Source organism: Lucilia cuprina, chromosome 4 (genome assembly GCF_022045245.1).
Source record: "Lucilia cuprina isolate Lc7/37 chromosome 4, ASM2204524v1, whole genome shotgun sequence".
NCBI classification, from domain to species: Eukaryota; Metazoa; Arthropoda; class Insecta; order Diptera; family Calliphoridae; genus Lucilia; species Lucilia cuprina.
The window spans coordinates 74,041,852-74,113,940 of record NC_060952.1 but is presented as its reverse complement, the minus strand read 5'-3'; the positions used below and the strand labels follow the sequence as shown (position 1 = coordinate 74,113,940).

Here is a 72,089-nt window from a genome sequence, read left to right as displayed (position 1 = left end):
CATTGACATTGAGCCCCTCTAACAGCACCTTGCAACGCGTTGGAAGTACAGGAATTGGAGCGCATCAACAAAAATGTTGAACTTTTTGAGGAATTGTGAGCAAAATATAATTTCATCGTTGGTGGGACGATGTTCTCATATTTTCGCTAACCACTAAACGGAGAACCAAATTGATTACATCATCATGAACAAGAAATAAAGATGGAAAAACGGAGTACTGAAGATTTTTCTGACCATCTGAAGGTTTTCCGACTTCTTGTAGAAGTTGTTAGGCTGGAAATATCATTATTTGAGGGACAGAATACAAAATGCTCATCGAGAAATTATGAATGGCAAAACCAGCATGCAAGTTCAGGCAAAGTTCTCGAGGAATATATAAGGAGTTGCTTTGAAGAAGCATCTGGGCATGATGAAGAGTGTGATAACGAAAAATGGTACACAGCATATCAGATACAAATACCATAAGCACAAAATTAGGATTACGCATGAGACCTGGCAACTAATCTATTAAAGAGGAAAATTGATGAATGAAATTAATGCAACTAGGTTAAGAAAATCAAAAAAAAAACTTTCTTTCACCGAATTTTGTCGCACTTACAATAATACGGAAAAAGAGTAAATGCAATTTTAAATCCTCTGCAAATGTTCTGTCCTAGCTGTCATTAAATACTAAATTAAATCTTAACAAAAATATTAATGATATCTCAGCTTTAATTTGTAATTTAGGAAAACATTAATTAGTAAAGGAAAAAATGTGTAAATTACACATGCATTCATTGACAAACTCACATACACACATACATGTTCAACATCATTTAAGGATCATTAACGATTTGTTTATCTCAGGACAAATGATACCAAATGATTGTCTCATTCCGCTCACATCATTTACCCTACAAGTGGCCAAAAATAAAATTCAATCTTCTCCTGATGCCAAACGAAATCAGTCAAGCAAACAAACGACCTTAAATGAAAGAAATAATATACATATATAAAAAACAATTAAGGTTTTAGGTTAGTTTTAGTTAATTTAAGCCACACAAAATACAAATACATATACCCACACATACTAAGATACATAAAATTCATTAAAACAGCTAAATACACAGAGAAAATAGATTCTTTTTGGAAAATAAATCCAGAAACAAGTAAAAAGATAAAGAAATTCTAACAAATTAAAGTTTAATTATAAATTCCTAAAAAATAATCAATATTAATAAAAAATGCTCATTGCTCATACATTGCAAATATTTTCTTCAGTGTATGCTGATAACATTACGGCCATATAACATAATTAGTAATGACAACAAAAACATCATCTCTATTAAGTAGCTGAGATAAAATTAAGAGTCCCCCTCAACTTAAAATCAAACTCATTGTAACTAATGATAGTCCGAGATCCTAACAAAAGCCAATTGTTTATGGTCAGACAGTATAACACTCACTGTTGCAACGCTATTGTGGTGAGGGAAGAGCTGGATATAACATAATGATATAAATATTTTTCTATAGTCTAAGATACAGAAATATTTAAATAAAAACACTTTAAGATTGGTGCAAGAAAATTTTACTTAAATTTTTAAATGAGTTTTTTGGATCATAATTATAATCCTCTTTGGTTTGTCGATTGAAAACTTTAATGAACAAATCAAATATAAAGTTAAAAAGGTAAACATTTTGTTGAAAATCAAAATATTTTCAATAAGGAAACCACATTTGGTGAGAGGGACTTTATATAGGTGGTAATGTCATTTATAGACCGATTCTCACACGATTTGACAGAGTGATTTTATAGTACTTTTTGGAATAGTTTTTACATTCAACCACTGGATAGACTTGAGAACGGTCTACCATCGCCCCTTTGTTTTTCAATGAAGAACGCAGGTGGCAATTTTTGTACATTGGTTCTGACCGGTCCATGCACAAGTACTTTGGTGAAGTAGTCGAGCTATCTAATCTCTTGACCATTGGATGGCCTCTGTTGATTCGGCAACAGCACCTAGAGACGTAACCGGTAGATCGAAGTACGATCATCAACAGACCCTAGACATAGTTCTTACTCACAGAGACACATAGTGGTAATTCTGATATGAACAGAATAAACCCTGAACATATCTGGACAAGGAAGGAAAATTCAGTGGTATCAAATGTATATGATACCTTTCATCCATCATCATTCAACCCAGCACACATCTCATTTATGCGACACATTCATAAGAGAAAAACATATGACACATTCATTAGGTAGACGGGTGGGGTAAGTCCCGCCGAACCTTACATTCATCCCGTACCATATACAATTAATACCAACTCATTTCCAACGCTTAGTTCCACAGTCACTCGACTGCGGGGTATCTGTTGTTCTCGGCAACAGCACCGAACTTATCCCGAAATATTGACTATTATCATGCATCAGTCTTTTAACCGTCACTTACTCTCCCCGCGAATTTGGGTTTAAACAATAGCCAATACGTGAATCCCGAAGGAACGTCCACCAGCTGACCAGCCAGGACCAGCCAGTTGTCCTACGGGCAACTGGCCACCCGTAGTACCAGATTATGCGGTGATCTGGTGTGACCTCTGGCAATCTATGCAAGTACTAAGCCAAACAGTAGACTGTAACCAATTTTTCAATCCCGATCAGATTGGAGGTATTGTCAACCTCTTTATACCCCTGGATTGCAATAACACGAAGGCGGAGGTCTCGCCAAGGTAACATACCCCCGGGGGAATGCACAATCTACAGGCAACAATTTTCAAGATATTTGAATAAAATTTGAAGCATAGTTTTTTGGCACAGAGACGATGCCTATTGAAAATGGTTTAAACCCTGATCGGCCGTGTCCGACTATAGTTTCCTATTTGTTAAATACTGATATCAACTATGATTCGAAACACAAACGTTGGATGGATGTATTAGATAATTGGACTGATTCTCTTTATAATTGGCTACAAATCCCATTCAAAAATAAGTAAGAAAGTATAGGGCTTGGCCGACTATATGATTTATTTTTCATAATAAAGATAGATAGAACATTGCCTTGATTCCTTATTTTCTATACGAGACTTTATATGGGAGATAGGAGCACATGTGGACCGGAAGCGATAAAATGGCCTGAATAGATGAATAAATGAATTGCGGATATTCAAGTCACTTTCTGAAGGTGGCTTTGTGTGGGGTCAAATGAAGTCCGATCATTTCGAAATTCGGCAATTTCATCAAGGCTTGTATAAAACTTAGGTTAGTTTAAGTTGATAGGAGGATGTATACTACATCAAATCCGAAGAAATGCACCTAGGCCACTATCGGTCCTGTTGTGCGCTCCAATTCATGAAAAAAAATTGTTCACTGAATGTATTATTTTTCCATGTTTAGAAAAACAGTTTCTTGGTAATTCCTAAGAATTTTAAAATCAGTGTTGGTTAAGAATGTTATTTCCGGAATAACATCACTTCCAAGATACTTGGATCTAACTTCGTCGAATGCCTGACAGTGGCAAAGAAAGTGCTACAGAGTTTCACTGTCCTCTCCACAGGCTCTACATTCGTCGGAATCCGCACGTCAAATTTTGTATAGATGTGCACGTTATCCTGTGTGTCCACTCAGAATACGAACCATCATACAGACTTGCTTATTTTGAGGAGATTTCTCGTCTTGCTCTCATCAGGGTCACCCCATAGAATCTTTGTGGTCCTACCCACCGTTTCATTATTCCAAGAGGCCTTATGGGATTCTCTCATCCATATTTTTAATTCAGATTTTGTTGCTTCGAATGGTTTTGCTCATCAGGTTAACGTGCTCCCGAGCTACCTTCCCTTTATAAAACTTAGTTGTGCGAACTTTTTATATTATACATAATTATGAGCTTAAAAGCCCTTTTCGGGGGGATTAACTGTATGGGGACTAGGAAAATATAGACCGATTTTAACCATTTTCAATAGGCTTTGTCTTTAGATCAAAACAAACGTGTATTCTAAATCGAATTATTATTATAAAATTGCGACATGTACTTTGTTAATAACGTTTACATGGACACACGAACGCACGGATATCGTTATACCGACTCAGAATCACTTCTGAGTCGATCGGTATACTTTAAGATGGGTATAGTACTAATATATTAACGCGTTACACACATCAGCATAGGCGCATAAGTAATACCCTTTCCACTATAGTGGTGTTTTTTTCGTCAGATAATTTGTGACGATATTATTATATACCCAGCAGTTTGACGGGACAGTCCCGAACTAACCACTTAACCTACCACTTGTGGTGGCCCCTAGCCACCTGACTACCCAGGTGACCGACTATTTTATCATGGGCTTGTTCTACGAGGAAGTCAATCGTCACTCTACACCCTACAAAGAGACAGTAAAGAGAAGATTGCCACCGTTCTCGCTTACAAATGGGACACTAAAGTGACGACTGTCTTCATTCTCGATTACAAAGAGATTATTTGTGACGAAAGACCAAAAAATACGAATTGGAGTCAGGCAGGTGGTAAGATATTAATGGTAATAAAATTTAAAAATTTCAAGTGTCTACTCTTTAGAATACTATGGGACAATAATGTGATCCGAAAGATATATATTTGAGTCAATCAGATGGTGGCATATTAGTAAAAACTAATAATCATTTCTCCAAAAGATGGGTAAAATAACTACTTTCGGAAGTATAACAAAAAAAAAACAACTTTTAAGAGTATAATCTCTAGGTTACTTGAGGACAGTAAAGAGACGACTGTCTCCGCTCCCGCTTACAAAGGGGACACTAAAGTGACGACTGTCTTCATTCTCGATTACAAAGGGTACATTCGTGACGAATGACTCAAAACATACGAATTACGATCATCCAGGTAGTTAACTATTAGTGGAAATTACTGTCTTTTTTGTTTGCATTGACTCTTTGTCGAACTGCTGGGTATCGAAGGTTTATAGGACGTTTTTAGGGTATATGTGTTTATTACCCATAAGTCTAATAAACTTTGTTTTCATATGTATGATTTCTTGTCAAATACATTATTAAATAAACTTCTTAGTTTTTGTTGTTTGTCTAATAGTGATTTATGGGTTTTCTATAAAATATTCACCAACCAAAACCCGTAAAAAACCTTCAATGGTTTTATACTTTTTTGTTGGAGTTTTTCTTTTTTTTTTTTTTTGCTGAAAGATCTGTTAAAAAAGTTTTCTCATAATAATTTTAAATCTTTTTAATATTCTTTATGTCTGTAAGGCCAAAATGTGATGACCAAGTTAGTATTTTCAAATAAGCAAGTATGCACAAAAAATATGTCTATTCTCCATCCCTTAGCATTATAAGTCGATATGATGAGAAGATAGAGTAGTTTGTCCGTTACGGTAACAGTTGCTTAACTTGACCACAACATTGAGATTATTTTTACCCTTGTAATAATTTTCATCACACATTTTCAGTTGTACGAGGTTGAAGTGTGAAATTTTTCTATACAATATATTTTTTTCGCTATTACATTTATGGATGAGTCTGGATGGACACAGATGTTACAGTTTCAGTTGAATCTCGTTTTTTTTTTTGTTTTTGCTTCATTCGTTGTAGTCTGCTGTACTCGTAAACGTGAAAAGTTTTTGCAGATGTTGTTTGATGTAATGAAAATCGTTTTTGCTATAAGTATGAAATTTTTTTATCTAGTAAATATTTTGACTTATTTGAGGTTTAATTTTGATCACGTTTTATTGGAGCTATGTACAGATGTAGTAATTTTTTGTTGTTACATGATTTTTTTTATTTGGTTTATTATTAATGAAATTATGTGAGATTTTAGGAAGTGGGTCATTTTATTCAGTATACAGTTATCCAACGGTATATACTTTGGTTGGATGGTAGAGTTTAAGAATTTTTAAGAACAACTAATTACGTAATGTTGAAAAATGAGAAAGGTGCTATAACTTTGATTGGATGCACATATATGGACCTGTGTTTGATACGCCAACAATGTATATAAAGATCAGAAATCAGCATGTATTGGAAAAGAAGGTTCTTAATTATGAGGACTAAACTCTTTATTTTTTCTACGATGTTGGAAGTCAATAATATATGCTATACTAACTAGCCGAATAACTATTGTATTTGCATGTTGTAGTATTGGCAATTATTACGGGGAATCATACATATGTTCTCAATATTCTTTACAATGCATGACAAATCTTGAAAAGTTTGCGAAGTTTGTCTTAATTTACACTTGTTTGGGTTCATGTACATAGAGACTTCAGTGGAAACTAAGTCTTTCTTAATTTACTCTCGTTTGGGTTCATGTACATAAAGACTTCAGTGGAAACGAAGTCCAATACTTTTTTACATTTACGATACCTGTAAAAGCGGTTTGCGTATTAGTGTTTTTCGACCCAATTACCCTGGATATGACTACGGTTTATTGCCCAAATAAATAAGTTTATCTTATGAATATCAGCCTATGTTAGATCAGTTTGATCTATGATCAATAAGGTCAGGTCACTGAGAGAGGAAATGAAAGATACCCTCTTCTACGTCTCAATAGGTCATGCAGAAGTTATTATATCACCACTGCTGTCGAGTTCCGTAAATTTGCTCTCGAAACTGAAGTAAGGCCTGAGTTTTACGAAGGAAACATGGTCATCTTTGGATATCAACCTCAGTAAGATTAGTTTGAATATGCAGAAAAAACTAATGTGTTGTTTCTAGATAACGTGTGAGTAGTTTGAGTTAAAATTTTACTTGTATTTTGTTTTTGTTACAATAACAAAATACAAGTAAAATTTTAACTCAAACTACTCGCTCGGTATCTAGAAACAGCACATAAATCTATGCTCAATACGGTCAAGTCATTGATAGAGTAAGTGAAAGACACTCACTTCTTCGCCTTGATCATCACTACTGTCAAGTTCCGTAGATTTGCTCTCGGAAACTGAAGTAGGGCCTGTGATTTTTGTGAGTTTTACGAAGGAAACATGATCGTTGCCAGTCTATGAATAGACTCAATAGACCATCTTTATTCCGAAAAGTCGTAGAATTTATCACGAATAGAGCGTTTGCAGCTTGAAAGTGGTAAGCTAACGAGAAATTCTGTATGCGTTGTTGCTACTTAAGAGTACTTTCTTGCAAGAGAGTTCGCAATGGTATTGACAGGTATCAGTATGTAAAAAGGTGGAAATCAGTCTGGAAGCAACATGTCTGTGGACATCATAAGTTCCGAATCAGAGTCAGATTCGGACGAAGTTCAGGTCCATTAACATTATATAACTAATACTATTGCTTATTATTATATTTTTAATATATAGCTTTGTATCTCAATGTTAAAGTAAAGAAAACACAAATTAAATTAAAAACTTTTTTGCGACTTGTCTATCATTCCTAGAAAGTTGCTTGTCGAGATTTTAGGTAAATTTTTGTAGTTGATTGTTTTCTTAAATTTTTAACCGTTTGCTACTTATAGACATGAAAAATTTATAATTTGTGATAAGAGCAACAACATTCCCTCAGAGAATAAATCAAAATTCCGAACGGTTTGCAAGATATAAGCCCCAGTAAATTATTACTTTTTTTCAAAAATGACACCGAGGCCCTAAATCTTTGGGGGGTTATAATTAATAAAAGTGCATGACTTTTGGCAAAACTGGAAGACACGGGTCTACTTAATTTTGTTCTTTTATCATATAGTGGTTGTTTATTTTTCGGGTTGCACTGTGTTATTGTATATTCCATCAAACCCGCTACATGAATCAGGAAGATCGAAGGAAACTTCCGTCCCAGTATGTGCATTATAAAAGCATATATGGTAAAGTGGCACGACTGAGCTATATGCATCAATTATCCTAAGTCTAACCGATGAGTTTAGGCCAACCTTTTGAGCCATTAGATCAACAAGTAGCCAATTCATCATGACAAAAGATATTTCTGATGGAGTAATATTAAGAAATACTGAAGGGATTACGCTAAATATTCTCTGGTGGATATCTATTCATAAGGATTTTAACCTTACAAGTGCACCATTCAACAGTTTGGGCTTGACTACCATATCGAAGAGCGAAAACATGCGAAATGTTTTTTCTTACGATTTCCTGAATGAGTATACTGCTTTGTTATACGGTGGATAGAGGGCAAACAATTGAGTGTTACAAGTGGTATAAATCCAATAATTGATCCAAAAAAAATGAAATAAAAACAACATAAAAAACAACAAGTACATATATCGCCTTCAACCAACATAATCTTTATTGTCTTCGTTGTTGCTTTACAAGTCAGTTAACGCTTAACGGCAACGCCTGTTTTTTTTAGGTTTTTTATCCTTTTGTGCCTTTTAATGCATTTCAAAAATATTAAATTAAATTAAAGTAAACAAGGGTGGATGTTTGGCCATGTTTGCATCCAGGAGTATGTGAAACTAATTTGCAAATTAACAAATATAGATTGTTGTGTACGGTTTGACGTTATTGTCATGTTAAAGAACAAGTATTGTTAATAAATATCGGGTATTTGAATACCCTATACCAACAAGTAGAGTGGTAGCTGACCTTTCAATGAACGTCTTCCTAACTTTGAGAAAGACAGCATAGACAGCATATAGCATAGATCGTTCCGTATCTTTTATAAACTTTGGTGCTCGAATGACACTCTTTTCCTCTGGCTTCTTCTTCCGCAGAACCAATCACATTCTTATTTATTTTTTTGGGCTTTCTTCTCAGTGATCACCTATTCAGAGGTTCAGAGTCTCTTTGCCTTAGAAAAGGTTAAATAATATTCCGAAACACACTTCAAAACATCGTCATGACTCAATATAATCCGCAATCGTATCATCTTTATTTGTCCGCTCTTGGTGGTCCACAGCTTGTCTATGCTGTGACACTTTCTCCAAAAATCGCTCTATATCTTTCTTGTAGGGTGTAGGTTTAAAGGTATTCTTTTTATCTTTAGGGATAAGGCACCATGAAGCCCCTTCAGCTTGGTCTTTTATTTTTTCGATTGTTAAGAGACTGGCACTGATTTAGGGATCTCTTTGCGCCAACCACTGTTTTTTAATTATCAAAAAAAAAAACGTTTGTAACCAATTCCCTTTTCTAAATTTCTTTTAAACAAAAATTTATTTTATTTTCTGAGGCAACATCTGCATTGTTGCATAAATATCTCAAGTCATTTACGTAATTTCCATCTAAGGAATTACGCCCATTTTGCATCTGTTGTATGGTTTCGTATTAGTGTTTTTTTTTTTTCATTTTTACTATAACACATCTATCTTTACAATTTCTTTTTAATTTTATATGCGTACATGTATGTGTGAGTTTCTAAAATTTATGAAAAAAGGGCAATTTTGTCTCCTCAAAACTTGTAATTAAAATGACATTTCATCATCAGCAGTCAGCAAACACTTTAACGAGTGAAAAAAAAAGAAAATAAAAATTAATTTAATATTTGAAATTTTGAAACTTGATGACAATTTAATTGATTTTACTTATAACCTTGTTGCCACAAACAATTTGCTGATGTCATGCAGTTAGTTAGTTGAATGGATGAATTTTGGTGAAATTGTGGCATCAGCTGCAAAAGTGTTAAAGACGGTTTTTTATAAAAATAAACAGTTGGCAAAAGTTGTATTTGTGTAAAAAAGCAAGTGTTTCATATGATATTTTTTGTATGCACTTAACTAAATTCGTACTTAATTTTTATTTTATTAAATTTATTAATATCATACATTAATTTAAATAAGTGGTTTAATCATGAAAAGCCTGACGTTTTAAACAACACAATAACGACATGGGATAAAACACACTCATTAAATGTCCAAAGAAGCAATCAAGTCATGGAGTTTTTCTTCTCGGCACTAAACGTGATAAAAGACATCGCCATCGATATTCCGCTTGTAATATATTTTTGGTTCATTTTAGAAAAAAGTTGATAAAGCCTATTTAGAAGGACCTAGAGTACTGAAATGTTTACTAAAACAGAGATACCTACTTAATTACAATACTATATATGTATATAGTTTAAAGAAATAAATGAAAGCCTGTCTTAATTCCTTGTCCGATAGTGAAAAATTGCTGTAATCACTTGAATATTTAATCCAAAGTGGCCAAACCAACTGCGCTCATTAACTCATGTAGAAGAATAATAGGTAATTTGTCGTGTGCACCCTGTAGGTAAATGTGTGAATGGTTGTAGAAATAAGAAGAAGGGAAAAATAAAGTTGGCAACGCGTCGTTTGACATTTTTGAGAAAAAAAAAATGAAAGTAAACAAAAACAAACACTAGGAAAATTATTTGAAACAGTAGATTGAATAGCTGAAAGGAATTGAAACAGTAGGAAGCCATTATGGGATCCGAGGTTTCTCGGATCCTAATGTGCAAAATGTCGGCCTTTTTTTTCTTTGAGGTTCAACGAAGCAGCAAGTGGCAAGTGCGCACAATAAAAGTCGCCTAAGCATTTTTAAAGTCTTTATTTAAATCAAACAATATAATATAAATTATATAAATTGAACACCAAAAAAAAAAAAAGGTTATACAAATATTTCAACGCCACCTCTGCCGACTTCCAACGTGGGATCTTTAATTTGGGAACATCGGCTCCGCACTGCCAATCCTGGGGTGCGCAGGTATACCAAAGGTTTCGACCATAAAGATTTTTGACCCTGATCGACAAGACGGACTGACAGTACCTTTTAAATAATTAATAAAAAAAAGGGAAAATAATAAATAAAAAAATTTATATATATATAAAATAACAAGCTTACCATTGGTTAGAATCGGACCAGACCGCTGGCCAAAAATTACCGCCAAGCGTGCGCGACGTTAGGGTTGAGCTCAGGCCTAGTTTTTTAGAAGAATTTGCGGCAGATTTGCACCCAGTAGCTCAGTATTTTTATACGTATATATATGTAAAAAAAAAATAAATATATATAAATAATTATTTAAAAGATATTTAAAATTTTTGCAAACTGACCTGAATTACCCGGACCTGGACAGAATACGGACGACGGAAACCCCACTGCAACACCTGCCAACTCCATAGCCGTAGGACCTGTAGAAGAAAGAGGAGAAAGTAAAAAAAAAAATACTTAAAAGCTAAAATATAAAGATACTTAAAAGCTAAAATCTAAAGATACTTAAAATCTAAAAATACTTAAAAGCTAAAATCTAAAGATACTTAAAAGCTAAAAGATAAAAATACTTAAAAGCTGAAATCTAAAAATACTTAAAATTTAAAAATTTGATAAAACTAAAAGCTGAAAACAATTTGTCAAAAGCTAAATTCTTAAATCTATTTAAACTTAAAACCTAAAATTTAAAATATACTGCTTTAAAACTAAGAGATTATATTGTGAAATCATACTACTAAAGCCTAAATCTACTTAAATCTAAAGCTTAGAATCTACAAAAACTTAAAATGGGAAACTAAAGAAAATTTGTTAATCTAAAAGCTAAATGTGTTAAACCGATAATTTGTATATAAAATTTTTTTTGTAATAATAAATATCTCCCCTAAACTCATTTTTTTTTGGATATTGTCCATAAAAAAAATTTTTGTAAGATTTAAATTTTGCCGTAAGCTAAGAAAAATTCTAATAATTAATAAAAAAAATTATGTTTATAACGTTTTAAAGAAATTTTGGAAAGTTGTGTCATTAATATGATTTGGTAATTTGTTTGAAAAGCGGCGGTAAGTAGGGGAAGTGAATGTTTGCAGGGAAGATTTGGGGGACGTCAAGGAAGAGGACGTCATGGTGAGGTTGAATCCTCTAGTGGGAGGACAATAATGTGTATAGGTATGACCGCAGGGAGATGCAGGACTACTTTTGGCCCCTTTTTCAAATAATACCCCAAATGCTGGTATGAATTTTTGTGTTAGTGTGTGTTTATGGTCCAGATTGCCGGCAAGAACCACCCCATCCGGCGAGCTTTAGCCGCGCAATACGCGGGCATACCAGCGCCGCTAGCAATCTGGCCATTCTGTCCCTTTCTGTTTATTTTGTTTTCTGTTTGTCTTATTTTAAACAAACAGCTGACCACCACACCACTACAAATTCTAAGAAGAATATCAGCACTTGTCTACACGATAGGGCCCCGGTGGCATGTTACCTTGGTGAAATCTCCACATTGGTGTTATTGCAATCCCGAAGAACAGAGGTACTACCATAACCTCCAGTATGCTGGGACTATAAACTGGTGATGATGAAATGTATCATCGGTCTTTCCGTGGAATGATTTGACATGGGGTCTAACAAGAGCACCAGATAATCTGGTACTATGGGTGCCCAGTTGCCCGCAGGACTTGTCCTGGCTGGTCAGTAGGTTGAGGTTCCTTCGTGATCCATGTAGTGTCTGAGGTTTAATACTCAAAATCTCAGGGGATAATGTTAGTTTAAACACTGATATATCCTATACCTAATGGGTTAGATAATTCTCTCTTCGAACAGGTGTGTGTACAATGCAATGTCACATTGGTATTCAATGGTTGCCTGTCATCCCGTAGAGTAATCTTTATAATCATGGGAGTGGAACTGATACAAAAATTGGTGAAATATCGTGAAAGTCTTCATATATTGGATACATGCTACGCGACTAATTGTTTGGGCAATTATTGGAATTTATTGACTTTGGAATTTCTATTTGCTTTGTACCATTGATCGGTTCCTCATCCTGTTTGTTGGGTATTTCGGACTACCAAATATGTCTCTAGATGCTGTTGCCGAAACAACAGAGTCATCTCAGTAATGTGGTTGCGCGAACTTAAAGTGGTTAAGGAATGCACTGGAGTGGTTTATTAGATTATGGGGATTGCATTTTCAATAATTTAATCTTTCGTGGCATTATAAAGGTGGTAATCTTCCGGTATTACCGGAAGATCGATTTCACCTGATGTTGGGGTTGGTCTCCCCTTCTATTAACTTTATATCAGTGATTGCTTTTTCCTTGTCGGGGTGTGCATTAGACTTGAGCCTATACTGCCTGGCATTCCGCAACGGGGATACTATGGCAAGGGATTAGATAGCTCGAGTACTTCAACAAAGTGCTTGTACATGACCGGCACATCCACGTACAAAAATTGCCACATGAGTTCTTTATTGAAAGATTCAGGGGCGATGGTAGACCGTTGTCAAGTCTACCCAGTGGATGAAAAAGACCACCGTGAAATAAGGTGTTCACGTTAAGCACTCGACATTCGTGGCTGCACAATAGTCTGATCACTGGCCCATATTTATTCGACTATATCCTGTACATATTCGTTTATACACTCATACATATGTCGACAGCGGTCTTATGTTTACATAATCAAGCTCACATACATCCTTAAATGAGATTGTGTAAGATCCCACAATAGTTCTATATCGTATTCCAGGACATCTACAGATCTAGTCGGCGTACCACTTTACAATTACAATCACACTGGGCTTCGATAGTAACCCAGTTATGTCTTCTGCTAGATCTGTCAGGATGAGGAGGATAAAAATAGTATCACTATCTTTATCTATCAATGGCCCGGCCTAGCTGCGTGATCTATATTAAGTTACCTTTATTCCCGCGACAAACTGGTTTGAATAAGAATCCAGAGTAACTGGGTATATGACTCAGTCAAGTCACCTTAATTTAATGTCTGGGAGAGTCACTGAAAACATTAATTACTTTATCACCAAGCCATATTTTAAATAGAAGCTTTTCGGTGTATTGATGTTATCACACGGTGATACTCCATTATGGATCGTAAAATATCTTCATCTATGGCTCAAAAATAAATGAAGGTGTAGGTGGTGAATTCTATATGATACGAACTGGGACGGGAGTTCCCTTCAAAACTTCCAGACCAGTTGCTGAAATTTCAGCCATAACATTCGCACATAACTGTCCTTCGGTTTATATATTATAGGCTGCGATCATGAGATTGTCTTATAAGTTACAAATATCCAAGGCCCTACTTCAGGTTTCGATAGTAACCCATTAATGTCGTCTGCAGCAGCTGTCAGATAAGGAGGGTGAAGAGAGTATCACTTCCGTTGTCAATAATCACCTTTTTTTGTTCGATAAACTGGTTTGACATCAACTTTATCGAAGGTTACTAATATATTGACAGTATTGGACAGCAGCATATGGACAGACTGCTAACCAAATTTTACCTGAGGGTTTAGATCAATGGTTTTAGATGAATTTTGAGGAGATCATAGTACAGCTATTCGTTGTTTGATCAATATTTCTTGGTAATGATCTAATATCAGATATTACGTCCCATATGAACACTGTTTGGAAATGTATTCAGGTAACTTAGGGTAGAAGGGGGATCATTCGCCATAGGGGCACATCTGTCAATGCGAATAACTTGAAAACCGATTAATCGATTTTATTGCATTATTAAATTTTATTTTCGTTTATCAATTATCTATCATCCCTGAAAAATTGAAACATTAATTTTACATATGATGAGAGGCAGACATGATTAATTGTTTTTCAAAGGGCTGTGAAAATATTTCACTGTGTGAACTTTTTGTGCTAACTTTATTAGTTTTTGTGATAGAAAAAATATATTGGTCAGTATTAGAATGTCAATAATAGTGAACAATAAGACATAATAAAATTTTCGATAATATAATTTGAAGCCCGAAAAAAATTGAAACTAAACCCCAGAACTGCCCGTGGGGCACATGCGCCAAATATATGTAATGCTTGTGATGTAGAACAAAATTTGGTTAAAATATAGAAAAAATCAGTAATAATTTGTTTTAATTTTTTTTGTTAAGTTTTGTGAAATAAACAATAAATATCTGATTTATTATACTTTGTTTAATTTTTTGTAATTGAAATTGAAAGGAATAAAACTAAAGCCAACATATCTAAGTATCCGAACCAAGAAAAAAATTAAGAATATGTATTGTAGTTTTAATTTCAGGCCGCCTCAAAAAGAAATGTGGCGTATGGTCCCCCTTCTACCATACTTTTTCAAAATAGAACTTTTTTCTAATGTTTTTCCAAAAAATTTATAAAATTTATAGAAGTCCAATTATTGATTCAATGTTAACTAATGTAAAAAGTTTTATTTATGATTTTCTTAAAATATTTTTACTTCTTCAATTCTTTTATTTGGCTTAATTACGTACATATATTTAAAGACATTTAAACATTATTTTTAATTATATTTAATGAACCTATTATATTTTAATGCTCACAAATCTCATCATATTAAAGTAAAATGCCATTTAAGTGTATTTATTTACTTAATCTTGAATAAAGGGTTTCTTCGAAATATATCTTTAACAACGTCTACTACATTTACTTCGTTCATATCATGTAATTTACATAATAAAGAACAGTAGATATAAGAGGAAAAAAACAAACATAAATTTAAAAATTCCTGTATATAATTTACTGACACTTGGAGGAAAATGAACTTATTATTAAGCGTTAAAGCATTTCATACCAAAGTAAATATTTTGAAGAAAAACAAAAGAATTTTCTTTACTTTTTTTTGAAAAACACATTAATAAATACTACACACACACTTACACATACGACAACAGACTACATATGATTTTAAGCAGCTATGGGCAATTTTTAAATATTTTATAAAAGTTAAAGTCAGAAGTATAAGCAACACCTTTTAATTCAAGTTTATATTATGTGTATCAATTGCCCATCACTGCTTTAAACACAAGTTTCCTTCCTCCAAGTGGCAATGGTATCCAACAATAATGATAATGACGATTATACTGTTGGCGGTGTTTGTATAATAAAACATTTTCCTTGGGCTTTGCAAGAAAAATGCAATGAAAATGTTTTTTTTATATATGTATTATAAAGTGAAAATGGCAAATATTTTTGGAGGTAAACCACATAAATTTTATACGGGAGACGTTTATGTCAACATTTTGGTTTGGTTTATTTTCTTTAGTCTTACATTTCATTCATATCTGGCGGCATAAATGGTAGTAAAAGAAAGGCCATAGAAAAAGTTTCGAGTTGAGTAAATATGAGAACATTTTCTATTGAAAGGGAATCATAAATTTAAAATGTGTAAAATTACTTAGATGAAGTACATGTGTGTAGTAGATTTTTGTAAACATATTCTTATAAGTACCTACGAAGATTGTGTGATAAGTTTTGGTAACAATGGTGAACTGACGATGGAGAAGTCTTAAATTTCAAAAGGCCTAATATGTCATCATAGGTGTTTTATGACCGAGATTATCAAATAAACAAGGAAAGTGATTAATATGGGTAAAATAGATATAACCAAAAAACCGAAATATACTTTTATTAGGGATTTTTCCAATAGGGGGTGTTACGCCCCCTAATTCTGTTCTGCCTTTTTGCCTCTCTGAACAAGTAAGTACTGCAACTGTTATATTTTTCAGTTCAAAGATTTCTTTTCTTATTAAACTATCGTAATATATAAGATTAAAGTAATGAGCATTAACATAATTTTCTGAAATGGACCTTATTTAAGGGTCAATTATAGAGCGATATTTATGTTTTTGTTCATAAAGAAATTGTTTATTTTGAATTGTGTCGCTTTTTTAAAAGACTAATAAGAGTTAAAGTGATTTTCTAAAGGACTACTTAAATGGGGAGTATGATCAGTTATAGACCAATCTTTATCAAAATCTGTTCCCATAAAAGTGGTTTATATGAAAAGTATACACAGATGAAAAATACGTATTACAATTATACACGTCAAATACACATCTAAGTGTTTATAATTCTTCAATAACATCCGTTGTCAAAGTATGTACGGATAATTCTTAAATCAACAACAAAAATATATGAAATACACAACGTTATTAAACTAACGAAAAAAAATTATAATGTTTTACCAAAGTAACAACACTATGTTGTCAAACAGAACTTTGAGTTGTTAAACCCACAACAATGAATTGCCGAAGCCATACAAATCGAAATCGAAATTACAACAATGCGTCGTCAAAATTACAACAATGCATTGTTAAAATTACAATGGTGGTGTCAAAATGATAACTGGTTGTCATTTAAATTTCATACACATACATACGTTGTCTAAATGTTAACAATTGTGCTAAGCCCACTTTTGACAACGGATTGTATCTACTACTTTTCTACAGGTTTTTTCCTCTGTGTAGTCTTCTTTAAGCCTGCATTGAGCTCTGTAGGGGATCTTAAACAGGGATTCTCACTGTTGTGGATGTGGATGAATGTCAAAGTGCTTTAAGTGAGTACCTGGCATGATGTTCCTCGGTGGTCTTTTTCATCCACTGGATAGATTTTAACAACGGTCTACCATTGCCCCTGAATCCTTCAATGAAGAATTTGTACATGGATTTGGCCGGTCCATGTACAAGCATTTTGCTGAAGTAATCTATCTAATCTCTGACCTTTGCTGCCATGTTGCTTAACTTCCGAGATGTAAAACTTCACTTCCGTTTACAACCACGCAGATGGGATGGCCTCCGTTGATTCGGCAACAGCACCTAAAGACGTAACCGGTGGACCGAAGTACGAATCCATCAAATAAGTCGAGGACTTTGTTCTTACTCACACACTGTAGTAATTCTGATATGAAGAGAGTACACTCTGAACATATTTGGACAAGGAAGGAAAATTCAATGGTATAATTTGTATATGATACCTTTCAGCCATCATCATACAACCCAGACATTCATAAGAGAAAAACATGCGACACATATATTATAGGTAGACGGGTAGGTGAGGCCCGCCGTACCCCACATTCATCCCGTACCATATACAATTAATACTAACTCATTTTCAACGCTTAGGTACACGGGTATGTGAGGCCCACCACACCCCACATTCATCTACTACCATATACAATTAATACCAACTCATTTCCAACGCTTAGCCGCAAAGTCACTCCTCTGTGAGGTATCTGCTTTTTCCGCAACAGCGCTGATTTTATCCCGAAATATTGACTTTACGTTACATCAGTCTTTTAACCGCAACATAATCTTCACGCGAATTCGGGTTTAAATCACACCCACTACATGGATCACGAAGGAACCTTAACCAACTGACCAGCCAGGACATAGTCCCGCGGGCAACTGTCCACCCGTAGTACCAGATTAAGCGGTGCTCTGGTTTGACCTCTTTACAATCTATGCAAGGACTAAGCCAGGCAGTAGACTGTAACCAATTTTTTAGTCTCGGTCAGACTACAGGTATTGGAATAACCTATCTATTCCCCGGGATTCCAATAACACCAACGTACAGGCTTCACCAAGGTAAAATGGCCCCGGGTAGTATGGATGGATCCTCCTATAAATTTGTCGAAGGATATTGGTTCATACAGATCTTGTTAATATCGACATTAGACGCTAAGAATGTTGAAGGCATTTTTAAGTCATTAATCAGCGTTGAATTTGTTTTCTGAAGCACACCTTATAAGGGAGATAGGGTCAAGTATAGACCGATCTACATTAAGTTTGGTAACAAGATGTTGGTTTACAAAAAAATTGTTTATATGGTATTTTTAAATCAGTTATGACTTTACAAACTGTTTTCTAATTGTATGGGGGCCCGATATTGTCGTGTATTTATCAGACATACGGACATTGCTAGATCGTGAAAGATCTAGAACATTTATGTTTTTTGGCTCTGCGATGTGTTATAAACGCAATGTTAAAATCAATGTAGATTTTATACCCCCTATCGTTTTTGATAGTGGCTATAAAAATGTTTATTTTAAAGAACTAATCACAACACAACTATTGTAAAAAAAGTTTCACATACAATTCCATTGACTGTATTTCCATTTCATTCACGTTCTACTAATTTCAATAAAATTAAACTGTATAGAATTTTTCAAATATTTTTGTGTTGGCATTTATAAAATAAACCAAACTTAGTCATATCGCGGTATAATTAAAATCTCTGTCAACACTGTGTACTCATAACAATCCGTATAATTATTGGCAATTTAACACCTTGTTTAGTAATGTTTTGCTCTAGTGACACTGTAAGTACATGAAATAATGAAAAATAGTAATTATTTTGATTTCAATATTAAATGAATTGTTAATGTGCCGACACAGATCAGACCGACAGCTGTTACAAAATTATATATTTAAACGTTTAATGAGAATGTAGTTTCCACTTCCGTTTCGGACAAAATTGTTGTGGGGTTTTAGTGAGTTACTATAATATTATAAAATTATCAAGAATGAAATAAAAATGAGCAGTTTAAAATATTTATTTGAAAAATATTAAATTAAGAAAGATTTACAAAGTTTAAACCACTTAATTTAAATATTACTGTAACATAAAATTATGAACATAAAATTACACCCTCTTGTAAAGATAATAATATATAAAAAAATTCCAACAAATAAAACACTTTAAATTATGTTAAACAGACACTAAAAATAACACGCAAACATATATATCTAAGCCAAAAAAACAAGAACAACAACCTTCAGGATACGAGTAATAAACCTACTAAACAAACTCTTGCTGAAAGGAATCATCACATTATACCACAATCGACAGACAAACTCAATAAAAAAGGGCAGAGTTTCAGATCTCATACCCCAACAAAAGTTAAATTGAGCATCATTAGCCGTGAGTTTTTCTACACAAGTCAAGAATTTACAAACAATTTATTCACACAAACAAAACTTCTTCCTCCCTTTAAAAAAACGGCCGAAAATAGTTGGCATTTCACCGCTATTTGTTTTAATTTAAGGGATGTTATTCAAGCATAAAGTGATTTAAATGTCTGTCTTTATAGACATTTAATGTTGGAAAATTAAATTGAAATTGCAGACATAAAATCAGTTCACATCCAAAGGAGTAAAAGATTCAATAAAATATTTTTATTATTTTATTGAATGTTTTATAAATTTAATTTATGTGTAATTATAGAAATAGATGGAAATTATTATCGCATATTTTTAGATTCTATAATTATGGAAATAAAAGCGCCTTAATTTAAGGAAAATATGTAAAAATTATCAAATCTGTAAATTCAACAATAACTAAAATTAATGAAATAAGATGCTAGAGGCAAATATAGACAGATCCCTGTAAAAAAATAGATAGATAGATAGATAGATAGATAGATAGATAGATAGATAGATAGATAGATAGATAGTTAGATAGATAGATAGATAGATAGATAGATAGATAGATAGATAGATAGATAGATAGATAGATAGATAGATAGATAGATAGATAGATAGATAGATAGATAGATAGATCCTCAACAAAATTGGTAGAAAGATTTCGTCTTGCAAGAAACTTAATTGTGTCAAATATTATTGCTATACTCGCACTTCTAACAAAGTTATGACTGTTCATTCTATTTTTTGGAGAACCAATTGTATGGACCAATCTCGCCCATTTTCAATACCAAACAAACCTTACCAATAGAGAATATTTATACAAAATTTCAATTGTATAGCACGTTTGGTCTCTATGGTCAGACAAACGGACGGACAGATGAAAATGGCTAGATCTTCTTAGTATTGATTAAGGACCCAGAATATATATTTTTCTACGAGCAATTTTTCTATGTGTTACAAACGGAATGACAAAAGCAATATAAACCACATCTTTTTTGATGATGTAGGGTTTTTTATATTAATTTAATAAATTTTTTAATAAATATTTTACTTTAAAGTCGAAAACTGATAAATATTTTAACAGAATTCAGTTACTTTTAATATAACTTATCTCTATTATCATTCTCTATGAATATCTACTATATTTAATATTTAAAACATGAGAAAAAACAAACAGGAAACGGATATAAAAACATGTAAGCATTACTAATCACAGCATGTGGTTTGAATATCTAATTTTCAAATCGAAAACAAATAATTCAATTCTTATAACAAACCTAAATAACAATAACAACAACAATCGCATTTAAAAGTCAAAAGTCAGCAATTACTTAAAATGCAACTAAATATTTGAAACTATCAAATGAATGAATCTTCTGTAAACCTACAAATATTTGTATCTAAGGACAGACAGGACAAACTAAATAAAATGCTGAGACAACACTGACACGTTTAAATGGGAACGAGTATGAACTTTAAATGTTTCAACTGACAACTAAAGCAACAACAGAATTTATTTAATTTAAGGGGTGTAGAAGGAGGAAAGTTGAAATACAATAAAAGCAAGGACTAAGGATAGAGTAATAGTATTTATGTTTAGATGACACTATTTTGTAAACTAAAATGTCTACAAGTACAATCTTGCATGTATTAAATATGCTGCCAAAAAAGACAAAAAGCCATAAATCACATGAACCAGAAAAGGAACAAAACGAAAAAAAATATAAAGAAAACTAAACAGGACTAAATAATAATAAGATGAAAATAAATAAAAAGGATGTTAAATTGTATACAAATGATTTGACATGGTTGGTAATGCGACATTGTACAAGTGGTAAACAGAATCCCAATGTATTTGCTGGAGTTGAATTTTACTTTTCTTTTTAGCTAAAATACACTCTATAGTTATTTAGTCAAGCAAATTTTGGTCGTATAAAATGAAATTATGAGAAAGGACCTTTTGTTCGATTTTGAATGAGTGGGAGTGAGGGAAATTCGTTGTTATGCTTTTGTTGGATATTTTCTTTTATAGATAACATACTTAAAAATGTTTCTGATAAAGTATTAAAAATATTTAAATTTCTTTAAAGTTATGAGATCATTCCTGTTGTGAAAATGTTTAGTGTTAAAAACCTCATATAGTATTCACTGAATGTTCCGATGTTCAGAAACATAGTTTAATGAACGTTATGCCTAAGAACTTGCCAAACAGTGTTTGTAACATAATGTTATATCCCGCATAATATCACACCCAAGATCTAATATCGACTAAACCTTGTCAATGGCAAGGAAAGCGTTCCAGAGTTTTACAGCATTTTCTAAATGCTATACATTCGTCTAAATCCGCATGTCCAATTTTGTATAGCGCTGCCCGTATTACTGTGAGTCCATTCATAATACGTACTATCGTACTTATCTCAAATTTTAAGCTTGCTCTCCATAGGATCTTTGTAGTTGTACCTACCGTTTCATTATTTCAAGATGATTAATTAAGACCTTGTTGCGTCGAATGATTTTGCATTCGTTAGCTTAACAACCGTGAGCTTCCTTCTCTTAAAAGCTATTACACTCACTCTTTCGTTTAGATTACGGTGTAAACTTTACCACAGGGAGAGTGTAATTAATAGGTTTACTCAAATTGGAGCAGTCTTTGTAGAAACTGATTTCTGATTGGTCTAATTACAATTTTATAAAGGCAATGTGGCATCATAGTAGCACTTTGGCCTCATTTCATGCCTGTAATTCTAAAAAGTTCTACAACATTGTCTGCATAGCAGACTGGTCTAAAACCTTGCTTTGCATACCCAGCAAAAAAAGAACTTCCTAAGAAGAGAAAAAGAAATAGAATTTACATCTTGGAAGTTAATTCGAATTCTAATTCCTTTGAAATGCTTGTCATAAAAAATATGTCCTTTAATAAACATTAATAAACATCACTTCAACTGATGGTAAAAATTCACTTAGTGTTACTTTTGAAGTAGTGAAAGATGTTATTCTTTTGGAAGTACTTCGTATTGTTTATGCTGGGTATCGGAGCTGTTTCTTAACTTTTAGTTGTTCCAGTTACAAAGCACCTGAGTAACATAAAACTAATCTAAGGATTGAATAAGATTGATGTCAATGAATACCGCAAGTGTATACAGTTTTCTATCGAAGGATTCGCCTATTTACGAAGTAGGCAAGTTCAATTAATACGGTTTATGTGATTGTCCCTTTGAGATTTGAGGTTTTTTCGGGAATACAGCTTTTAATTATGTTTCTAAAGAGGGTTTAAGTAGGAATAACGTAAGGCCTAACGGTCGATAGGACTTAAGTGTCGCATAACTAGGTTTCTCTGCTTTGGATACAAATATTACCCTTACATTCTGCCATTTAATTGAGACATATACGAAATGTTGATATTGACATTAGTATGGGAACCATTCCAGATATAATGATAAAATTAATTTTTAATGGGGCATTGAGTAAGAAAGTAGACTAGCAAACATAATTACTGTAAAATAACTGTAAAATCAATTTAAAATCCGGAAAAGTTGGGTAATGAGATTTGTAACCAGTTATTTTTTGGTCATCGTCGAACAAAAATAAGTAGTTATTCACCCAAAAAGTAACTACTTACGCTTTCCTCCAATATTTATTGCCTACTTACCGGGTAAATAAATATTTTGCTGGGTTGTATGTGGATCGGTCCATAATTGACCCTAGCGTCCATATATGGTCTCTTTCAGAAAGTTACTTTAAAGACCATTGCAAGCTTAAATATACGAATAATGATATACGGTTATGAAATTCGACATAAGAAACTTCACTACGGACGTTAATCTTGCTACCTAATTTCTCTAAGCGATTAAAAGCTTAGCCTCATTAAAAGATTCCGTTCAGGAAAGAGTTTTGGTTTTCCTTATTTAAAATTACGAGTGTAGCATTGAAATTTTATTTAAACAGGTTCCATTTGGTTCATAATTGTTTCTTGATGAAGTGCAAGTAGTTTGAGCATACATTTGCATTTTGTTATTGTCAAATTTTTACTCAAACTACTCACAACTTATCTAGAAACTAGTCAGAGTGCTATATTCGGCTGTGCCGAATCTTAATAATGGGCCGATCCGGGAAAATTTTTGTAGAATGATTGATGTGTACACAGAACATATTTAAGTCGAATTTTATCCCAATAAATTTATAATTCAATGAAATGTATGCTTTTAAGTTATTTTCGGAAGTGGACCTCGTATGGGAGCTATAACCATTTGTGGACAAATACAAATCTTCTTTGGTAGTATGAATTATTTTTGTATTACATTCACATGTGCAAAATTTTGTATTTATTATGATATATTTGGAGGAGTTATTAACGATAAACTAATTTCCGGGAATATGTACCTTTACGTGGTGGCTATGAGAAATTTGGAATTAATTATTATAATTTTCAACATACTACATAATCCCTGGCAGAAAAAAATAATGTGTGACAAAATTCATCAAATTATCTTGTGTAGTTTATGAGAAAAATTCTGAAGAATTACACAAAACCCGTAATTTTTTTCGAGGTAGTCCGAAATTTTTACTTATAACTTTTTACGTCGTCAGCCGATTTTGCTGATTTTCAATACCAAACTGCTTAGGATAACAGATTTCACGTAAGCATGTTTTACACAGACAGACGGACAGACGGAAATAGCTAAATCGTCTCAGAATTTCATAAGGACCCTGAATATATATATATACTTTGTTGGGTCTAAGATAAATATTTCTTGGTGTTACACACAGAACGACCACTGATGGTGGTGGAGGGTATAACAACACAACAAAATCCTCTTCAGAATATTACTCATACGCTCACGGTTTAAAAATTGAACAAAAATATTTTAAATTAATATTTTGTTAATTCAAAAGATCTTATGACGTGAGCAATATTCTAAATATCACACTGATGTTTATAGGGGAGCATTCCCATTACTGCATTCGTTATGATGGTGGGCATATGAGAATATAACACTTTTATTTGTTATATTTTGTATAAAAAATTTTCGGTTTGGGAGGATTTGGTTAAAACGCGAGTATTTAATAATCCGAAATTTAAAACAACATGTTGTTTATATCTGATGTCTTTGTCCCAAATTCTGCTTTCAACCATGTTATCGACTATCTGTTTCACAGTTTTAAGTAAAAAGGATGTAAGGCTTATAGGAAGATAAACCTTTGATGTTACATAGCTCGTATTTTCCGGTTTTGAAAAAAATCCTCTATAACATGCTGTCATTTGAAGGGATTCACTGGGAATTGAGAATTTATTAGGAGTTTTACTGATCTGGTATTTACAACAGCATGTGGTTTATATCTCATATCTTTGTCTCAAATTCTGATTTTAACCATGTTATCGACTATCCGTTTCACAGTTTTAAGTAAAAAGGATGTAAGGTTTATAGGATGATAAACATTTGATGCTGTATAGCTCTGATTTCCCGGTTTGGGAATAAATACGGCTATAAAATTCTGTAATTTTAAGGGATCCAGTTGGAAATGGGATTCCGTTAGGAGTTTTATGGTCTCTTCCATATCTTACAATTTCAAGTCCATATCATTAGCCATGGATTTTAGTTCAATACGATTTCAAGGGATCCAGTGAGAATTGACAATCCATTAGGAGTTTTATGCTATATTCCATATTTAACAAGCTCTTGTCCATGCCAACCATTAATTCAGGTTGAAGATGTGTTTTTGGATAGAATAGTGTACTTTCTATACATGGTATATGCTATCATCCTGTTTATAGAAAAGTTTCCAGAAGTCTTGTTTGGTTTTTCGATTTATTTTTTCATACTTTTTAAATCAACCAAAAAAAGTGGAAATGTCTGAAAATAGGATATACAACAATTCTGTACATTGAGACAGCAAAAGCAGACCAAGATGTTTGTCTGCTACCTCGACTGATCATTACGACGATCAGAAACAAAAAGGAAGGAAAATGTTGCTTCCATTTATTACAAGGCATTAAAAGCAAGTGTTGCCAACTTGTCAATGTGAAATTTATGCACAGTTGCATTTTCTGAATTCTAATTATAATGACGCATTGCCAACTAGTATTTGCCGCTTTTTATTTAAACCCCAAATAACACCAACCTCACATGTTAAATCAATTTCACTTCAATTACTTTCGAAAAAGTATCTAGTACTAGTTATAACCAGTGTACTTCGCTAAATTCATAATATATATAAACAAATCATTACGATTTTCATATATTTTTTAGTGATCAAAATATGTATAGTAAAAGTATTTGTAATACATAAGTCAGGTGCCACGCCCCCATTAGTAAACCTCCACTATATTACCCAAATTTTAACTTACATGCAAAAAGTTGTTCAATTTAAATTGGAATTATCTGTTGTGTCCCCCGTAGGGGCATGTTATCATGATGAAAGACCCCATTTTGGTCTTGTTTGGTTTGACGATTCTTCGGGATCCACTTAAACTGAAATTCGCGAGAATAGTGTGTTGTGGTTAAAATACTGATTCACGGTAAAGCCTAGATTTCGGGATAAAGTCGGTGCTGTTGCCTACAATATAAGATACCCCCAGAGTAGGACTAAGCGTTGGAAATGAGTTAGTATTCAATATGTGCTTGTGACTGATATGGTTTGGTCTCATAATGATATCAACGATCTTCGTAATAGACAACATTTGACTATAATCGAAAGGTCTTAGAATTATATACTAAACACAAATTTTATTCCGATTCAATAGACATGCGAAAATCTGTACGGGGATTTGTTTTGAAACAGTATTTGTAAATTAAACTAGAAATTACAGAAGATGACAGCGGCGCTACCCAATAGATCCATTGATAATCAAAATTCAATAACCATAGAGCAGGGCCAAAGGATCGCACTGGATTCATGCTTCCACCACTTAGATTAACCTAAAATAAATAAAGAACAAAATCTGATCAGTAATCTCAAAAATTGAATTAACATGAAAAAATTAACTCTCAATAGATGCTAAATTAAATCATTTTATTTTTAGACCTCTTGGTTAAACCAATATTGTTTAAACAAAGGCATTTTTAAAGACTATTAACTATACACTTACCGCCGAAAATATCAGACATCCAACTGTTAATCCCAAACGTACTGGCAATGAATCTTGATGTTTAACATTGCGCGAATCCCAAACAGCACAGCAGACAACGACCAACATACTTGTCACTATAAATTCCACTATAAAAACTTGCAACTGTGTAATGTTGCCATTGGGCAATGTCATGCAAAATGTGTCGTGCATGGGAGAAGAAACGGCCACTAAAAGACCAAAACCCGCAATGGCACCCAAAAACTGACCAATAAAATAGACCAGCAGCATGTGGAATTTTATCACATCATTTGTATAGGCAGCCACAGTGACAACAGGATTGACATGGGCACCCGATATATGTCCAAAACACTGGACCACGATCATAACAACCAAAGCCATATTGAGACTTATTTGAAAATTTGTATTTGTAAATTGTACCGTCTCCCAGTGACCCATGCAACCGGCAAACATCATAAAAGCAGTGCCAATAAATTCCGCAAATAAACACTGAATTAAATGTTTATACACTGGAGGCATTGTGAGATTATTTTTTTATTATTAACAATTTAAATATTTTTTTTTAATTTGCACTCGAAATTCACGACCATTCACACTAAATTACAATTTAAGACTTGTCGTTCATTTTCTGTCTGCCTTATTAAAGTTTTATTAAGACTTTTAAAACGTTGTCGTACTACCACACAATTAACTAAATAATTTAATTTTAATGTGCAAACAATAAATAAATATTTTAATGTGGGAATGCTACCTCAGCGGCAAATACCCATTACCATTGTTGTTTATCTTGCGTTCAGCGATAAGCATTTTATTAATAAATTATTTATTGTTAGTGCTTTCTTGCTGATATCGCTTAACCATAATCTAGATACATATCAGTATTTCGCGTTTAAAATAAAATGTTGCTAATTTTAAATATTTGGGAAAATATGTTAGCATTGTTTTTATTGTTTTTATTGTTATGATTTTTAATCAATTTGACCATTTAATACAATAATTCATAATCAAAGTGCAGTTGTCCTAATTCGATCGATAGACTTGATTTGGAAGATTTTTTTACGTTTAAGAGACAACGAAAAACTCTACATTCATGTGTAACTTTGTTTACCTCAATTAAACGTGACTTTATGCCAATTTTGCATTATTTAGAATTATGCCACTATTTCAACAGTATGACCGACATTTTTACAGCCGTACTAAATGTTGTCGACAGTATTTAATACTCATAACAATAAGTATATTATTTATATTCTGCAAAAATGATTGGAAAAGATGATCCATTTACTTAGGTGATCCCAGAAATCAATAGAGTTTATAGCCGGTTTTACATATGATGATATTTTGTGGAATTAGATTAGTTTTAGGATTACTCCAAAATGAATTACGAGGTCCTCATCGTACAAGGACTAGGTCTAGTCCAGAAAAAAGTTGATGCCGTTTGAGATGAGAACAGATATGGATTCACTTAAAAAATTGAAGACTCAAAAGACGTTACCAGAATAAATAGTATCCAATTTTTATAGATTGAACGATTTCAATTATACGGGTCGAAATGTATAAGAATTATTTGCTAATTTGAATACTAGATTTGAATGGACTCTGTATGGTTAAATAAATCCGGATCATTTTATAAAACTAAGTTGTAATTTCGTGTGCCCTTTTCAGGTCCTCAATTCTATTGAAGCTATTTGATCTAGCTCTAATGCACCCTGAATTTACCGCTTTTAAGATTACACTATGTATATCAGGTTAAGTTGATAAGAGAACATTGAGAAATCCACCTAGGCTATGTTGAACACCTCTTTTCATGGAAATTGCATCCATTTCTAATCTTTTGCCAATGACAGCAATATCTGTCATTCAAATTCATTAAGTTATAGGCCAAGCTCTTTAGATATTAGGGAAATGAAGCAAAATATAAATAAGTTGCTAAATCGCAACTTAACAAAATACCTTTAAATGGGGTCGTGTTAATAGAGACAATTTCAACGCCCGCAAAACTGTATTTTTTAACACATAAGATAATGTTGTTTGATCTTTATGGGTGGTATACACATATTAAGGAGTCGAAAACTCATGATGTTCTAGGCATGAAAATACAGTGCGAAGTGCGCTGGACAAAACACTTCAAATGTCAACAGATGCATCAAAGTGTCTAGGTTTTTTGAAACAGAGTAAGGCTTACTTCACTCCATCTGATCTCCTTACTATTTACATAATTTATATCCCACCGAAAATGGCATACAACTCTTATATATGGACCAGAGCTTTAACGTCTATTATGGAGAACAGGAGAGGCAAAGATTATTATCGGTGACAACTCTATAGATTCATTGGAGCACCGTCGCAAAGTCAGTGTTCTATCGATATTACAATGGTTTTTGTTCCTCTGAAATTAGGGAACTTGTTCCCAATATTCGTAATGCAAAACACGACTTTCAATTTGTGGTCTATTGGCCAGTGGACCGCACAACGCATAATTCATTCTCCAGCCTGCTGTAGTATTCCCTGCCTATTACAATTAAAGAAGATTCAAATGTCCACAGACACTATTATATCCCCCTAACACAACCTATAAGTAGAGGTCATCCCCTGGATGCTGGTCCAAAAAAAGTCCATAACCATCGAGAGTATAGTATTCTCCAGGGACCAAATAGAACCTATGCTGTTGTCTCAAAACAAATTAAAGAACGTTCCGATTCCTTTTGCTCAGAGATTAATACAATCCTAGAGAAATTAATTCATATATCAAATATATCGTATATTTTATATATATATATAATATAATATATATATATATATATATATTATAATATATATATATATATTAATATATATATATATATATATATATATATATATATAATATATATATATATATTATATATATATATATATATATATATATATATATATAATATATATATATATAATATTTATATATATATATATATAAATATATATTTATAAATAATTAAAATTAAATAATAAGCGACGACAAATTTTATAAATTTGAATATATAAATTGTTGTTTTCTTATTTATGAATTTAGTTGTGTTATGTTTCATAGAATATCACTTCTTGAAATTATCTCAAAAAGTGAGCAATTAATTAGTTTCTTAATGTTGTTTTGCCAATATTTGGATCCCAGTAATCCAATAAGCTGTTATCTTTAAGTGAAAAGAGAAGGTTTTCAGACAAAAGGAGAAACTGTTAGAAGAATTGAACAAATCAAGATAAGGAGCATCCGGTCATTTGCATTTATTACACCTTAAATTTACTGCATTCGCCCTTTCGTTGCCAACTACTCCCGAATGACATGGTACCCATATGATGTTAACTTTACCTCTGGAAAAGTATCTAGTTAAAGCTTTCTTAAAATCTAATACGGTCTTTGATTTAACTCAGACGAATGAAAAGCATATGAAGAGGAGATCTACACGTTGAAACATTTTCAGTGTCATTATCAAGCTGTCGTTGAAATGAGATCAAATATCATTTATGTTATTTCAGGACAATGATTGCAAAATTCCAAGGAACTACATTGGATTATCATTCCATTCATTTCCTATCTAAAACTCATGTCCAACCGGAATCCTTGGTCGATGACACGGGAAGGAGGCTGGAGGATATAGAGGAGAAAATTAAACTCCTAAACACCTGAGTTCTTCATTGAAGAACAAATGGGCGATGGTAGACCGTTTTCAAGTCTACTCAGGATGCAAGGGTAATATTTATACCTAAGCCAGCGAAACCTAGCTATGCGACACCTAAGTCTTATCGACCTATAAGTCTTACGTCCTTCCTACTTAAAACCTTGGAATGTATAGTCGATAGTATGGTTAAAAGCAGTATACCCGAAAAGTAGCATGCTTATGTAAAAGGGCGATTGGTGGAAACTGTCTCAAACGAAGTTGTCTACTACATAGGTGCATCCTTTGATACCAAACTATATACACTGGCGGTATTTATTTACATCGAAGGCGCCTTCAATAGGGTGTACACTGATACTCTTATCCAATACCTAGACCAGTCTTATGTTGACCGGGTGAGGATCTTATATGAGGGGTGTGGTCAATTATGATTAAATTAAAAAAAAATTGGTAGAAAGATTTTGGCTCATATAAAACTTATTAATGTATCGCTATACTCGAGCTTTTAAAGCAGCTATGCTCTTTAAAGCTGCTTTTTGGAGGTCCACTTGTATGGAGGCTATCCGACCGATGTTGCCCATTTTCATTACCAAACAAACTTTAACAATAGAGAATATTTATGCGAAATTTCAACTGTCTAGTCCCTATCGTGACGGACGGACGGACATGGCTAAATCGTTTAATAAGGACCCAGAATATATATACTTTTATCTATGACCAATATTTCGCTGTGTTACAAACAGTATGACAAAATCAATATACCCCCATCTTTTTTGATGGTAGGTATATTAACTTCCAAGGAAACGAAAAAGAAGTAGAATTTTCTCAGAAAAAATGACTTTAACACAGGCTTGTCATAGGAGAGATGTTCTTTTTATTTGATTCCAAATTTACTTCATCTAAAGTCATTCTCAGCAAGTAATTTTTATGTTATTTTTTGTAAGTTATTATGAAGTGAAATTTCACTTACATAATATTCATATAAATAAATAAATTACACGCATTTATCAACTCCAAAATAAAATGGGTTAAATTCGAAAAATGTCAGTAAAAAAATATATACCTTCAATTTTAAACAAAATTCATCACTTCTACAGAAGGTATACAAATTCAGTTAGTGCTACTTTTGAAGTGGTGATAAATGTTATAATCTTGGAAGTACTTCGTTTTATTTATGCTGGGATTACTAAGGAAAAAGTGTCAATATAATTAGTTTAAAAGAACCTTATAAAGATTCTATATAACACATTATACAAGACATTATATAAGACATTATTACATTACTTGTATAAAATGAGAATAAGTGTTTATAGACCTTGTGTGTAATGACATTCATAATTTATAGAATATAATGTCCCCAAAATTAAATTTTCATCGATCATACCAAGTGTATGTCCCTAAGCATAATGTCAGTTTAAATTATTAGGAATAAATATATTAGTATACTTTCCCTTAGCTAACCACTTGAATTGACAATCAATTGTATTAACTTGTCAGTGGTATTATATAGTCTATTATCGTGTTCTTTCAAAATCTCTTAGTCAATACACTTCAATTTGCTGCAATTTATTTACATTCACTCTCGTTAATATAGAAATAAATTAAATATTAAGAAATAATCAACAATATAAATTTCTGCAACAAATGTTAAGAAAACCAGAACAAAATAAATATTTCCATAAATAATATAAATACAAATTATTTATTTTATTGGAGAAATAACTTGACTTTTTTTATCAGTCATTTAGAATACGCATTCGACCCACATATTAAATGATCTTTTGCTGTTGATAAGACAGTTTAATAAAAACCATTAATATTGTAAGAAATAAATAAACGATTTATTACTTATCCAATAGTTTGTTAAGAAATTACTTTAAAGTTTAATACTAAATAAATTAGTAAATAGAATAAACATTAAATATGATACGATGAACAATTAAACGCTTTAGACCTAGACAGTAAATATAATTGTGAATGAAATAATGTTAGGATGGCCATGATTGATAAGTAAGCACTTTTAGTTTCAAAATAAGCGAACAATTTTATGACTCTACAGAACACATATAAATACTAGAGTCCAATGAGTTCTAACATACGCCACTTTTTGTTGAGGCGACCTCAAATTAAAACCACAATACATATTCTTAATATTTTTCCTCAAATTTTTTTAACTTTTCCGCACTGACCAAAAACGGCGATACCGCCCCATCCATGGGGTAAATGCTCCAAGTGGATGGAGCGGATTTGTCATGAGTAAAATAAAAGGAAAAATTACACAAAATAAAAACTTATTTTGCTGTTAAATACTTTAATTCATTAAACAAAGTATAATAAACCAGATATTTATTGTTTATTTCACAAGACTTAACAAAAAAATTAAAACAAATTATTACTGACTTTTTCTATATTTTAACCGAATTTTGTTCTACATCACAAGCATTACATATATTTGGCACATGTGCCCCACGGGCAGTTCTGGGGTTTAGTTTCAATTTTTTTCGGGCTTCAAATTATATTATCGGAAATATTATTTTGTCTTATTGTTCACTATTATTGACTTTCTAATACTGAACAATATATTTTTTCTATCACAAAAACTGAAAAAGTTAGCACAAAAAGTTCACACAGTGAAATATTTTCACAGCCCTTTGAAAAACAATTAATCATGTCTGCCTCCCATCATATGTAATGTTAATGTTTCAATTTCAGGGATAATAGATAATCGATAAACGATAACAAAATTTGATAATGCGATAAAATCGATTACTCGGTTTTGAAGTTTTCGCATTGACAGATGTGCCCCAACGGCTATGATCCCCCTTCTACCCTACACCACTTTAGTGGCCCACTTTAAGGTTACCAATCGGCTTAGAATCGTTTTCTGAGTCGATTAAGCTATGTACGTCCGTCCGTCTGGCTGACTGTCCATTTAAACCTTGTGCGCAAGGTAAATTTAAAGAAAAATTAATGAAATTTAAACACACTCTTTTTTTGGGCCTAAGGACGAAGCCTAGCCCCATACAACTGTACCCCCTGAATTGTGCCTTTGTGCTTAAAATTAAGTTTTGTAGAACTTTTAATGAAATTACCTATTTTTATAATGATCGGGCCTCATTTCACCCCATACAAACTCCTTCTAAATATTACTTGAAGGTCAAAATTCACATATAAACATTAATAAAACTTTTAAATTCTACATAAATAACTTTGAAGTAGATGTGAATTCCCCTACCAACATTTATAAGGATAGGCTCATATTTTTCCCTACTCCCCTTTGAGCCCCCTTGTAAAAAATCTGTTCTTTTGCCAAAAAAAAAGGTAAACATATTCCGGAATATAGTTAAAAAACAAATCAAATGCTTTATTTTTTAAATAATTCTCATTTTTAACATACTGACTGGTGTAGGATATCATATGGTCGGCTATGCCCGACTATACATTCATACTTGTTCTCATATTAATATCACACCTAGAAACAAAGTTAGCTTTCTGTACATTTTGTCATTTCTGAAATAAATTTATTAATAAAGTGCTATTATCTTCTTTATTTTCATCAAGCTGTTGTCGATTACTGATCAATCTTTTTCGTGGTTGGCAATTCTTTGTTTTACAAATGGTGGCAAATTCAAATATATCATGAATTTTGTGCCACCCTTTATTTTTAGTTGTTATTCTTTTCATTATACCCTACACCACTATAGTGGGGAGGGTATTATACGTTTGTGCTGATGTTTGTAACATACAAAAATATTGGTCCAATACCCACCTTAAAGTATACCGATCGATTCAGAATCATTTTTTGAGTCGATTAAGACATGTCCGTCCGTCCATCCGTCCGTCCGTCTGTCCGGCTGGCTGGCTGGCTGTCCATGTAAACCTTGTGCGCAAGGTACAGGCCGCAATTTTCAAGATAATTTGATGAAATTTGGACCAAGCATGTTTTTTTTTGGCACAAGGACGAAGCCTATTGAAAATGGTTGAAATCGGTCCATTATTTCACCTAGCCCCCATACAACCGTACCTCCCGATTTGAACTTTTTATGCTATAATTACGTCAAATATTCTGCTATCTCTCTAAAAATTGGCACAAATAAGTTTTATATAAGTATAAATGATACTGCAGATTTTCGTAAGGATCGGCCTATATTTGACCCTAGCCCCCATACAAACCCCCCTTCAAAAAATGACTTACACGTCTAAAATTGACTTGTAACCATTTGTATCGCAATAAAACTCAACAAAACTAACTGTTATTTAGAAATATATCCTTTTCCCAAATTTTCCGAGGATCGGCCCATATTTGACCTATATAAAGCCTCATTTAGAAATTTTAGTTTTTTATCAATAAATGGCTTAAATATTTTGGAATTATGGTAATATTCAACAGTTTCTTTACAAAAAATAAAAATTTTATAAAAGTAAAAATTGTAAAAATATACTCATGGTGTAGGGTATCATATGGTCGGCCATGCCCGACTATACTTTCCTACTTGTTTTAAAATTAGACATTTTTTTCCATTTAGTCTATTGTTGGTTGATATCATTTTTATCATCTTTAATTATCATTTCAGCTTTAATTTTAATAATATTTATTATTTTTGTTAAATCAACTCTTATCAATTGTTTTTTTAAAATTTAAGTTTTTTTTTTCAAATTTCCTTATTTCACAATAATTTTGTAAATTTTATTCCGTTTTTTTTTTCTTGATGACACATAACACTAATTGAAGTAAAATACGATTATTGGTTTATTCCGCATTATTGGTAGCAACAGCAATTTAGCTTAATAATAAAAATATCTTTGTTTACAAAATTAAATAATAATTTTAAATAACGCTGTAAAAATGAAGACTACCGGTCGAAAACTAGCCCAAATATCTTAAAGATAATGCTCAATTTAACGCTGCAATTTCCAAGGTGAGGATCACGTAATCCTTTAGCAATATACCAAGCTATTCCCCAAACTGCTCCTTTGCAAGAGGATCCCATGCAATGCGAGGTATGAGCTCCGAATAACACCATCCTACAAAATTTTCAAAAAGTGAAAACTCTGAGACCAACATAGACGCTTTTTACTTCGAACATGAACGTAAATTTTCGACATCTTATTCGAGATATCTGGCCTCGGATATCTGGTCATGTTGACAGAGTGGATATATCGTAACTCTCATCGAATTATCTTCACATAAAGCTTGACATTAACGTAAACTGACTGCAAAGTAACTAACTTACTAAGTAACTAGGTTAGGTTGATAGGAGGATGTATATTACATCAAATCCGAAGAAATAGACATAGGCCGCAATCGGGCCTGTTGTGCGCACCTTATCTTGAGAAAAAAAGAGGGAACTGAATGTATTATTTTAGAGTGTTTAGAAACTCGGTATCCTGAACGTAATTCCTAAGAATCTTCCAATCAGTGTTAGTCAGGAATATTATTTCCGGAATAACCTCACTTCAACGATGGTACACATGGTACCACTTATACCCAAGCAGCATGTACGCTGAACTCCCTGTAGTAGTTTGATATTGCACTTTGTGTCTAAAGCAGTCCACCAGATTATTGAAGCATAAGCTAAAATTGGTCTAATTACTTTTATAAAGCCAATGTGTCATAGTAGGACTAAGACTCCATTTCATGCCTATAGTTCTCCTACATATGGCCCAGCACCGATGTGCTTGTAAATCCTATCCTCTATGTGATGTCTCCATTTTAATTTTCTGTCGAGGATTACACCTAAGTATTTAACTTTGTCTGTCACTGGTTTTTTCTTTCTAAGGAAGCAAGGTTCGGTATACGTAGAAATTTGTGTCTTTCTTGTAAAAAGACAGATTTCCGTTTTTGCCGGGTTAACATTGAGGCCTCTCGATCTAAGTGCTATCTCGGTTAGGGTCCTAAGGAGGCTATTAATCGTGGTAATTCAGAGTAAGGATGACAAAATGCCACCCTGTGATATACTGCGAAGTATCTTTTTCCTGATAGTTATATCGTACATCTCGCAGCTTATCCATTTATTCCTTAGCATGTGGTTGATACATATACGGAGCACCCGGTCAACATAAGACTGGTCTAGGTATTGGATAAGAGTATCAGTGTACGCGTTATTGAAGGCGCCTTCGATGTAAATGCATACCGCCAGTGTATATAGTTTGGTACCAAAGGATGCACCTATATAGTAGACAACATCGTTTAAGGCAGTTTCCACCAATCGTCCCTTTACATAAGCATGCTACATGAATTTTAGGTCCTTTTCGGGTATACTGCTTTTAACCATACTATCGACTATACATTCCAAAGTTTTAAGTAGGAAGGACGTAAGACTTATAGGTCGATAAGACTTAGGTGTCGCATAGCTAGGTTTCCCTGGCTTAGGTATAAATATTACCCTTGCATCCTGAGTAGACTTGAGAACGGTCTACCATCGTCCATTTGTTCTTCAATGAAGAACTCAGGTGTTTAGGAGTTTAATTTTCTCCTCTATATCCTCCAGCCTCCTGCCCGTGTCATCGACCATAGATTCCGGTTGGACATGAGTTTTGGATAGGAAATGAATGGAATGATAATCCAATGTAGTTCCTTGGAATTTTGCAATCATTGTCCTGAAATAACATCAATGATATTTGATCTCATTTCAACGACAGCTTGATAATAACACTGAAAATGTTTCAACGTGTAGATCTCCTCTTCATATGCTTTTCATTCGTCTAAGTTAAATCAAAGACCGTATTAGATTTTAAGAAAGCTTTAACTAAGTACCTTTCCAGAGGTAAAGTTAACATCATATGGGTACCATGTCATTCGGAAGTAGTTGGCAACGAAAGGGCGAATGCAGTAAATTTAAGGGGTAATAAATGCAAATGACCGGATGCTCCTTATCTTGATTTGTTCAACTCTTCTAACAGTTTCTCCTTTTGTCTGAAAACCTTCTCTTTTCACTTAAAGATAACAGCTTATTGGATTACTGGGATCCAAATATTGTCAAAACAACATTAAGAAACTTATTAATTGCTCACTTTCTGAGATAATTTCAAGAAGTGATATTCTATAAAACATAACACAACTAAATTCATAAATAAAAAAACAACAATTAATATATTCAAATTTATAAAATTTGTCGTCGCTTATTATTTAATTTTAATTATTTAGAAATATAATTAACAAAAATTAAATCTTAACTTAATTTACCAAATGAAGTTAACAATAGTAATGTTTGACATCTAATCTCAAATTAAAAGGTTTAATATATCGAAAATTTAGTAGAATTAGTCGTTAAGAAATAATTTCAAATAACTTAAATATTAATGATTTCGTTTTTTTTTTTCATTCAATTTCATTCGATTTAAACTTGAACCTTATTTTGGTCTTCTTCGATAGTGTTATTGGATTTGATTTCTTTTGGTTCGGGAGTTTTAAAAAAGTATTTATAAATAATACTGGTGATGATGGCGGATGATAAGGGAGATACCCAATATAGCCATTGGTAATCGAAATTGGACATTAAAAGAGCTGGAGCAAAGGAGCGAGCAGGATTCATACTACCACCGCTTAAGCGACTCTGAAAGATATATAAGAAAATGCATAATTTATTTTAAATGAAATTGCAAAATTTATTGCAAATTATAGACAAGATTTAATCGTTCGATGGTCCTCTTAAAATTAGCCTAATATCTTATCTAGTTTATGTGTGGATTGAAACTATCTAATCATTTTTTAGTTAATCTATTATGAAAGGGATAATCGTGCTATTAACAAGAGCCACTTAAGTTTTATAATTTTAACTAGTACTTGTGTTCGATCCGCAAACATGTGCAAATACTTAACATAAATGTTCAGACCATAAAAATATCTGATTTCCTACATCTTTGTTTAATTACGTGAAGTGTTTTTAAGAAAAAATATGAAAAAATCTAAATTTATCGCCATAATTTGGAATGTATATCCAGGAAATACCATCCTATTTTATCGATTTGTTTGGGTATCTAGAGCGTTTCTGTTCCCTATACTCACAGGGAGCCACAGAAGGAATTATCGGGTTCTCCTAAACAAATCATTAGCTTTGTTAGTTAGTGACACATCTAACAGGTAGTCTAGGTCATGAAAGAGGCGTGTACCAGGTAATCCCAGAAGCTAAATGTAATTTTCCGGAATGATCCCATTTATTAGATCTTTGGTAGTGAGAATACATTTGAGAGAGGTGCAATACACACGTAAATGTTAACGGTCAATTTTTTGAGATTTAGTTCTCAAATATGTATTCTATAAATAGGTATTCCGGTGGAAGCCATACTCCTTGACATAAATTTCCAACAAAGACTCCTAAAACTTTTATAGTTAGTATAAAGATCGCTTCTTTCCGAAGAATATTGTTGGGAAAAGAGACCTCTCTTAAATCTAAAGATGATCTGTTACTATATAATCCGTCAACTAACTTAAATTTGGTCTATGCTGATAAACTTATACAGCTCAACAGCGTCGGTATTAAAGATCCCAGAAAACCTGTTTATATTAAAGTAACAAAAAACTTACCGCTGAGAAAACCAATGAACCCAAAGTGAAACCAACACGTATGGGTAAAGCATCATGTCTGCCAGCATTACTTGAATCCCATAACGAGCATACGACCACAGTCAACATACTCGAGATAACAAATTCCACCACAAACACCTGCAATGTCGTGAGTTCCGGATTGGGTAAAGTTAGGCAAAAATTTTCGGGCATGGGTGGTGAAACAGCCTTTAAAATACCAAAACCTACTGTACCACCCAAAACTTGACCCAAAACATAGACCACCAACATGGGAAAACTTATGACACCATTAATAAAAGCCGCCACAGTAACAGTAGGATTGACATGACCACCCGATACATGACCAAAACATTGAACTACTATCATTACAATGAGAGCAATATTAATGCTAATTTGAAAATTTGTATTCGGAAATATCGTTGATTCCCAGGCACCCATACAGGCGGCGAACATTAAAAATCCCGTCGCAATAAATTCCGAAAAGAATAGTTTAATTAAAAGTCTTACGGACATTTTGGGGGGCTTGTTTTATTTTTTTCTTTGTCACTTAATTAAAAATAATTATTAAAATTATTTTCCGATTTTATTTCCGATTTAAGAGCTCCCCAACTCACGACGTCTATTCACACCAGTAAATACTTTTCTACTCTACTTTTAATGCTTGAATTAATATAATTTTATTAAATATTTTTTTTGGAATTCAAATAATAAATAATAATAATTTTTGTTTAATGTACTATGTAGTGCTTCATAATTATTTTAATAATGGGAAGGTAACCTAATCAATAAAGTTTAGATATTACTGCAGTTATGCCCAAGTAAAGGAGAAGTGTTAGAGCAGTACATGCGCCAACTCCTTTGCAAAATATTGGCGGAAAACTGTATTTTTGAGGAGTGGAACCTCAGTGCTATCTCTTTCTATATAGAAGACCCTACTATTTGTATCAACCACTGCCTACAAAATACTTCAAAGTTTAATGTAAGACGCCGCCTGTTGCTTTAATATACTGACAATATTGACATCATTGGTCGCAACATTCGAAGAGTAAGTGAAGCCTTTGAAAAATTATAAAAACATACAAAGAACATGGACCCAAAGGTAAACGAGGACAAGACGAAGTATCGAAATGCAAAAGCTTACCATAGCAAGATCTGGACAAGCACATATATTCTATTAAAGTATTAAGATTAACAACTTGACAATAGTTTATAGAAATCACTTACCTTAGAATACTTTCCCCCGTCCAAAACTGATCAAATCAGTTCATTTTTTCAAAGCGCCTGTATTAAATCTGAAGTACCTATTGATTATTCCAATGGTGGCATTATCTAAATCTTTATCATTTCTTTAAAAATCACTATAGAAACTAATAGTCATATACCTACGATCACTTACTACTCGCACATACCAGTTTAATAGCAAGATACCCAATTACAGCCAAGTTATTTAAAATATTCTATATAATAGATAGTACCTAAAATTGTCGCAACGAAAACTCAATGAATTCTCTAGCACGAACTATATAGTATGACGCAAAAACATATGTATTTGAAGAGAAAAAACACCCTGAAAAAAGTAACGATAATAAAATACTAGATGCTTTGAAATAGCTAAGTACTTCAATACGTCGTATTAACAATCGAGATTAACTTAAATACGTTATATAGTTAATCAAAATACTAGAGTTAGGACAAGTATATGGGTCTTAACGCCTTAGAATGACGATTACAAAAACTATTGCTTAGCTGAAGTTTTAGAATAGATTAAAATGATGTTTACTAAAAATTTAATATATAATCTGTGAAATCAAAATATTTTAAGAACTAAATATAGTTCATTGAAATCTGTTCTGTCTGCATGTAACTGACTGGGACGTAATAATTAAATAACATATGCATTAGGTGATTATTAATTGAGAAACTATATATATATATATATAATAATTTGGAACCTTGTTACAATATATAATTGATTTTTATCAACATAATCTTTGTGAGAAGGTCATTCAGTTCATAATATAAAACTACTTTATTAGTTTAGTTTGTTTCCAAATCTTGGTGAGAAGGTCATTCAGTTCATAATATAAAACTACTTTATTAGTTTAGTTTGTTTCCAAATGTCTATGTAGCTCTCTATATTTTTGTTTGACATATATTTTCTGAAGACCTGAGATGTCTTAAGCATCCAACTTTTCAAATAATTCTACTATTCCATGCGTTCGAGAAGTTTCCTATAAATGAAATCGGTCCATAAATAACCGATAGATTACAGGATAGTTTAACAAAACATTTTATACCCCACACCACTTTAGTGGGGAGGGTATGTTGGGTTTGTGCTGATGTTTCTAACGCACAATAATACTGGTCCTCTATCCACCTTAAAGTATACCAATTGGCTCAGAATCATTTTCTTAGTCGATTTAGCGATGTCCGTCCGTCTCCATGTAAATCTTGTAATCAAACTACAGGTCGCAATTTTAAAGATAATTCAATTAAATTTGGTGCATGATATTCTATTGTCAGGAAGCCTATTGAAAATGGTTAAGATCGGTCCATTATTTTCCTAGCCCCCATATAACTGTATCCCCAAATAGGGCTTGTAAACCTTGTAATCAAACTACAGGTCGCAATTTTGGAGATAAGTCAATGAAATTTGGCGCAAGATCTTTTATGGTGCCGTAGACGAAGTCTATTGATAATAGTTAATATCGGTTCATTATTTCACCTAGGCCCCAAGTTCCAAGTTCTATACTAGCCTCATTTGACCCTATAAAAAGCCCCCACCAAAATTTTACTTATATCCACAGTTTTATTAAAAAACAAGTAAGAGTGCTATATTCGGCTGTGCCGAATCTTATATACCCTTCACCATAGTGTATTTTAAACATAATTGATCTTACAGTCTAGTTAATAAAAACAAAAATTTGAGTCGATTTAAGCCGAATGTTTCGGAGGCGGCTCAAGCAACTAAATATAGTTCGGCGGCGGCTAAGCTCCGACTCGAAGCCAGTCGACTTCGACCTCTGATTCATTGCTGGTAAACATTGACGAGACGTAGATTTTGTTTTTGTTTATCGTAAAAAAAATTGTTTTAAAAAGCACTTGGAAAAAATTTGTGTTAGTTTTAAATTTCAAACTTACATTATTCGCATAAAAATTATTGTACAATAACTCACAATCTACTCTCATATAATTGAAAACGTTTTAAATACTTTTTTCTATTCATCAAAAAATATATTTGCAAAACAAAAGGGAAAATTATTTTATTTTAACAAAAAATGCAAATCATATTTTTTTGCTGTGTATACTTTGTATGTTTGAATTCCAAACATACAAAAAAATACACAGCTGAATAAAACCAAATACATCTACACACACACGTGTACATCTTTTTCTATGTACAGTGTTTTTTGTTGCTTTTTTAACAATTTTTTGATGAAATTTTCAGAGGTTGTCTCGGATTTTTGCTCATATCTCCGTTATTTACCGACCGATTTTGCTGATTTTAAATAGCGATCTTCTCGAAAGCATGTCTAATAGAATTATTGAAGATTCAGACATCGCCGATATCTGGGGTCCTCTAAAAACTGATTTCAACAGACAGACAGACAGACAGACAGACAGACAGACAGACAGACAGACGGACATGGCTTAATCACCTCCGCTATCTATAAGGATCAAGAATATATATACTTTATAGAGTCAGAAAATTATATTATAGAAATTACAAACGGAATGACAAACATATATATACCCTTCTCACGAAAGTGAAGGGTATAATAATTGGCTTAAGTATATCTGAGGCAAGGTACAATTCAACTTAAATGCTTTATTATGAAAACTAAGTCACATTATATTCGTATACAGGTGTAGGGTATTATATGGTCGGCCTCGCCCGACTATAACTTCTTACTATGTCCAATTATGGACCGATTCAGAAAATTTTTTTCTGAATGAATTCTATTGACATAGTATTGTAATATGTAAAATTTTGTGAAGCTATCGATATTGTGACGGAAGTTATTAACAAAATTCCCATTTTCTGGGAATATGTACTTTTGTATGGGAGGTATATGAAATTGTGAACCGATTCTGGCATTTTTCAGCAGGGATCAAGCTCTTGTACAGAAACAAATTTATGGTGATTTTTACGGAATTATATTGCATAGTTTTCGAGAAAATTACATCGGAATGCGTAAAAAATGATAATTGGTTGTTTTAAATGATGTTTCATAACTTTTCCCGATGTGAAGCGATTTTGCTTATAATAGTGATATAGGGAATATTTTCGGTGAATTTTGGCTAACTTTCTTTGCTTAGTATAAAGGTGAGCGTGATTTAGACAGACAGATGGACATGGGTAAATAGACTCAGAGTTTGATAAGGACCCAGAATATATATACTTTGTTGGGTCGCAGATAAAAATGTATTGGTGTTACACACTCTATCACCACTAATGCTGGTGCAGGGTAAAAAAGTAAAGAAATTCACTTTTAGGTTTACTCTTTAAGATTTAATATTTATCATTATTAGTATTCTTTACAAAAATTTTAGAATATTTTACTTTGGAGTTAATCGACTGATATGATTAACAATAAATATGAATATTATAAATGTAATTAATTTTTTTCTATCTATATAAACTTTAATTTTCAAAAATCATTGTTTTTTGCTTAAATATTTAAAAACTATTCTTGTACATCACGCCAAAATACCAGCTTATATAAATATGAACTGACAACAGCAGCACCTAAAGGACCAATCCAATAAACTCCCTGATATTTGAAATTGTTATTCCACAAAGCTGGGGCCAAAGAACGAGCCGGATTCATGCTAGCGCCAGTAAAATTGCCCTGTAAGTAAAGAAATGTAAAAGTAAATCAATAAATTTGTTGTTTTTAATTATTTTAACTATTTAGTTAAATGAAGATATATATCTAGTTATATCACAGCAGTTCGACAAAGACTTGGCTCCAGAACATTTTTCATCAAGAACTTGTAAACGAAAGTGAAAACATTGAAGTCGAAGTACTTTATGTGAACGCCTGCCCAAACCACATATTTCACGGTGGTCTAACTGGTATCAATTTAGGTATCTACACACAGGTTACAATTTACGTATATTGATGTGCGGTCTATTATACGTGCACTTTGCTCAAGTACTCAAGCTATCTAATTTTTTGCCATAATGGCCCCGATGGGGAAAGACAAGTGTCATGAGCAAGTTCAATCTACAACTTAGATGGCTCTGTTGATTCGGCAACAGCACCTAGAGGAACGTATTTGGTAGCAATTGGTACTTAATTTCAGTGGTCACAAAGACCCAATATGATTGGTTGAGCATGTTTTAGAGTAAAGTCCAATGCACTCAGGTATGTAGGTTAATCGCTGATAAATTAAAGAAAGGGCAGTGATGAGCTTGCACCCCAACTCCGTCCCTTCTTGCTAAGCCATAATTAAGCACACCATCACTCCATCCGTCAAATCAATCAATTCCTCCGCTCTATCGAATCAGAAACTACTTCATCCACTTTATTAAATCAGAGTAGACCTCAGAAAGCACTAGAAAGACATAACCTCGTAAACCCAATATTTGCATTATCAGCTCAAATCCAACATTTTATTAATCCACAGTCATGCTCCGTAATTTGTACCGCTCGTAGCATCAAGGAAGAATAACAGAAATTTGTCGTGACAATTATATTTCACCATATATCAGTCCTTCACCAAATACACTCTTTCCTCAAATATGGGTTGTAACCACAGCCACTGCGATGATTCCAAAGGAACTTTAACCAACTGACCCGCTAAGACATAGTCATGTTGGCAACTGATCACCCGTAGTACCAGATTATATGGTGCTCTGGTTAGACCACTCAAATCATCCAAGGTCTAGCCAGAGATTGAAATGTAAGCATCAGTTTATAGTCCCGGCAGATTAGAGGAATTGGTAGCACCACATCATCCCTGGATTGCAATACACCAAGATGGGATATGGCCAGGGTGCCGAGAGTGAAGACAGTCGTCACTTTAGAGTCTGTTCTGTACAGTTAGAGTAATAATAGAGCCACTTTAGTATCATTATAAATATTCAAGCAAAAAAGGGCGGACAAAAAATAGAGGGCCTGGTACCTCCCACATGTATTAAAGACAAAAAATCGTATAAATGAAAAACTATTAGAACTAGAATTTTAAAATTTTTAAATTCATTTCAATTTTTGGAAATAAAATGGATGGACTAACAATACCTCCTTCCAGATGGATATTTTTATATAAACTAGAAAAAATGATGGACCTATTATTGTTATAACAATTCGAATCTTACTGATAGTTCTTTTCTGTGGAAAAACAACTTTCGGCTGCTACATCTGTTTCTGAGTTGACTTGGAGCGTTCCGTAGAAAATATCTAACATACATAGCTAGACCGTCATGGAATCTAGAAAGAACACAATTACAGCACTTGCCGCAGATACATTGATATACTTTCGATGTATTTTTTATACTCTATGTGAAACACGTAGTGCCGATTTGAAATTTTCGAAAATTGTATTTAAATTATAACCCTAATATACATATTCTAAAAAACGTTTTGAAAGCTTCCCGACTTTGTTTCGTTATCACTTGTAGTATAATAGTTAATTAATATAAATCACATTAAAATAAATTTCAAATTACTTACAGCAGTACAAGCCAAACAAATAATGGCGAAACCGAATTTGATTGGTATAGTTTTACCATATTCGGCATTTCTGGGATCCCAAAAACTGCAGGCAAAGAATACCAAAGTAGCGGTGATAATAAATTCAATAGCAACAGCCTGCATATAACCCAATTCCGGATGTGGCAATGTTAGACAGAAACCATCATTGTTCTGTCCAGTGGGAAGAAAAGAGCTTGGAATTAGAAACATAAGAAGGGCATAACCCGTATAGCAACCCAACAATTGAGCACAAACATAGCGGACGGACAAAAGCGGACTAATTAGATTCATAACATAAGCAGCCAATGTAATGGCTGGACTTAAATGAGCACCCGATACACAACCCAAACTTTGGACTATAAGCATAACGGTAAAACCGATATTTAAGGCAATTTTAAATAAACTGTTTTCATTTCCGGCACAACCCAAACAGCCTAGGAATACTAGAATAGTAGTACCCACAAATTCCGCTAATAAACGTGACACTATATCGTAAGTTGACGATTTCATGATTTTTTCTTTTGATTTTTTAAAATTTATTTTTTTTTATTATTTAGCAGAATATGTCTTTAACTCTATGCTTAATTTCTGACTAAAATTAATTTTTAGAATTTGTTAAGATATAGCTTAATGTGAATATTTGAGTTTTAGTATACCTATGATTTATGTGGTCCATGAAAGTGATATGAAAAGTAAATAAGTATGCTGCGAATAGTTAGGTCGAAATGTATACACCTTTCAACTGTTATTGGCAGCAATATTTTCAGCAAAATTAATCACAGCTTAATAACTGAGGACGTATGATCATGTAATATTTATAAATTGTGTGTAATATTTATAAAAGTGTCATGGCTGGAATCCATTATAAAATATCGTTTTTTAAAACCGAAACATCTTAACACTACAAACTCAAGAACTTATTCGAAATAACTAAAGTTAATGATGTAGAGTATTATAATAATGAATTAGATAATTCATATCTCTGAGATTTTCTTCCCCTTGTAGATTATTATTACTTCTTATCTTTATCTTTACAGTAGTTGGTTTTATGGATTATGATTACGTCTAGTAATTAAAATACATTTAACCCATTAATGAAAATTAGATATATATAACAATTTATGTCATCATATAGTTATAGAATTTAAAATTTTGAACCTATTTTTTAAAAGGCTTGACGATTCTTCATTTAAGAAAAATTATAGGTAAGCATTAACTTCAAAATAATATTCCCAATTTACTAGATAAAAATTGCCCAGCAAAAATAAAACGGAGTACTTCGAAAAGAATAATATTTATCACCACTTTAATAGTATTACTAAAAGAATTTTTTATCTTCTGTGAAAGTGTTTTTTATTGACTTCCAAAGAAGTTGTAATCTAATACTACAATTTCGCTTAATAACTTCCAAAAATAAAAAAAAAATACTTTCCGAGAATGACTTCAGTGGTAATGAATTTGGAATGAAATAAAAAGGACTTCCCTCCTATGACAAGCCTATGTGAAAATCATAACTTCTTCAGGTCTTTGTCAGTACTTTTATTTCTTTTTCGCTTCTTTGGAAGTCCTTTTTTTTTTGCTGGAAAAAATACATTTTTCCTTTTTCCAAAATACTTAAATTTCACATTGCAGGTACGGCAACATGGTATGGCGTTATCCAATTTGAACAATAACAAGTAGGAGTTCTATATTCAGCTGTGCCGAATCTTATATACCCTTCAAAACAAATCTGTATTATTGAAGAAATTGTAAGAAGTTGTCAAGGGTTTCGTTATTTTTAAACAGATTTCAACATACTCACAAACAAAAAACACCCCCATCCCACCGCTGCCAGTACCACTAGGCTGCCGGGACAATAAACTGGTAATATCACTTCACTCCTCGGCTAGTCCTTGGTATAATTTGACATGGGGTCTAATCAGAAAACAACACTATCGGGTAGCCAGTTGCCCGAAGGACTCAGTCCTTGCTGATAAGTTGGTTAAGGCTTCTTCGAAATCCACGTAGTGGCTGTGGTTTAAACGCGAATTTGGGTTTAAACCACGGCCACTACGTGGATTTCGAAGAAGCCTTAACCAATGTATGTGGTATGACCAGTGTATGTGGCGGTTAAAGGACTGATGTAAAGTAAAGCCAATATTTCGGGAAAAGTTTGGTACTATTGCCGAAGACAACATATACCCCACAGAGGAGTGACTGTTGGATGTTTTTGCATCTCGGAAGTTAAGCAACGAGGCAGCAATGGTCAGAGATTATATAGCTGGAGCAAAGTGCACGCATAAGGGACCGGACATCCATATACGTAAATTGCAAGCTCCGTGTAAGATACACAAAGGATCAATGTGAAGTTGTTATTTTTTCTTATCCAATGGATGAAAAAGACCACCAAGAGATAGGCCGTCATTGCAGGTGTTCACGTAAAGCACTTCGACTTTAATACACACAGACAAACAAAAAGAAGTGCTACCAAGACTTGGTCGGAAAAGCAAACTACATAATCTTAACCATGTGTACCATTAGGGTAACACCTAGCCACCGACCTTTCAGGTTACTAGCTACATTAATATGTGCTGGTCCTACAAGGAAGTCAATCGTTACCCTATATATTACCAGTGATTGCAAACCCGTGACAAGGAGGTGCTACCAAAAACTGGGGATAGAACCAGAAAACAATATAATCTGATACCAATGGAACTGGTAGTCCGCAGAGCAGAGTTTCGAACTCTTTGTTGTCCTGGCTATTGAAGTGGTAATTCTGAATAAGCAATTGTCAGATTTTTGATATTCTTGATTTTTGTATTCCTGCTGCTATAATTTCTCAAATATTTACTTGATATGGGAGGTTCCACGCCCACCATTGTATGGCCACCCACTTTTTGTAAACATAAGTCCAAATGTAAATGTTTTCCCTAAAAAATTTAAAAATTCTAACTTTTTTTCTCAGAAACACTAATATTTGGTTTTACAGTGTATGGGCGTGCCACATTCCGCCCACTTTAAATTCTAAAAGACTAAAGCTTGGATTACTAAAAGGACTTCATAATTTAGAATTTATGGGAAATATATTACAATTTTCAACTCTAAAAACTTACCGCTGTTAATCCTAAACAAACGACGGCCAAACAAAACTTCAACGGCAATGACTCACGATATTTTTCATTACGAGGATCCCAAATACTGCAGGCAAACAATATCAATGTTGAAGTTATAATAAATTCCACAGCCAATGACTGTACAAAGCTAAATTCCGAATGTGGTATTGTAAGACAAAAACCATTATTCTCACTATTGAGCGGTAGAAAAGATTTCGGTACTAAATACATTAAGAGAGTATAACCCGCATAACTGCCCAACAATTGAGCACAAACATAGGCCAAAGACAAGCGCCAATTTATTATGTCCATAATATAAGCACCCAATGTAATGACCGGATTTAGATGAGCACCCGATACACAACCAAAACATTGGATTATCAGCATAACAGCAAAACCAAAATTTAATGCAATTTGAAGAAGACTATTATTAAGACCAGTGCAGCCCATGCAACCCAAAAAGAGTAACATGGCGGTACCGATAAATTCACCCAACACACAGGATATTGTATTGAAAGTTGATGATTTCATTTTATATTTGAAATTATGAAACAATTAATTATAAACTTAAAGAACGTATTTAATCTAGCATTGTGTAAGCTGTACGATCACTTATAGACTAAAGTAGATAATTTCTGTTTTGTTATTTAGAAGTGGATGTAATTTGCATTGCACTGAAAATTGCATGGTTCGAATTCATGATTATATTTTATAACTTTGTTCAATTTTTTTTATCTACTAATCAAGTACATAATACGATAAACCAATTACACCCCTATTTTTATAGGCTCCTAATAAAAAACAATTCGTATCACGTTCTGTAGCTTCTCATAACACATTTTAAGTTATTTCTCTAATCTATGTTCGTATTACATCTATTTTAACAAATCTTAAAATTTTATTTTTGCAAACGACTGTTTTATAAGTAACAAGTTAGAAATTATAGTTGGGCGAGGCCGATTTACTTTTCATAATAAAGCATTTAAGTTGAATTGTACCTTGCCTCAGATATACTTGAGGTATTTATTGTTGAATAAAATTGTGGACATTTAGGTCAAAATTTGAAGAGAGCTTTTTTATAGGGTCAAATGAGGCCCTACAATTAAACGAATCATGAGGGTCATCGAGACTAGTATAGAACCTGATTTTGCCGCTTTTTATCGAGATACGAGTATATTAAACATAATTGTGAACTTGAAAGCCCTATTCGGCAGGTTCAGTTCCATGGGGGCTATGTGAAATAATTAACCGATCTTAACCATATTCAATAGGCTTCGTATTTGGGACAATAGAATTCCATGTACCGAATTTCATTGAATTATCTTCAAAATTGCAAACTGTAGTTTGATTACAAAGTTTACATGGACGGACAGACAGACAGACGTACAGACATAAATCACCTAAGAAAATCATTTTAAGCTGCTTGATATACTTTAAAGTGGGTATGGGACCAACATTATCGTGTGTTACAAACATCAGTTCAAATCTAATATACCCTCCCCACTAAAAAGTAAAATATTTAAAATATTAATAGATAACAAACTACAACTGAAAGTATTTATATATTTTTTAAACACTATATTAAACGTATTAACAATGATAAAATTATTTCATTTCCATTTATTTAAAAAAAATACTTTTTATATTTTTTTACCACTGTGCACACGATCGATTTCTATCACCTCAACATATACAATATACAAACAATGACTTTCAAGCATCAAAATAAATACCAGCCTAATTGTTTCGATTAACTAACTCATTATTCAAAATGTACAATTTTATAGCAAAATTAGAAATATTATGTCATAAATGGGAAATGATACAAATTACTTGTGTAGAAGAGCTGAGAAGGCCTTGAGATAGGCTTCACCGAGTGACCTCAATGTCAACCAGGATATCTGCATTTTCACAATAATTTCTAAGCAAACTGAACTCTGCTTCCTGGACAAGAAGATAAAGATACAGATAGAGTAAATTATTGACCGGAAATTAAAATGGAGACACCACATAGAGAATTGAATTAACAAAGTACATCAGTGCTGGACTATATGTAGGAGAACTATAGTAATGAATAGTCTTTGTCCGACACAATGGCTTTATAAAGTTATAATTAGCTCAATTCTAGCTTATGCTTTATATATCTGGTGGACTTCTTTGATTAACAAATGTAATATCAAACTACTATAGGAAGATCAGCGTACATGCTGCTTGGGTATAAGTGGTGCTACATCAACCAAGGCTCTAGAAATGTTACTGTAATTCCATCTATTGAAACATGAAATGGTTTGAGTAGTTCTGCTGGCACAAACAACCTTTAGGCGAACTAGCCAAATGCTGTTAGGATACATCATCAGTGAATACTCGACGCATTGGAAGGCTATACACAATCATTGGATGTGGCTGATCGTATACCAGACATAGAATATGTCGTTGTTAGACAAACGGATCATTAGAACAGCTATATCTTAATTGGGGATAAAGTGGGCCTGGGATTCTATGTTGAAGAAAAATAAGCGTTTATCTATTCATAATACAAGTATCTAGGCAGAAGTCCGAGCAACGGAATGTGTAAATCGGATTAGAATAAATATGGCGACGACAGGACTTCACATATTTACCGACAGCAACGGAATGTTGTAAAACGAATTAGAATAAATATAGCGACGACAGAACTTTACATATTTACCGACAGCCAGAAGGTATTGGGTACCTGGCCACTTGGCACAAGTCGGTAACGAAAAAGCGAATGTAACTGCTTTTAAGGAGAGGGAGTTAGAGTTTGTTAAGCTGTCGAAAGGAAGCGAAATCAAAACAATTATGAATGTATAGTAGGGCATGGTTGACCATATCATACACTACACCAGTCAATATATTTAAAATGTGTATTATTTCTTAAAAAAATGCATTTAATTAGTTTTTAACCTTAATACCGAAATATATATATATATAATTATTTATGACAGAAAAGAGATTTTCTTTGTTTAAAGTTCTATAAAACTAAGTTTTGCCGATTTTTGTTGACATAATAGAACATTTAACGTAACAATGAGCCCAAAAGCCTATATGGGGGGTACTATTGTTTGTTTGCTCGCCGAACTAATGGACCGATTTAAAACAGCATTCGTCCTTTGACCAAAAAAGGAGTCTGTGCTAAATTTCATCAAATTATATTGAAAATTGCGACCTGTAGCGTGCACATAAGCTTTACATGGTCAAAGACTTTAAATCGACTCAGAAAGTGATTCTGAACCGATTGCTATACTTTAGTCCAATACTTTGGGGTGCTACAAACATTAGCCCAAAAATGAGAAAATCTCGTAAGGCCTCTTGAAATAATGAAACGGTGCGTAGAACAGCAAAGATCCTATGGGGTAACCCTGATGAGAGTAATTCTGAGGTTAGCATGTGGACAATAGATTACTGGTATGGACAGACGAATGTTGATGAGCATGTGGAGAGAAGTAGACCTATAAGGGACCAAGAATTGTGTATGCACGAAACTTATTTATACTGAATTTTATGTTAATGAAATGTTTTAAGACCATAATTCAAACTTTAATAATTTTCCTAAGTGGAAATTGAAGTGGACAAGATAGGTGGTGAGAAACTAGATTTAAACGTATTAACGTTGTTTTTCATTTCATGGATCCGCGTCTGATGAAGTAATTTCTTGAATTCTTACATTAGCTAAACCTTTGCTAAACCTAAAATGTAAACTAAAGATTTGACAACTATTTTAAATAACAATATTTTTATTTATTTAATTTTATTAGTACTTAATTAATTAAAACAAAGTATGTATAATTTTTTTCAAAAAGAAAATGCAATTACTTACGAACTTAAATTGTACATATTTTTTTTTTCTTTTGTCATAGACATTAACGAAATATTTTTACAAAATAATTTAATTTAATTAAAATTTAAAATTTGAGAAAAATAAAGAAAGAGAGTAACAGAACAAAATTGCACAGATGACAGCTTAAACTAAATGTTTATGGGAGGAGGAGGATTTGGTTTCTAATGTTTTTTGTTTTAAAATCTAAACAAATTTTAAAAATTAAATATCTTTTCTTTTCTATTAAGGAAAAAGATTTCATGAAAAATATTAAATTTTTAGTTATGAAGCCTAAATAAATTGAATAATATGGCAACACTGGTGGCTAAATAACAAAGCCAACAGGTACTTTTGTTGAAAACATAAAGAGAATATGCTTAAATAAGGATTTAAGACAAAGGAACATCTTCCATGGCGCGCAATTTATGGTGAACAGCTTCTTCATTAACTTCACGTCTGAAAACAACTTTGTAGCCATAAGCAGCAACGGCACCGCCCAACATGGGACCCAACCAGTAAACCCAGTGGTGTTCGAAATCATAGTTCCACAAAGCGGGAGCGAAAGAACGTGCAGGATTCATACTGGCACCAGTGAAGGGACCCTAAGAAGGTGAAATAAAGAAAATTAGTTTTATTTGATTTTTATTAATTTATCAATATCTAAACTTACAGCAGTGATGGCCAAACAGGCAATAGCCAAACCAAAACGAATTGGTACGGAATCATGGAATTTAGCATTACGAGGATCCCAGACACCACAGCAAACCAATATCAAAATGGCAGAGATAATGAATTCAATGGCAAAACCTTGCATGGGAGTAATATCAGGATGGGGTACAGTTACGCACAAATTGTGAGCAGCTTCTGGCATTTTAATTGTTGACTCGGGCAATACCACCTTCAAAAGGCCATAACCAATGAAACCGCCCAACATTTGACCGCACATATAGACAATAGCCATGGGTGCTGAGACCATTTCATAGATGAAGGCTGCAATTGTAACGGCAGGATTTAAATGAGAACCCGAAACACAACCGAAACACTGGATAATGACCAAAATGACGAGACCAAAGTTCAAACACATTTGCAAGTGATTGTTGGCGAAAACATCGGTTTTAACGCAACCCATGCAACCCAAGAATACCAAAAGGCCCGTACCGATGAGTTCTGCTAAAAAGCAGCAAATTTTATCCAAAGTGGCAGTCTTCATTTTGTATTTTTCCCAAAAATTGGAATAGCTACTGTAAGAGAAGAAATTAGAGGGATAGGGGTTAAATAAAGATAATTTCGCCGATATGTTTTATAAATTATTTTCCTAGTCGCTTGTGTTGATCAATTAACATGATCGATTAAAAACTCAATTTTATACAAATTCCATTAAAAAAGTGGTGACTGAATAGTTCAGTCTTAAAAGATCAGTATATAGAGACTTTAAACCCATCATCCTTAAAAACTCCCAGAAGAGGATCAGTTTTAAAAGAGCAGTATAACGCTGATAACCCCATCTTCTTTAAAAACTTCCCATTTACCTCTCTTTAGCTTCTACCATATTTTCATTAAAAAATTCACTTAGTCCAACTTTATTTTCCACTTCCGAACAATTTAACAGTTCGTTATCAACTGTCAATGAGAAATTTTTCATGTTGTCTACCTGTTTGACTTGTCTTTTCAATGCTCAGTTTAAGTTTACTTAATCTTAAGACTACTCTATGCTCTCCACATAAAACAACAACAAAATAACAAATGAAATAAACAACAAAACAAGAATGTTGTAATTTTATAATGAGAAGTTATCGTAGATACAGCTGCGGCAGCCCAAAAGTCCATAACTCATGTGGCAAGAATCCAATAATGACTGTTAACCTATACTGGGTGGTGGTGAATGATGGGGGGGAATGCTTCAGCAATGTATAAGAAATTATCTTTGCTTTATCTACAACAAAAATTTAAGCAGCTTTGAGCTGTTTTTCAAAACTGCTGCTGAGAAAAAATGCAGTTACTTATTTTGACAGCACCATTATCGTGTAGCTTTATTCCCTGCGAGAGCTTAAATAGAATAGAGTCCATCAGTGATGAAACAGATAAAGAATAGAAATATTGGAAATGAATCAGTATTAGTACCTTAACTAGCCCTAGAGGTTTCGAGATCCAATAGCTTTAATAATCGATCAGAGACAGTTACTATTCAAAAGATTTTTTAGATATAGAACGATTTGAGATTTTTTTTATAATTCAGTTAATTTATACAAAAAACAAATTCAGAATGAAATTAAACTTTGAACTATAACAACGTCAGACGTACCTCCCCCCTAAAGTGGGTTAAAATTTACAATATCAAAATGCATAATGCATGTAAACTTAACATATACATAGTATATGTACTTATAATTATATACATATATACATTGTTCACTTTAAATTAATAAAAAAATTAATAAAAATCAATGCGTAAATATTTACTTAATCATTGATAGTAAAACTAAAGTACCCAAAAACCCAGTTATGGGTACTTAACATTTGTGCTCATGTATAGTATTTATCTAACATTACAAATATACATACATACTTTAGAAATGTATAATATTGAAGTACTAACTAAAAGATCTTTAAAGTTTTAAGTACATTCTACTATCTGTGAAATGGATCGTAAGGGCCTAATGATAAACATTGTACGATAAGCACGCAACCTTGTCTAGTGAAAACGCCACTATTGTGGGGAAGAACTGATTATGGATTTAAAAGTAATTTTACACTGTTTTACCTATAAATCAGAGTTTTTTTTAACTGTAATTTAAATATGGGTCTAAACACCCCTTCGATGCACAATCACTTTCTGAGACAAATTGGCAATGTACGTCTATATAAACATTGTAAACATACTATAGTTGACATTGTTGATCTGCAGTGTTCGCGTCATGATCGATACATTAATTTTTCTTAAAAATTACCTTAGGAAAAGATATATTATGGACCTTATTAATTACGAATATAATCAGTCATCATAACTTTACAAAATATACTTTCTTATTGGGGATTTTTTAGTATTTTATTGAAAAAATCGCACATTATTTAATATTTTATTTATATAATCTATTAGCATTGCATTCAAAATTTGATATTGTCAACAAACATATATTCGATAGCAATTCACATTATTTTGCAAATTAATTGCAAAAATGCAAAACTATTTTAGATAATTATCAATCATTTACTAATTACAAGTGAGAAAAACTAAACGTTATTTCAAATAAAACAATTTTTTATTGATTTAGTTAAACAATTAATTGTGTTTGAAGTTTATTTCACTAATTTTAATTGTTTATTTCACTGAATGCAAAATACTTCAATGAATTCAAATATAATGGTCCTCGCACCTGTCAAATATAGTAGAACTTTAAAATGTTAGTTTGTGTAGGTGTGTTATTATAGGACCGATAAATAAGGAATTAAAGCTATATCTGACAATCTCTAGGACGAGCCTTGAGGGAGGATCGTATAAAAATTGTCTAAGATCATAGTACAATTAATTATTGATAATGTATATATTATCGAAGCAAGAAGTCCGCTATGAACAGGGATATATATACATGTTCAGATACAGTAAAAAGGTCTCAATGTCGGAAATTGAAGAAAGTGTGATTCTCTAATAAAGTTAATGATCAATAACAAGAGATAGTTTTATGTTTGTCTTTAACGAATCTCACCAACAAAATCTTGTCATAGATCGATATTAACATGAGGATCAATGCTTTCAGAAAGGGAATTTTATAGAGACTTGAATCGATTGCGGACCGAACTCTTCAGAATTCGAGTGAATAATTCATTTTTAATAAGAAATCATTTCTGTCGTATTTACTTAAATGTTTCATTGATTTTTTTCTTGGGCCAGCACTCGTGGTGACCCCTACTCGTGCGGTGCATTCTGTTGGAACTAGGAAAATAGGTTGTCAGAGTGAGGATAGAGGGACAAGTGTTTGTGGACATTTGATTTTAACATTTTTACATCTAAAGTGACGTATGGTCCACTGCCCAATCGACCATAAATTGGTATGTTCTTGATAAGAATCATGTGCTGCGTAAAAATGTATATTACAAAGGAAATCATGTCATTATAGTATCGATATAACAGTTCTTATCGAAGGCGCTGCAGTGATTCAATAGAGTTGGATACCCTACTGTCAGCGATACGTATCTTCGCCCGCTCTTGTACGCGTTCGAGTAATTTCAATATAGGCTTCGAAACTCGTGCCCGTACATGAGTGTTGTATTCTTTTTTCAGTCGGATATAAGTGGTATAAATAGTAAGAGGACCAAGATGGAGCACTGTATTTTATTGTCCAAAACATCAAGAGTTTCCTATTAATTACTATTTATGCCACATATAAATTATTCATAAATTGATATTTTGTAAGAGGGATTATATTGGAGGAAGGGTCAATTATGGACAAATCCAAATAAAATTTGGTATGAATTTTATTTTTTTTTTTGTATTTTAGTTCAGTTATATCAAATATGGACTGTTATGGTCTATACCAAAGAAACTGCATCAAAATGATCCAAATCTTCTCACTTTTAAACCCTAACGCATTTTCATCCGACAAACAGATAGACAAGGCAAGATCGAATAATGAGTTTGAACGTAAATACTTTTGTTGGTCTACGACCTTTACATCAGAACTTTAGAACATGGCCTTTTATAACGACTTGGACCAATTATGAACCGAACCCTTCAGAATTCGAGAAAATGGACCTAAAATACTTTAGTATCTAAATGAAAATTTGACCAGTTACTGGTTCCTTAGATCTAAGAAGCGATTCTAGTTTACAACTTGTGAAAGATGGAAAACTTAAGATTTTCGAAATTATCTAGAAAAAGTTTCAGACACATTCTTATAAGTTTAGCAAATTGGATTTTTACGATAATTATGACAAAGAGTTCAAATTTCAAATATATAATCAAATAGATTATCTAATCACTGATACTAAATTCGTATATTTTTTACATAATCGCTTTAATTAAAAGCTGTTTATTTTCTTTCATTATAAAGAAAAATATAAATATATTTTTTTTTAATGAACAAATAAAGTCTATTTGTTACTCTAGTTAGGGTTAATTATAGCATTTCATAGCCAACGAATGTCTAGTTATAATAAATATTAAACAAATATTTAACATTTATAATATTTGCAATAATAATTCTAAAATATTTCAAAAATATACAATTATTAAGTATATGATTAAGACTTAAAAAGGTGTTAAAGAAAAAAAATAAACTAAAATAAATATTTAAAGGAAAAGGAAGTAAAAAAATGTTTAAAATTGTTGAATTGTTTTGAAAATTTAAAGATCGATTAAAAAAATGTCATTAACCCTGTTCTAAAATGTTTAACTAAATCATTTTAAAGTAATTCATTTAAATGACATTTTTTTTGATGTATTTTATTAAAATTATTTTAAACCTATTAATAAATAACTGCAAAAACAATTGACAGTTGCAGCAAAAAACGTATAAATAAATACAAATAGATCAATGTTCAATAACAATTTGATTGATGAGTATATTTTATTTATTTATATTTTTTGCAGAAAACCAAAGTTTAAATGCAATTGAAAAGTCCACAAACAAGAACAAGAACACAAGTATAATTGACGCACTTGTTGTAAGTAAATGTAAACGCATTCTACCCAGCAGTTCTCGGTGACAGTTTCTAACTAGAACTTTATGGTTCTTTATTGGCTATTACAAATCCAACTAGACAAAAGGAAATTATCCTCTACTCGGGACTGATAAATTCGTTTCTTAAAGCTGTAATATAAAATGTCCACACTATTGATTACTTGGGAGCACTAAAGTGACAATTGTCTTTATAATAGATTACCTGTAATGTATAAAGTAATCTATTTAACTATATTTGTAATAATATGATTGCATTTTAAAACACTTTCATTTAAAACTACTGGACTTTTATAATAAAATCAAAAAGAATCTAGATTCTTGAATAATAAAACTGATTTATTATTCCTGATATTTGTTGTTGTCTTGTTTTTGCTGCTAACATTGTTATTGTTGTTATCTACGCACTTTAATAATGTCAAATCAAATTGTAATGTAAACAAAATGATTGCACAAAGTTGATAATAAAATTCTATGAATATTTACTATAACAATAAAATATTTAATTCAGAATACATATACATATATATATAAAATAAACTGACAACAATCTAATTTCACTAAAAAGGAGTGCCAAGACAAGTTCATCACAATTACACTGAGAGAAAAAGTATTTGTTTAAAAGAAAAACGATCTTACTTTATTGCTAGAGATATAAGTCCAGTAATTGGTATTTTGGAGGGTAAGAATCGGTTGCAGTTTGAAAACTTAAAGAGAACTCTACACTTTACTAAAAGAGAGGGGCTATGACATGTCCATTACAATTTTACTGAGAGAGAAAAATGAGAAAGAAAAATGTTTCTTAAAACAAAAAGGATCTTATATTACTAGAGCTTAAAGTGAACAGGCACCACAGAACCTGCCCAGTAATTGATAATTTGGGGTTTAAGGGCGCACCACTTTAGTAAAGGAGGGATGTCAAGACAATTTCATTATATTTACACTGAGAGGTAAAATATAGTGAATAATTTTACTTAAATGATATGATATCCTCTAGAAAGTCATTCTGTGACATATGTATTATACCACACCGAGTATGTATGGATTGGTTTAAGTATTAGGAAGCCCATTACTTTTACATACCGATTTACTATGAGAAGTAAATTTAAACCTTTAGCCATGCTCACAGATTTGTTTAAATTATATTTTTATATCACTAGAGATACAAGTTTTTTTTGGGAAAATGGATCAGACTCCACACTTTTGTAAAGACAATTTCATCATAATCAAACATAACTTTAATGAGTGGAATAACAGATACATTGAAGAATAGGAACTGATTCTGGTATTAAGAAGACCCGTTACTTTTACAAGCCGATATCCTATGGGAGTTCAATTTATAGACTTTAGTCGTTCTATGATTCATATCATTATGAGATGTATATCCAAGGATTGGTTTAAGTATTAAGATATCCACCACTTTTACATGCCGATGCCCTATGAGATGTCAATTTAAGCCTATTAGACAGTCTTACATATTAATTTGATTGATCTTTTAATAACAGTAGAGATAAAGGCTTTTTGGGTAATAAGGATTGGTTCATGTTTAAAGACTTTAAGATAACCCATAACCTTAACAGGCCGTTGTCCTAAGTGGAGATAATTTTCACCTTTTAAGCATTCTGAATAGTATGTATATCCGAACTTAGGCCACTGCTCAGAGTTTAACATTTCGCTTAAAAAATTCTCCTTATTACGAAAAAAAAGTGAACAAGCTTTCTTAAAGTGATTGATACCTTAGGGTAAAGACTCTTTACTAAAGAGACCCATTCAAGTTTTAAAACATGTAGAGGACCCGTCACTATAATATTCTCATGTCCTAAGGTTTATGGCAGATCTATATAAGACTAAAAACTTGTGGAGGAGCAGTCATTGTAAAAGTATGATATCCTAAGACGAAGTTTGTGGTTTTAAAACAAATAGAGGACCTCTTAGTGCAATATTCTGATGTTCTAAGACGAGGTCTGTGGAGAAAGCTTTCACTGTGACTGCCGGCCCCTTTACATTAGCTCAAGAAGATTTTCATTTCAAAATATAAAGTGATAGTGGAGGACCAATGTTAAAACATATGAAAACCCACTTTATTGATCTTTAGCAAGCGTATCACGTACATTAAATGGACCTTAAGGCACACCAAATATCATATAGAGTCAAAATGTTAAAAGGTCTATGAACACTGTAAGATTTAAAATAAAGAAATGTATTGGACTAAATAGTTGGGTTTTCAGAAATATACATTCCTTTCCGGGATATAATTGCTTCAAACATTGATGTATGTTGTATTCTTGATTACTATTAAACAGTTTTTTGTATATCTGGTTTCGATCGCATGCATAGATTTTAAGTTTTGGGTAAGTAGTACTTCCTGAAATTAAGCTTTTTCATGACATCTAAACTATTTGTAGTCCAATGTAATGGACCTAAAGTATCGTAATTTTCAAGAACTTTTAAAAGTGTCGCAACGTCCTTGAAAACTTTGAAAATCTTTCCTAAATTTCTTACCTATCAACCACTCAAAAATCATATTCTATTTAAAACTACAACACTTTGAAACCTACCGCATGTTTCACAGCCCCATGATTAAAATTCCTGACAACTTGTTAGTTTTTTATCAAAAGACATAAGCCGTTTAAACGTCAGCCACACTTATCAGAATCATATGAAACAAAAGAACAAAACTTTTTTATGGCGAAATATCGGGGGCCTTAAGAAAACCAACAACATTACTAAGATATTGTTTAAAGTTTTATCTCAACTATTTTTATCATGTGTTAAGTTTACTACAAGTGTTAAATAAGAAACACGATATAATTTTTATTATTTCAGAAATAAAAAGCAATTACCATCACGTTTCTGATAAAAGAACAGAACATAAAGATTAAAAACCAAAAGTTAAGTGAGGAGGTTCGAGTAGTGAGTTACCTGTTATAAACTGTTTTTTTTTAATCTTAACAAGTAGTACAATCAGTAGACTTATTTTTACTGTGTTTTATAATTAAATATTTGTTAAAGAAAAAAATAAATAAGATTAGGTTTTTGGATATTCAACAACCTTGGCGCCCAGTTTAGAAGTTACATATATAGTTTTAAGAAGTTTTACTCGTAATGTTCAAATATTTGATTCTAAATTTGTAATGAAATAACTGGTAGGAGAAAACGAGTAGTAATAATAAATCGGTATCTGTTATCGGTGATCTTTTCTTAATAAATATACCTCAAGGCCTGACGCAAAATTTTTTCCAGTAGTGGATTCTGTGTGGTAAGGGCAACTAGTTCTAGGTTTAAATCTTTATGTATAAAGGATTTTAATTTAATAACATACACAGTAGCAACTAGCTCCGTGACTAGTTCTTTGGTGACAAATCTAATTTTTTATATAAAGGCAACCTGATTCTTAATGTCGTTGTGTAGGAAGTGGGTCAATTAATTCTAAGACAGAACTAGCCTTAAGCCTAAATATTAAAATAAAGATTTTATATTTATACGTACATTTTTCGACAGATTTATTTAAAAGGATCTGACATCTGTTATGTAACTAGTTCCCTATAGTTCGTACTTCTAAAAGAAGATTAAATATTAATTCATTTACTGCTGGGACTTGTACTGATTCCATTTACAATTAAGCGGCAATTTCATCGGCTTTCTTTTATGCAAATATATTTATAAATTGTATTTATTTTCGAATTGTAGCTTATCAGGTCTTTATTAAATAGACCGAGTGCAAAGGTGATTTAATAGAAAATAAAATTTCCATTTAAAATAAAAAGTGCAAATTGGGCAAGTAGTGGCTATTGCGATAGTAAAGTTCTATTTAAATTGTAAAGAAAATTAAACAAATTTTCAAATAAGGAACGCAATATCGAAAGTTATGTATAAAAGTCTGTTCGAAAATCTAAAGAATGTAAAATTTAAAAAGATTTCTAAAATGAATAAGAGTTGTCATTCGCCTTATCTAGAACTTAAATACAGATATTGAAATCAAGGGTGCTGGTATAGGACTTTGAAACTTTTAGATTAAAATTTCGACAATTCTCTTCTGTGAATATACAGAATAAGCATGAGGGAATATATACAGAATAAGCATGAGGGAAAATAAAGCTTTTCCCCTTTAAAGTCAACAATCTTAAAGTTTAAATATCCTTCAACATCTTTCCCACCGATCGCTCGTTTGTAAAAAGAGAAAAAGATCGACAAAACTGTGAGAGAAATCAAAACAACAGATTACAATGACATGTCATGATCCTTTAATAAAACTTATGAAATCGTCTTTAAAGACTCTAATTTTCAAAAGATTTTTCTTTAAATATCCACAATATCGAAGTTTAAGTATTAACAGCTTTCCCAACGATCGCTCATTTGTAAAGAGAGAAAAAAGATCGACAATGACTTGTTACGATCCTTTAACAAAACTAATGAGATCGTCTTCAAAATACTAAAATTTTCAAAAGATTTTTCTTTAAAAGTTTACAGTCTAGAAGTTAAAGTATTAACAGCTTTCCCACCGATCGCTCATTTGTAAAAAGAGACAGAGAATATACAAAGCTGTGAGAGAAATAAACACCTACGATCCTTTAATAAAACTTATGAGATTGTCTTAAAAAATCTAAATTTCAAAAGACATTTTTTTTTAAAGTACACAATCTTCAAGTTAAAATATCTTTTCAACCGATCGCGCATTTGTAAAAAGAGAAAAAACTATCGACGAAGCTGTAAGAGAAATCAAAACAACAGATATCAATAACTTGTTATGATCCTTCAAAAAATGTTTCTTTAAAAGTTCACAATTGATCGCTTTTTTGTAAAAAGAGATAAAAGATCGACAAAGCTGTGAGAGAAATTAAAACAACAGATATCAATAACTTCTTACGATCCTTTTATAAAACTTATGAGTTTGTCTTAAAAGACTCTAATTTTCAAAAGATGTTTCTTTAAAAGTCCACAATCTTGAAGCGAACTTACATTTCAAAATTAAATGAATGTCAGATGCTAATGCTCCAACAAGATCACCTGTCAGTTTAAAAGCAAAATAAATATTTTCTTAAATAATAAAATAAACTTTAAGGTTGATCAACTAATGGATTATCTATTTGTTTTTCACTACATCACTGATGACTGTTAGTTCAGAAAAAAATGTTTAAAATTTAAAGTCCAAAATTTGTTCACGTAATTTATTTACTTTTTTTCTTTTTTAAAAATTTCAAATCTATATATCATTGGCAAAGTCAAAAATATATCTTAATCACATAAATGACATTTTCCTTCATCAAGGTTAAATTTAATGTTTCAGGTGCCGTCAAGAAAACACTCGAAAAAAAACATTTTTTTTTTCAAAATTTAACACAAAATTTTAATTAAAATATGTTGATAATATTGTTTCATGAAATAATAACGATCAACATATTTAAAATAAACAAACACAAATACACTTTTTTCACTATTTTAATTTAATTGATAAGAAAATTTAAATAAATTTTTTTAAGTATTTCTTTTTTTTAATAAAATTTGTTTTAAACAAAAGACAACAATTGGTAAATATTTAAATTTACCACTGCATTTTAAAGAAACAAAAAAATAAAACAAATAAACTTGTAATTTTAACATTTTTTTTATCACCACAATTTATGTAAATTTACAACACGAAATTTACTTTACTCACTTCGAAATATATATTTATAAAATATAGTAAATAGTAATCTACAGCGAGACTAATAAGCGTCAGACAACCGCTACGACTGTGCTGAGCGTAAAAACTAAACTAATATTTAAGATTCCCGAGTGTTGCCCACATAGACCTAATGAGAATTTCGAAAAAAAAAGAATATCGGCCCAACAAAAAAAGTCAGCGAAGCTCTAGCCAACGACGAGTAGCAAAAATTTAAAGTGTTAGAGCAACAACAACAGCACGGCCGAACAACGCACAACGAACACAACAACGATAATACCAAAAAGTGTTGATAAGAAATACAAATACGCTCCTCACTGGAAGCAAACCCACAAAAAAACTACAAAATCCACAAAAACAACAACAAATCGTAGCATAATTTGTTTGGTAATGAAAAATAATAGCAAACGATCACTCCCAACATAAATATAAGATCGAAACAAAAAGAGCATAGACACAGGGTTCAATCTATAGCGAGTGACATATAGTACATTTTGACTTCCACTCTCTTACACGTGTATTTTTTGTGTAAAATTTTTATTTTTTGCACAAAAACACTTTTGGTCCAATGATAAGAAATAATTTTATGAAACTTTCTTTGGTTTAAAAGATTCATGACCATAAACAATGTTAACCTTGAAAATAAAAGAAACAAAATAAAAATAACTTGTTATCACAAGTTTAAGGTCAAAAGAGAAAAGAGCATTTAACAAAATTATTCTCTTAGAAATGCATTTGCAAGCGATTAGGAATACTAGTTTTAGAATTGTAGACAACTACTAAATATTTCACGATGATTAAATAATAATTACAAAGTAATTACGCAAAAATCCTGTAATTTGAACGAATGAAAGAATTAATGACATTTCATTCATTAATTCTTTCATTCATTTAATTCTTTCGTCAGAGCGATCGATTTCTGACGTCCCACTGTGGTTAAGAAACTTAAATTTTTGAAAATTATTCAGTTGCAGCGAAACTAGTGAAGTTGTCATATAAGTTTGGGATCATTACACTGATTAAGTTTAGAACTTTTATACAAGCATTTAGGATCATTAAAATTTACAAGGGCTCATGGTTTAAGGTTTAATGGACATATAGTATAATGGATCTTTCATTAGAACACCATTTACAAAAAAAAGTAAGAAATTATAGTCGGACGAGGCTGCCATATAATAACCTACACCTGTTACAAAAATAATAAATTTTCTTAATAAACCATTTAAGTTGAATTGTACCTTGCCTTAAGCCATTTATTGTTGAATAAAACTGTAGACATCAATTATGAACTTAAAGCCCTATTCGACGGGTCGAGTTGTATGGGAGCTAGGTGAAAAAATGCACCGATTTCAGCTCTTTTCAATAGGCGTACGGACATAAATAGACTCAGAAAATAATTTTGAGCCGATTGATATACTTTAAAGTGGGTATGGGAAAAATATTATTGTGCGTTACAAACTGCCCCCGGGGGCATGTTACCTTGGCGACACCTCCGCCTTGGTGTTATTGCAATCCCGGGGTATAAAGAGGTGGCCAATACCTCCAGTCTGACCGGGACTGAACAAGCAGGAAAGTATAGTCGGGCATGGCCGACCATATAATACCCTACACCATGAGTATATTTTTAAAATTTTTACTTTTTATTTTTTTTTTTATAAAGAAACTTTTATGTTGAATATTACCATAATTCCAAAATATTTAAGCAATTTATTGATAAAAAAAACTAAAATTTCTAAATGAGGCTTTATATAGGTAAAATATGGTAAATTTGGGAAAAGGATATATTTCTAAATAACAGTTAGTTTTGTTGAGTTTCATTGCGATACAAATGGTTACAAGTCAATTTTAGTCGTTTAAGACATTTTATACCCTACCCACTATAGTGGTGTAGGGTATAAAAATTGGTTATAGTCTACTGTTTGGCTTAGTCCTTGCATAGATTACCAGCGGTCAGACCACACCACCGCATAATCTGGTACTACGTGTGGCCAGTTGCACACAGATCTATGTCCTGGCTGGTCAGATGGTTGAGGTTCTTTCGGGATCCACGTAATGGCTGTGGTTTAAACCCAAATTCGCAGGGAGAGTAAGTGGCGGTTAAAATACTAACACATGATAATAGTCAATATTCAGTATAAGTTCGGTGCTGTTGCCGAGAACAATAGACACCCCGCAGTCAAGTGACTGTGGGATTAAGCGTTGGAAACGAGTTGGTATTAATTGTATATGGTACGGGATGAATGTGAGGTTCGGCGGGCCTTACCCCACCCGTCTTCCTAATGAATGTGTCGTATAAATAAGATGTGTGCTGGGTTGAATGATGATGGATAAAAGGTATCATATACATTTGATACCATTGAATTTTCCTTCCTTGTCCAGATATGTTAAGGGTTTACTCTGATAATATCAGAATTACCACAGTGTGTCCCTGTGAGTAAGAACAATGTCTACGGCTTATTGATGATCGTACTTCGGTCTACCGGTTACGTCTCTAGGTGCTGTTGCCGACTCAACGGAGCCCATCCAATAGTCAAGAGATTAGATAGCTCGAGTACTCCAGCAAAGAACTTGTGCATGGACCGGTCAGAACCAATGTACAAAAATTACCACCTGCGTTCTTCATTGAAAAACAAAAGGGGCGATGGTAGACCATTCTCAAGTCTACCCAGTGGTTGTAAAAGACCACCATGAGATAAGGCCACCAAGGCGGGTGCACAAGTTAAAACCCTTGACATTCCTGTGCATTACAAACATCTATCTATCTATTTATCTATCTATCTATCTATCTATCTATCTATCTATCTATCTATCTATCTATCTCTCTATCTCTCTATCTCTCTCTATCTCTCTATCTATCTATCTATCTATCTATCTATCTATCTATCTATCTATCTATCTATCTATCTATCTATCTATCTATCTATCTATCTATCTATCTATCTATCTACTTATCTATCTATCTATCTATCTATCTATCTATCTATCTATCTATCTATCTATCTATCTATCTATCTATCTATCTATCTATCTATCTATCTATCTATCTATCTATCTCTCTATCTCTCTATCTCTCAATCTCTCTATCTCTCTATCTCTCTATCTCTCTATCTATCTATCTATCTATCTATCTATCTATCTATCTATCTATCTATCTATCTATCTACCTATCTATCTAAGTCTTGCGTCCTAAAATAAATGTATTTCTCTATAAACTTGAGATTATATCAAAAAAGTACTGAAACATTTTTCCTCTTGTCGTTGTTTTGAAGAAGATATCGTTAACATTCGCAACAGTTGACTACAACATAAATACACATCTAAATTCTATATAATCACATTATTGTGCCATAAACTTCCAAACTTACCTCCAAACCTAGAAATAATATCAGTTATTTCTATATCAATAGGAAAAAATCTAAATTTTAATTAAAATTTCTTTTTTTAAGTGATTAATGTTATCAATATTATTTAAGCTAATTTAAAAGCTATTAATATATGAAAATCAGTTATAGAAAACCATTCTGAAAAGACATTTTTTTAAGAAAAGTCATTGGAATAAAAATTTTTGAATATCTAATATTGGGTCTTTTGAGATCCTAAATCTTATTGGTATTATTATGTAAAATTTAAAGATTTGTAGAAAACATAATAATAATATGCTAAACAATTCTCAGGAGGAATTTTTTAACAGATTAAACTATGGAAAATTTGAACTTTAAAAAAAAAATGGAACTAACATAATAATATTTACTTTTTAATTAATTTTCAAAAAGTAGGTAGGGGGGGGGGTGGTATTAAAAATGTGCTTTAATCACAAGTGTATATATGTAGGTATATACACTTGTCTTTAGACTATTATTAAGGCGGTGGTAACAAGTTATAAGTAGTTGTTTTTTTCATAAAAAATGCGTCAATTGATGGTGTCACCCTACCTCAATTGTATTTGAAATAAATAGATTTTACCTTAGGCATTTGTAGTCATTATTTACTTTAATTATTTTGCAAATTGTATTAAATTATAAGACTCAATAAATTTCTTTAAAGTGCAAGTCATTCGGATTTTATAGATTTGTCTGTTTATTGATTAGCATCTGTCTGGAACTTCCACGTGTTAGTATTCATAAATAGTTAGTTTAAATTTAGAACTTATGCGCCAGCCACCGTCTGACCAAACACTCACTCACTAAATGATTTCTTAGGTGAGGAAGGTCTGAAGATTTTTGTTTTTGATTATTTGACAATTCAATATTCATTATTGATATCTTATATTCTATATAATTGATAACTATGTTTATTTTGTTATTAGCGTGACTGTCTATTAAGACTTAAAGCCTACACCTTAAACTATTTTACTTACAAAGCCATTAATTGGGTGTGAATATTTTCGATTTTAGAGCGTGAAATGGTAAACGTGGTAGAGTAGTTTAAACCGGAACGCATGCTATTTATTTGTTTATAAAATATTCAAATTGTTTTCGGAAAATTTTTATGTCTCGACAATTTATAATTAAGATTTTAACTTTTTGTGTTACTGAACAGCGCAACCATTATACAATTTAATAGATATCAAGCCTATCTGAAAAAAATTTCTAATCAGTGTTCTTTACAGTTTTTTTAAATATGTAAGAAATATAAAAGGAGCGTCTTGCAATTGCATCCATCAGTGAACTCGACAATCCTTTAATCATCACCTCATCTCCAACAAGAATGGGTTGCAATATATGGGATGCACCATTACGACAACGACTAGACAAGACATTCGGTATTCAAAATCTTGTGTAGCGATCCCCCAAACTGTCGACTAATACAAAACATCGAATCTTCATCTCCAACGTGAAATTTATATATCTTTATATAAAAGAAACGTGCAATGCAGCAACTAAGGACAACAACCAGAATTCATTTTTAAACGAAAGACTTAGGTACTCTGATCTCTGTCTATCGATAAAAGCCCAGGACTAAAAGCATACTGCCCACACGAGAAGAAGGCAACTCTTTGTGTTGGCAGGACACAGTTGGGGTTTTGTTGCAGCTCAATATTCCTTATAGGTAAAGGTAATCACATGATTGGTGATAAACACTTGCCGTGTTGGCCTTACTTTACAGTGGTACTTTTTCAACCTCCAGACGAGCTGATTAGACGACTCACCATTTCACTCTTACACTCCGGTGGCAATTTTTGTATATGTTTTTTCCGGTCCATGTACAAGCTCAAGTACTCGATCTATATTAAATCTAGCCATTGCTGCAGAAACATCAGTTCTGGTTACAACCACGTAACCTTCCATTGTGTCGACAATACCATCTAGAACTTATTCGGTAGACCAAAATACGAATCCAAAACATATACCGATGACTTGTTCCAACTTAAAGTGAACACACAGTGGTTTATCTGATATAAACAGAGTAAACTCTGAAAATACCTCGACAAGGTTATTTTCCTTTTATTCAAGGTATTTTTCATCCTTTTATCCATCATCATTCAACCCAGAACACTTTTCATTTATTCGACACACTTATTGAGAACAACGCAACCATTTTAGGTTTGCGGCGGCGGCGGCTTATTATAGAAAATATCGGCAGCGGCTAAATTGTCGGCTCAATTTAACTTTTTCTTCAAAAATTGACCTTATAAGCGTTTATTATATTAAAAAAAATTATGTATAATAGGCTATTATATAGAAACCTATCTCTATATAAGTTTTTTCTTCAGAAAATGCGCATTTATAGTTATTTCACTATTTTAATATTAGCACAATATTGTGTGGCAACTTTTTTCAGTTTGCAATAAGAATTTACGATTCCAATCTTTATTAGCGGCTACGTTTAAGCCGGCTTAGCTTTTAAGCCGGATTGCAATATATTACCGGCGGAAAGCCGCCGCTGATTTGAGCCGTTTCGGCAAGTATCTCTGTATAATATATTCTTAATACCAACTCATTTTCAACACTGTGAATAAGTCCTACTAACTTATTATAGAAAAATGTTGCAAAATTGTCTTTGCTAAAAGGGTATTCATCATGCTACCCAATCCCATATAAAATTTCTTATGACGTATCCATTAAATACTCATGTTGAAGTGATAACTAATATTTCCGCTGTATCTTTTAATACAATCTGTCTATAATACTTATTCAATATTAAATTCGTTCTACTATAATTGTTATATCAAATTAAAACTAAAATCCAATTCACGTATTCACAATATGGTCAGTTTGGTCTTATCTATAATGAAAATTTTAAAACAATTTAATTTTATTTTTTAAATAATTCCCCACTTTAAGTAAGGTACTATTTATTTGATTTAATTTTTTAGTGATTAAGAAAATTTGTTTATTTTTTTTTACATTGCATCTTATCTATAGTGGAGGTCATCAACGTATGACATTGTTCTGGACGTATGTTTATATGGACAAATAAAATGAAAATCATTTTATTTAAAACAACAACAAAAAATACTTCATTTGTTGATAATTATTGCCGGCATCTACTGATAATTTACCAGCGAATGTCAGCCAATACGGTTGTTTTTGCCATTCAATTCGATTTCGAAAAGATCTTTATAAATTTATAATCAAAAGACACACAAAAAATTTCTTATTTGTTTTAAGTTTTTTTGTTTAAATAAATTCATTAAGAAACAAATAAATTGTAAAACAATTTACACTTTGTCACTGATATGGAAATATGTTTTGTTTTCGTAGTTTGATTACACTAAATGTTGCAAATTTATATAGAAACAAGTATGAAATTATAGTCGGGCAAGGCCGACCATATAATACCCGACGCAAATACCCACCATACGATCTGGTGTAGCAGCAACATCAACACACCTGGTGAGTACATTATAGATTTCATACTTAACTATAACATAGTTGTAGTAAACAAAGGGTCAGAACCTACCTTCGTAGTTGCATATTGACAATTGGAAAGTTTCCGCAATTGGAAAGTTTCGGATGAATGTTCTTTTTCAGATCACCATTATCTCGAATTCTCATTAGAGTGAGTTAAGGTAAACAGAAGGAAAACAAACTGGACCGAGCAATGCCGAATCCTGAATTGTATACTTCAGCAGATCATGGTTATAAATAACACAGTGGATATGGAAAGTGCGCTAAATAGACATACCCACTCATTCCAAGAAGGTACTAAAGTCACCTGTAAACACTCCATACCAAGGAGGAAATAAAAACCATCCTAGTGGTACCCCGAAATAGCGAAAACCCTCAAGTTATTCAATCAGGCCAAAAGATTAAATGAATGGTATTTATACAAGTCCTCCTTGAATAGGTTTAAAAATGAGGTTAGGAACGCCAAAAACAGGTCTTAAAAGAATTTCTGCAATAATGTTGAAAACTCCTACGTAAAATCCTAAAATCCTAACAATAATGTTGAAAACTCCTACGTAAAATCCTAACAAAATCACAGACCGTTCAAAGCTTCATTCAAAAGTCTGACGGTAGATGGACAACGAGCGTACATGAATCATTAACAGAATTGATGAACACTAACTTTCCTGGTAACATGCCCCTGGACAACTCAACGGCAAGATCAGGCATCTTTTATCAGCATCCCACAGACTTTAAATTTGTCGAGGATATTATTAAGTGAGCAATTAACACCTTTGAATCATATAAATCCCCATGCCCGGATGGTATCATACCTGCTGATCTGCAACACAACATAGATCTACACCCACCTTGGCTACGAACAATATATAAAGATTGCCTCACCGATTAGTCTATCTTCCTTTCTGCTTAAAACCATACAGAGAATCATTGTCGTTAATATCGGAGCGTCATTGAATCAGTCTCTCCTATCGCCGTCTTAACACGCATACACCAAAGTCAAATCGATTGAGACTACACTGAATTCTCTAGTTGGTCACATAGAGAAATCACTCGAATTTGGGGAGTACCTACAAGTCCTTTCTGGACATAGAAGGTGCTTTAAACAATGTAAAACCTGACATAATTCTATCAGCTCTGCAAGAACTTTTAGAACAACTGATCATCTGTTCCAATATGGGCACATCAACGATACATAGAAAGGCGAACAGAGGCACACCACAAGTAGTTGTTCTCCCTCCACTATTGTGGAATGTTGCCATTAACTGTTTACTCAAGACACTGCATTCAAGGGGGACACCTCATAATTATCAGAGGTTAAAATAGAAAACCTGAACGCCTTTATCATGCATTGCGGTTGGTTTGACGAGACAAACTCAAAAAGCACAGATTAAAAGCTTTTTCGAGTCTGAGACTCTTTTTCTCTTATGATATGTTCTTAATCTCTCTCTATATATTCTTATCTCT

At 32.4% G+C, this 72,089-nt stretch overlaps 5 protein-coding genes and 2 long non-coding RNA genes across 9 annotated transcripts; 1 reads left to right on the top strand and 6 right to left on the bottom strand.

The window, feature by feature from the left end:
* Positions 1–10,428: 10,428 nt before the first annotated feature.
* On the bottom strand, positions 10,429–12,019 carry LOC124419710. Its single transcript, XR_006940770.1, has 2 exons — positions 10,738–12,019; positions 10,429–10,662 (listed from the first exon to the last, which is right to left on the bottom strand). It is a non-coding gene; the product is annotated as an uncharacterized LOC124419710 (long non-coding RNA).
* Positions 12,020–26,244: 14,225 nt separating this feature from the next.
* Positions 26,245–27,274, bottom strand: LOC111689888 (aquaporin AQPcic-like). Its single transcript, XM_023452350.2, has 2 exons — positions 26,627–27,274; positions 26,245–26,456 (listed from the first exon to the last, which is right to left on the bottom strand). Exons 1-2 carry the CDS (start codon positions 27,143–27,145, stop codon positions 26,265–26,267), a joined length of 711 nt encoding a protein of 236 aa, XP_023308118.2. The 5' UTR covers positions 27,146–27,274; the 3' UTR covers positions 26,245–26,264.
* Positions 27,275–37,367: 10,093 nt separating this feature from the next.
* Positions 37,368–39,450, bottom strand: LOC111689101 (aquaporin AQPAe.a-like). Its single transcript, XM_023451608.2, has 2 exons — positions 38,807–39,450; positions 37,368–37,835 (listed from the first exon to the last, which is right to left on the bottom strand). The coding sequence occupies exons 1-2, from the start codon at positions 39,317–39,319 to the stop codon at positions 37,620–37,622; spliced, it is 729 nt and encodes a 242-aa protein (XP_023307376.2). The 5' UTR covers positions 39,320–39,450; the 3' UTR covers positions 37,368–37,619.
* Positions 39,451–43,297: 3,847 nt separating this feature from the next.
* LOC111689100 (aquaporin AQPcic-like) lies at positions 43,298–46,424 on the bottom strand. Its single transcript, XM_023451607.2, has 2 exons — positions 45,487–46,424; positions 43,298–43,659 (listed from the first exon to the last, which is right to left on the bottom strand). Exons 1-2 carry the CDS (start codon positions 46,015–46,017, stop codon positions 43,495–43,497), a joined length of 696 nt encoding a protein of 231 aa, XP_023307375.2. The 5' UTR covers positions 46,018–46,424; the 3' UTR covers positions 43,298–43,494.
* On the top strand, positions 44,112–47,826 carry LOC124419824. Its single transcript, XR_006940833.1, has 3 exons — positions 44,112–44,178; positions 45,489–45,999; positions 47,140–47,826. It is a non-coding gene; the product is annotated as an uncharacterized LOC124419824 (long non-coding RNA).
* On the bottom strand, positions 44,112–49,220 carry LOC124418470 (aquaporin-2-like). The gene is made up of 2 exons (XM_046950585.1): positions 48,600–49,220; positions 44,112–44,848 (listed from the first exon to the last, which is right to left on the bottom strand). The coding sequence occupies exons 1-2, from the start codon at positions 49,128–49,130 to the stop codon at positions 44,837–44,839; spliced, it is 543 nt and encodes a 180-aa protein (XP_046806541.1). The 5' UTR covers positions 49,131–49,220; the 3' UTR covers positions 44,112–44,836.
* Positions 49,221–52,342: 3,122 nt separating this feature from the next.
* Positions 52,343–63,917, bottom strand: LOC111689099 (aquaporin AQPcic-like). Of its 3 annotated transcripts, none has more exons than XM_046949640.1 (3): positions 63,769–63,917; positions 53,108–53,678; positions 52,343–53,039 (listed from the first exon to the last, which is right to left on the bottom strand). In XM_046949640.1, exons 2-3 carry the CDS (start codon positions 53,645–53,647, stop codon positions 52,827–52,829), a joined length of 753 nt encoding a protein of 250 aa, XP_046805596.1. In that variant the 5' UTR covers positions 53,648–53,678; positions 63,769–63,917; the 3' UTR covers positions 52,343–52,826. The 3 variants fall into 3 exon arrangements, with proteins under 3 accessions (XP_046805596.1, XP_046805597.1, XP_046805595.1); XM_046949641.1 differs by having other exon boundaries at positions 53,108–53,675; positions 63,769–63,898; XM_046949639.1 differs by lacking the exon at positions 63,769–63,917 and adding an exon at positions 53,967–54,047.
* Positions 63,918–72,089: the final 8,172 nt, after the last annotated feature.

Bases quoted from the DNA above. Each gene is read 5' to 3' on its own strand.
- LOC111689888 (XM_023452350.2), bottom strand. From the start codon at position 27,145: ATGCCTCCAGTGTATAAACATTTAATTCAGTGTTTATTTGCGGAATTT. The intron at 26,457-26,626 runs GTAAGTGTATAG...TATTTATTTTAG, and splicing joins GATGTCTGATATTTTCGGCG to GTTAATCTAAGTGGTGGAAG.
- LOC111689101 (XM_023451608.2), bottom strand. From the start codon at position 39,319: ATGTCCGTAAGACTTTTAATTAAACTATTCTTTTCGGAATTTATTGCG. The intron at 37,836-38,806 runs GTAAGTTTTTTG...TATATCTTTCAG, and splicing joins GTTCATTGGTTTTCTCAGCG to AGTCGCTTAAGCGGTGGTAG.
- LOC111689100 (XM_023451607.2), bottom strand. From the start codon at position 46,017: ATGAAATCGTCAACTTACGATATAGTGTCACGTTTATTAGCGGAATTT. The intron at 43,660-45,486 runs GTAAGTAATTTG...CTTTACTTACAG, and splicing joins TTTGTTTGGCTTGTACTGCT to GGCAATTTTACTGGCGCTAG.
- LOC124418470 (XM_046950585.1), bottom strand. From the start codon at position 49,130: ATGAAATCATCAACTTTCAATACAATATCCTGTGTGTTGGGTGAATTT.
- LOC111689099 (XM_046949639.1), bottom strand. From the start codon at position 53,986: ATGGTAGAAGCTAAAGAGAG. The intron at 53,679-53,966 runs GTAAATGGGAAG...CTTCTCTTACAG, and splicing joins ATGGTAGAAGCTAAAGAGAG to TAGCTATTCCAATTTTTGGG. The intron at 53,040-53,107 runs GTAAGTTTAGAT...TCACCTTCTTAG, and splicing joins CCTGTTTGGCCATCACTGCT to GGTCCCTTCACTGGTGCCAG.